The sequence below is a fragment of the Peromyscus maniculatus genome, chromosome 22 (genome assembly GCF_049852395.1).
Source record: "Peromyscus maniculatus bairdii isolate BWxNUB_F1_BW_parent chromosome 22, HU_Pman_BW_mat_3.1, whole genome shotgun sequence".
Lineage (NCBI taxonomy): Eukaryota > Metazoa > Chordata > Mammalia > Rodentia > Cricetidae > Peromyscus > Peromyscus maniculatus.
The window spans coordinates 4800764-4872852 of NC_134873.1; the positions used below are offsets into that span (position 1 = coordinate 4800764).

General features: G+C 39.0%; 1 pseudogene; it reads right to left on the minus strand.

The window, feature by feature from the left end:
- Nucleotides 1-26171: 26171 nt before the first annotated feature.
- Nucleotides 26172-26848, minus strand: LOC102918666 (NEDD4 family-interacting protein 1 pseudogene; annotated as a pseudogene).
- Between the last annotated feature and the right edge of the window lie 45241 nt (nucleotides 26849-72089).

A 72089-nucleotide genomic window follows, 5' to 3' on the forward strand; every position in this document is an offset into this window, starting at 1 on the left:
GTTGAGCTGATCAGTCTGGGCCACTGGGGCCACCTGCCTCAGGCAAGGGGGTGGAGTCAGCTCCCCTATGCTCATACCCTCAGGATTAGTTCACCTTCACCGGTGAACTAATGGGATGGGCCCATCTCTCCTGAGTGGAGGGGCCAGCTTTCCTGTGAGGGTCAGGGCCATCTTGCTGTGAGAGGCAAGGCCAGCTTTCCCTGGGACACAAAAGATTGGGTAGCAGTACAGGCCACTCAGATCTGCATGGCCCCAGGTGCCTCATTGCCCTTGGAAGACAACCTGGACTCAGGTGGCTGACCTGGCCCTGGGCATCCTCACAGGCCTTGGTGGCAACAGGAGCCACATATGTCAACCCAGACCCTGGCCACTATGGTGCCACAGACCCAGACATCATGGCCCTGGATGGCAGCACAGGCCACCCAGATCTGTATGGGCACTTCTGCAGCATGTCCTCCAGACTCCAAAAAGGCCACAGGTTGAGGCCCAGATACCAGGCCTCTGTGTGGGCCCTAGTGGCAAGCTGGGCCACAGACTTTAATATAGACCCCCAGCTGCAGCTGGACCATAAACCCAGATATGGCCCTAGGCAACAGCTCAGCCTGGTTAACATCCTAGCTCTAGGTAGAAGCCCTAGCTACTCAGATCAGGATGGCTCTGGTAGCAGTGTGGCCCCCCCAGACACCAACAAGGCCACAGGTTGAAGCCCACACCCCAGGCTCCATGTGGCCTTTGGTGGCAACATGTGTCACAGACTTCAACACAGACCTTGGCTGTGGTAGGACCACAGACCCAGACATGCTCCTCAGCAGCAGGTGAATCCAAGAAGGAATTGGCTCTAGTAGAAAAAAAAGTAGGAGAGGCACATGTGGATCAGGTGAATCCAGAACTTAACTGCATTCTGGTCATACTCCCCTCCAGACACTCCCCCACAGGGATTTTGATGCAGAGGGAAGATATCACATTGGAATGGGTATCTCTACCACGTAAACCAAGTAAGAAGTTAAAGACTTATGTAGAAAAGAAAAGATTCTAAAAGGATAATTAAGACTTCATCAGTTGGCAGGAATGGACTCAGCAGAAATTGTGGTACCTTTAACTAATGAGGAAATTTCCTCTTTATGGAATTTAGAATTCATAAAGAGAACCGAATGGTTCCTTCCTCACATTGCATGGCAAAAACCAATCTCTGGAGTCCCCACATTCTATATGCAAATAAATCAGGAAAGTCATGATATAAATCAGGAAGCTTAAGTAAAGTGGTTCAAAGCCCCTACAATTCTGTACAAAAGGCAGAACTCTATGCCATTCTTATGGTACTAATGGACTTCATGGAACCTCTCAATATAGTTACTGACTCTCAATATGCAGAGAGAGTTGTTTTACATATTGAAACTGCTAAATTTATATCTAATAACACAGAATTAGCCTCATTATTTATACAATTACAGAATATCATCAGAAATAGGGAACATCCTATATATATAAAAAACACATCAGCTCCCATATGGGTCTGCCAGGTCCTCTAGCACAAGGTAACAATGAGATTGACCAGTTGTTAATAGATAATGTGCTAGAAGCCTCAGAATTTCATAAGAAACATCATGGAAATAGCAAAGGTTTGAAAAAAGGACTTTTTCATCATTTGGCAACAAGACAAGGAAATTGTAAAATAATGTCCTACTTGTTCCTTCTATAACCAAACTTTATTACCTTCAGGAAGTAATCCTAAAGGTTCAAGCAAGTGTGTTGCAAATCTGGGGGAAAGGTATCCTGACTGTTTGGGCGTCAGGTGACACCTTGAGCTTCTAGAATAGCTCTGGCAACTTGAGTTGCTATGGGACAGCAACTAGAGGGGAAGGTATTCTGGATATCTTGAGCTGCTAGAACAGCTCAGCACTGGAGGGAAAGGTATTCTGGATACCTTGAGCTGCTAGGACAGCTCAGCCCTGGAGGGGAAGGTATTCTGGATACCTTGAGCTGCTAGGACAGCTCAGCACGGGAGGGGAAGGTATTCTGGATACCTTGAGCTGCTAGAACAGCTCAGCACTGGAGGGGAAGGTATTCTGGATACCTTGAGCTGCTAGGACAGCTCAGCACGGGAGGGGAAGGTATTCTGGATACCTTGAGCTGCTAGGACAGCTCAGCACGGGAGGGGAAGGTATTCTGGATACCTTGAGCTGCTAGGACAGCTCAGCCCTGGAGGGGAAGGTATTCTGGATACCTTGAGCTGCTAGGACAGCTCAGCACTGGTGGGGAAGGTATTCTGGATACCTTGAGCTGCTAGGACAGCTCAGCACGGGAGGGGAAGGTATTCTGGATACCTTGAGCTGCTAGAACAGCTCAGCCCTGGAGGGGAAGGTATTCTGGATACCTTGAGCTGCTAGAACAGCTCAGCACTGGAGGGGAAGGTATCCTGACTGCTCAAGAGAGTCAGGCCTGGAGCTGTTAGAACATCTCAGCATGGAAAGTTATCCTGACTTTTCGGGAATCAGGCTATACCTGGTGTGGTGGGGGATCATCTCTCCACAGGATATAGCAATCCTGCTCCTCTCCTGGAGAGCCACTACAACTGAGCTTTGCTTAGCTGCCACTTAAGGGGGCTTCCCAGCAGAGCTCTGCTTCTTCTCCAGCCTGAGATATTGCTTCTTTTGCTTTAATCTGCTAAAGGGGAAACCCCTGCAGAAATGTAGCAATCTCCACCAGCTCAGGAGAAAACTTATTTTTTTCTGTTCCACCTTGCTCAGTCCCCAAGGGACATCTCAGCAAGTTTTTTTTTCCTCAGTCCACTAAGGGACATCTTAGCAAGGTTCTTCGCTGTGATGGTGAATGAAGATCTTCACACCTGAAATTCTTTTTTTTTTCCCCTGAGACAGGGTTTCTCTGTGTAGTTTTGTGCCTTTCCTGGATCTCACTCTGTAGACCAGGCTGACTTCAAACTCACAAAGATCCTCCTGCCTCTGCCTCCTGAGTGCTGGGATTAAAGGTGTGTGCCACCACCACCTGGCTCCCAAAACTCTTTTGAGAAAGAGATTTATTTGGGAAGGAGGAGTCCAGGAGAGTGGCTGCCTCTACCAGGGTGGGAGAGAACAGCCACTAGCTGAAGAGGTGGAGTGGTTTATATAGGATCTCTTAGGAGCAGAGTTTCTCCAGGGAGAAGATTTTCTGTCCAGGGATTGATTAGTTTTTTTCTGCTCAGGGATTGGTTAGTTTTGTGGGTTAGGAGCAGAGATGGCCCTGATTTCAGAGCCAAACTGTGTTTCCTTCACTGGCCTTTCTTAGCTTTTTGACTCTGATTCTAAAGCCAGTGCATATTTCTTTCACTGGCTCTGATTCCAGAGACAAAATGTTTCTTTGGCACTGGTTTCAGAGTCAGGGCATGTTTCTTGGGTTCTGGGTTTGGAAATAAAGTGTTTCTTTCTCTGGCCCAGGTCCCAAACTCAGGCTGTGTTTCTTTCACTGGTTCTGGGCTCCAGGGTTAGGGTGGGTTTCTTTAGCAAGCCCCTTTTCCCTTCTAAAGGTATACAAAGAAATGAAATTTGGCACATGGATGTGTTTCATTTTGCAGAATTTTGAAGATTAAAATATATACACCATACCATTGACACCTATTCAGGATTTCAATGCGCAACTCCTATGAGTTCTGAAAAGGTAGACTCTGTAATTACATACCTATTGGAAGTTATGGCCATTATGGGAATATCTGTACAAATTAAGACTAACAATGCTCTGACATATGTCTCAAATAAAATGAGACAGTTTTTTGCTTATTACAATATAAAGCATGTTACAGGTATACCACACAATCCTATAGGCCAAGCAGTGATAGAAAGATTCAATTGAACTTTAAAGGATATGCTAAATAAAGAGCAACAGGTAACAATGACCCCTAGAAATAGATCGCACAATGCGTTATTAACCTTGAGTTTTCTCAGTGTTGATGAGAAAGGAGCAATAGCTGTGGAGAGACATTGGACAACAGAAAAAACTCCTGAGCTAAAGCAACCAGTTTACTTCAAAGATGTGTTGACCTCAGAATGGAAGCCAGGATATGTACTACATTGGAAAAGGGATTTCACTTTTGTTTCTGCAGGAGAAGAAAAGCTATGGATACCAACAAAATTAAAAATTCACTTCAAACAGGAGAAACCCACTGATGTGACAACTCTACAAGTTATAAGAAAAACTTAACAAACAAGGGTCAGGACAGGGTTCTGTTTTTGTCTTTACAGGATAATAGAAATACCCATCTTCAATAAATCATAAGGTCTTGGACACCTAGACATCTACTGCATAAAGGAAGGACCTATTGGTACCAATATACTCTATGGGATAATATGTCATTGTCTAACATCTGTATCTCTTTAACTCTAGAATAGTTGTGGTCCTGATTCAATTATAAATAAGCTGCTTTAGAGTTGGAATTTGGCTCTGTCCTTCTCTAAACCCATGCATGTTGTTAAAAGAAAAAGTTAAGAGATTCTGCCTCATATCAGAAGAGCCAACTGGTGTGAAACAGAAGATAACCAATAATCTAAGGACCATTATTATCAAGAGTCTATTTCTCTTTATGCTTATTCTTGATTTATTGGAATCTTTTCTTACATGTCATGTCATCTTTAAATCCAAACTTTCCATTTTGATATTAATAATATTCAAGTTTTCCACAGTGAAAAATGAGTTTTCCCAATAGCAATCTCTGAAGTCTCCAGGAGGAAGATAGGGCCCCACAACAATGACTCTCCTCTGTCTAGAATGATGCCATTACACTTAAGACCATTATTCAATGATCAGCTTTGGACTGAAAACTCTTCAGGATGGTTCTAAGATGAGATGGTCCATCATACTTCACCTCTAGCCAGAATCTCGGACACTCTTATCAATTACTCTGAGACTGGCTGCAGACTCTATGGCTAGCCCTATTGAGACCTAACTATCTAAGCTTTCTCATAGGACCCCACAGAGATACCATTGCTCCCTAAACAGCAGGAAGCAATTCTAAGAAAATTATACCACTCTCCCAAAGGTTTCATTTTTCTCAGGGTTATGGATAATGGTTATAGGATTGGGGGTAGAACAATAAAATTTAGACTCAATATTCTCCTTTAGAAAAGAAAAAGGGGAATGGATAGGTATAGTGAATTAAAGTAGATTACTGTATCTGCTAGTAAACTGATTTAGCAAACTATCAGTCTTGGATAATTTGCACTGATATGGATTCTTGTATATTTGATACAAATGTAAATTACTTTTATATTACTATTTATGATAATTTGTATACACATATAAACACAAAACTATATTTGTTGTATTGTACACATATTACTACTTCTGTTTGAAATATTTTGTATATTGATACAAGTATAATATTATATTTATCATACTATATATGTTCTACCTCTGTTTAGGATACTTTGTATATTGATACATATTAAGGATAATTGCTGTCATACTGCATATTGCACTATATATTTCTACCTCTGTTTAAGATATTTTGTGTATTATCACAATTTTGAGGTCATTGTCCTTATATGGTACATCTGCTTACAGACTGTTTACCTTGTTAATGGGAAGTCTTAGTTCTTAAGTTATTTAGGTGTATAAGACTTACGGAACTATAGCCACCCATGCTTGTCATTTCTATAGTTATGTTAGTTAGGCTGTCCAGATTTACAGAAACATATGTCAGATGGATAGGTAATCTTCAAACACTTCATAGACCTAGAGAATATGGCATTTAAATGTTTTGATAACTTAGAATTCTGTTGACATGAGACACAATTGCTCCTGGAAGTACTGATCTGATCCTGAGAAAATGTTGGGCTTCTAAGACATTTCTGTTTGGAAGTTTGTCTTCTTCTTGGCACAAATTGACCTGCTGGGCAAAGAACTGCTCTTGCCTCAACTGCTGGCAGTATGAATGCTGTCCTTTCAGGATGAGCAGGACACAAGGAAAAGCAACTACTGAACCTTGCCAAGACAGGGTAAGATGGTCTTTCAAAATTCTTGCTTCTGAAAATGGTCTATCAGATATTCTAAGTCTGTAGCCAAACTGAATGCCCTAATGATGCTGAGAAACTTTAGGTGACTGTCCAGAAGCCAGTTGTCTTTGTCTATTCTTGCAAGATTTTCGGAAACTGCTTGCTTGCATTTTCCATCTTCTCAGGTTTTACTATGTTCCTTCTCAAGTCTTTGATGGAGTTGAAGACTAGATAGTTACAGCTACAATCTTCTCATATTAGCTAGAACATATTAGTACTAGAACCGGAATCTTTGAGACAGGACAGCTATTGGAGTAATCTCGGTAATTGGCCATTTACCTATGTACTGGACATTTCTGTACATTTAGCATGTCTTAGTTGTTTGATGTTGTTCTTGTTGGTTTTTGCCACACCAACTCCAGTGTCGTCCATGTGACATAAACAATTATGTCAATAATAGCGGACGGGAGATACGTGTCCCACGGGACTAAGCTCCCTGGAGGTCCCTGGCAGAGTTATGCCTCCTTCTCGAAGAAGATGTGCCTCACGGATCATGAACTCCCTGGGCTATGGGTTCTGTATAACTGCTTTTCTGATAATGTTCTACTTAATCTATGAAACACAGCCAAAATTAATGAATGTTTGGGTTGTGAACTATGGAGGAAAGGGAAAGCTGGACATGGATCTTAATCAAATGTAGCAGAATGAACTATTTTTTAAGACCCCAAGCCACTAGATAAAAAAAGTATAAAGGTTCAGGCACTTCTAGGGAATGAACACTCACCCACTAGGAATCCTTTAGAAATCCCAACTAAAGTGATTTATGACAGAAGACGTTATCTCATAGGAGGCAGATGGTGGGCCCCTCCATTGAGGAAGTTCAGCATGAGAAACTTAAGGACTACAACAGAACCCCTTCCCTTTACAGGTGTAAAAGTACAAGAGTCCATATTCCAACAGGTAAAAAGGTTTTATATTAAAAGAGATATGTGATAAAAGAACTAAAAAAAGACTTAGAGAAGGTCTACAGCATCCAAATTGGCTAAGTAGGTCATAAAAACCAAAAAAGTAAAAATACATAATAAATAAGATAAAGGACATAGCTACAACCACAAAGAAGTCTACACAAGTTTAGGGACTGTACTAAGTTTAAAAAACACAGGCTGCTCTTTGGGTCATAAAGTTCTTGTGGGTAAAGGGATATGTCTAGTGATGATTAATAATTGTGTGCTTACTGTTTTTTTTAAAGATGATGTAATTGAATTATTGCCAAGCTCTCGTTGATAGTTTTCTTTTCTGTATATAAACTACCGATTTATAAAAGTAAAATTACAACAGATTCAAACCACTTCTGAGTGTGTTGTCTGTCTGTCATTTGCCGAATCCTTGCCTTCCTGACTACCCAAGCCCTGGTTCTCCTACAGTCGTGGTACTCCCGGTGGGCCAGTCTGTGGCAGGTTTTAGTTGTACTTTTGTTTATGTTATTACCCTTTGTTTTTCCTGGACAATACTTGATAATCATTCTTATTGTATATAGTTTGCATTAAGTTTAGAACCTTCTTATTTAGACAAAAAGGGAAAATGTAGTGGTATTTTCTCTGCCCATGAGACTATATCACCCAAAGGTGACTATAGACCTTGGACTATATCACCCAAAGGAGGCAATGCTTCCTCTTGTTGTACATGACCTCTTATAACAGAAGGGAGAAGGGTCACATGCCCCTTCTCCCTGCTCCTGCCTATGAGGTGGATTTACTCCCAGTCAGATCAGAGGATGACTGCAGCTGTCTACTCTGTTCTGTAATCGTGAGTGTATTTCCTCAGTTTATATCTTGATAAATTCTGTTACCCATTTAATAGACTCATGTGGTGTTGGGCCCCATAAGGCCTGTGCATGAGACCCAGTGTAACTTCCCGAGGCTAGCTCGTTTGGCGACCTGTGTTCAGACATGACTTCTACATATGAGTGACTCAGCTCAACCTGACCTAGAATCATCTCTGCCTAGTAACTGCTGAGATGGCATCATCTCATTGGCCCGCTTTCCTCACCCTACCCCCTGTCACCCCAACCTATATATATATAAGTCCACTCCTGATGCAATAAAGCAAGTTCCTGCTTTGACAAGGCTCCCGGCTCAGTGTGCTTCTCTCTGGTGGAATGGGAGGGGGGGTCTGGGCCGTTGACACTCACCATTCCACTCAGCCCCAGGGAGAGACTGGCTGGACCAGTCCTGCCTTCACCCTACCTGTCGGTCAGACCGACAATGTGGATTGATCATAATAATATGGGGACACTCCAATTTGCACTAAATGCAGTTTATGTTATGGGAAATTCATAAACCTTATGTATGGAATATTCTCAATTATTTGTGAACTGTCTTCTAATAAAACCAATATTCTTTTACCCAAAATAGAGGTGCCATTTTTGAAAAGCTGTGGGATCTTTAAAAGTTAAGGAATGCCCTGTACAGTAGATTACTAGAGCCATCCCCTTGAAGATTATTCCAATTCTTAGTTTCAGAACTGATTCACTATACCATGCTTTTTTCATTTAGATGCACTTAAACTCTCTAAAATGATGTGCCCAAACGATTCTTTGTTTGTCAAATGGTATTTGTCACATGACTTAAGGAACTGATACAGTATCATAGAACAGACAAAATTTCATAGTAAATTTCCTTTTCTCCTCCTATCCTTGCCACCAATGAAAGAATAAATTCTACTGCACAAATATTGTTCAAAATAAATTCTAATCAGGGCTTGGTTCTGAGGCTTAAATCATCTTAAAAACAAATATTGACACACCACATATATTTTTTCACTTATAAAACTATTTTTGAAACAGAAAATCCCTGCATATATATTTATTTCAAACTGTAAATAATGACCAAGGAAAGTGTTCCAATGCAATGATTTAACTAAAGCAGATCTCCAGCCTTGATGGAGAGGGGAGGAGCTTGGTCTTGCTTCAACTTGGTAAGTCATACTTTGTTGGCTCTCATAGGAGGCCTTACCCTTCTTGAGGAGTGGATAGGGGTGGGTAGAAAGGAGGTGGGAAGAGGGAGCAGGATGAGAAGAGAGAGGGGGAAACTGTGGTTAGTATGTAAAATAAATAAAAAAATTAGTAAAAAGAAAAACAAGGTAACAAGAGAGGGATCAATATTTGCTGATTGCTTTTCATGGGGCACTCATTCAGTCAACAGAAGAGGCTTCAGTAGGTTTCATTTTACCAGGAGTTACTGGAATAGCAGTAAAAAAGACATTGCAAAAACTATCAGGATTGCTACTATGTATAAAAAGGAACAAGTTCTGGCGAGGGTGAGAATGTAACCTTGTGCCTTGCTGATGGGGAGGGAGATGATGCAGGAGCTGGGGGTACAGAATGGCACCTCCTCCCAAAGTTAAATGGGGAATCACCATATGACTTTTTATGCACATTTATACTTACTTCACATCTGTATTTATTCCCGAAAGAATTTCATGCCAGGCCTCAGATAGTCAGGTATCTCTGAAAACACAACAGCTGCATTACTCACTGTAGCTGAAAGTAACCAAGAAGAAATCCATTCATGGGTAAATGAATAAACAATAGATAAACAAACACAAAAAAACCCCTAAAGCAGTGCTCATTTACATAAAGAAGATATGAATGAACCATCAATGACCATCATCAAATATTGTATGACTATATTAGTAACTAGAAGAGCTAAAGGGAATTATAGAAATCAAGTTGACTCAAACAACTTTGAATTGATAACTCCATTAAATTTACTCAATAACTTTGGACACTCGAAAATGATGTCTTCTAAAAATGTTCATGTTACAAAGCACATAAACATATATATATAAACATATATACATATATACATAAAATACATCAAGAGAAGGAAGGTAAATATAAAATAAACACTGAAGATAACATAATATATTAATACAACCTAATCTAATAAATCAAGATAAACACATGGAAATAAACACTGAAGATAATATAATAGTATAATATACTACCATATAATAAAACAAACAGGTGAAAACAACACTGAAGATTATGTAATATAATACTATAATATTCTAAAGCATAAAATAAAAATGTGCTTTTTCTTGAAGCAATAATTGGAGAAGGGGCAGATTTTCTTCTGAGTTGTCTTGTTGTGGATGGTAGGAGAAGTTGTCAGGCAATTGTCTCAGGCTTGTCCAAGTTCTTAGGATGAGAATAATCCATTTTACATGCACAGTGCTCTCTTCTGTTTTATAAACTATATGGTGAAAAGAGCTAGTTAGAGCATTCATGAAATGCATTTCTAGAACACGTGTGCCAATAGAGATGTTTTGTAAAGTCCACCCTCCATCCATCATGAACATTCTATTTAATAATTAGCTATTTCCTTCATATTTATGACAAGTCTTATGCTCCATGACATCTGTGAACCTTAATGCTAACACCTAACTCTAACTTTAAATCTACTCTAACTATATAACCTGAAGCCTAATCATAAAACTCAACTTAGTCTTAAACTCTAAATTGGATCCTAACTCTAGTATGTAACAACAGTGAGGAAAACATGGAGGATGATTAGGAATAACTTTTCTTCTTACAAATGAAAGTGTTGTGTTAGAAACTGATTTATATTCTTATTACATTTTCAACACCATGCTATTCCTTTTCTAAAGAATTCATCCTCTCACCCTCCACCAGGTACACGGCCCCATTGTCCTCCTTTATGTCCAGTGTTTGAAACTGTTCATATTCTTTAGCTCCCAGCTTTCTCTTTTCAGCTTTGTTTCCTAATATTCCTGAACTTTTGAAACATACATACATACATACACACATTCTAGATATCTATACCTCTGTCTATCTATCTATCTATCTATCTATCTATCTATCTATCTATCTATCTATCTGATCCATCTAAATAGCTATACATATTTATATTTATGACAGTCTTGATTTAGCCAGTTGTTGATTCATGAGATGAATATTCCATTGATAGTTAACTCTTTTTTATCCCTCATGTTGCACTGAAATACTTATATTCCTGAGCTGGAAAACTGAGTATATATTTTAGATAAACATTCTTTCTAATACATTTTAAAACAAAATATAACTCTTATCATCCCTTTTTTATGTCTTCTCTTCTATTTCTTGTGGTGGGGAGAAGAGCTCCATTTTTTGGTGAAACAAGCACCAAAACATGCTCTTATAGCATCAATCTGAAAGAGATTATATAAAGTAAGGAGTTTATAAATTGAACATTAAAACAATATCATGAAAGATTTGAACCATCCTATTCAGCCAAAAAGGGCAACTATGGCTGACTGCATATTTTATGTACATTTATAATTTTAGAATAAATTACAATACTGTGAGAATTAAGTATGTAAGCTCCAGTGCCCAGCCTACTAGGACTCCTTCACTAAGAGAGGGACTCTGAGTTCTAGGCTCAGGGCTACCTCTGATGTTCCAGAAACTCCAGAACCAGATGAAAGATCCTGACTTCCCCTTAGGGCTACATAAGATACCCGTGAACTTTGTCTTGGGGCCTGGCTTGAACGGTCTCCTATAACAACATAGGGCACAGGGATTTTCCTCCGGGATCCCAGGCAGCATGACCTCCTGCACCAAGTGAGGGACCCACCTTCTGGAGATTAGGCCCACTGATGAACTCACAAACTCCATGACCAGTTGAGAGGCTCTTGCTCCTTTGATTAGATCTATTTATTCTGCTTGGGAACATTCCTCCAGGTGGCCAGGTTTCACCTGCCAGGCACCACCTGTATTGACACAGGAACTTGGCTCTAGGCTTAGACAGAGGCTGACTCACAGAAGAAGGATAGGACTAGAGCTTGTGGCCCTCGAGATCAGTGGCACAGAGGAAAAATTGCATCTCAACCCTACCAGATTTAGTCTCTCCTATCATTTTAAATGCCTCCATTGAAACATAAGGTGTCTTGAAAAAAGGGGGAGGATTAAGTAAAATCCAACTAACAAACTAAAATGTCTTCTGAAAAATTATTGATCACTTAGTAAATACCTATAAAGAGAATGATGTGGATGAAATTCAGGACAAAGAATTTAAGAGAATGATTTTAACTATATTCAAGCAATTCTGAGATAATAAAAATCTGGGCTGAATCTAATAAAATAGAAATTAAAACGTTTCAATAGAGCTCATCGGGCAATATGAGAGAGGGTGAACCAGATCTGAGGACCTAAGAGCAGGAGAACTGGCCCTCCTGCATTGGGTGAGCTGGCCTAGGCAGTGATGGAGAACTCATCTGGGTAGCGATGATAGTGAAAGGCTAGCAATCTGGCCAACCCAGCTACCATCCAGGCCCAGAACCAGGGCTATGAGTTGGTCCACCCCAAATCCACCAAATCTATGAACTGTTGGAGAATGTGAAGGGGACAAACCCACAGATCCAAAACAGCAGGACCTCCATGACACAGGACGACAATAGGATGTTCAAGAGGAGCATCAGGGAGAGCCCATTGTTGGTGGTGTAACAGAAACCAGAGGATTTGAACCAGACCAATCACTCACGGTAATGAACACTTGCAAGTTAAAATGAACAGACTAAAGGATAACCTCTGTATCTCAGCAGGCCACACTACTGCTTCCATATAAGATTTTCCTTTCTATTTTTGTCTTTCAACTTTCAATGAAATTTAGAAATCACAAAAAGATATTTAAAAATCTCCATTGAAAGTAATTCTAAAATCTGAAAGAAATGGATGTATTTCTAGATTCATTGTCTGCAATGAAATTAAGTCAAGAGGAAGGAGATGGCTATATATCTATATATATCTGCACTATTGAGATTGAATAAATAACAAAATGCTTTTCAACTAAAAACTAACTAGGACCAGATGGATTATTTGCAGAATTCTACAGAATACCAAAGAAAAGTGAATATCATTGCTAGGCAGATCATTTCATGAAATAGATGAACAAAGGATTTCTCCTAATTTTTTATGAAGCCTGTAATACTTTGATAACCAAACTAGATAGACTCACAAAAAAGAATTAAAACCACAGACTGATTTTCATGATGAGCATAGACACAAAACTTCTAAATATGAGACTGACAAACTGGGATTTGAGAGATGCCTCAGCATTGACAAGTACTGCCTATTCTTCTAGAGGACCCAGGTTCAATTCCCAGCATCCACATTATATCTCACAGCTGTCTGCAACTCCAGTTCCAGGGAATTTGATGCTCTCTTCTGGCCTCTGAGTATCAAACACACATTTTATGCACAAGAATACATGCAGACAAATAACCATATATATAAAAATAAAAAAAACCGACATTGGCAGAGAGTTTATAATCACAGCAAAAGGATTACTAATTATGGCCCTTTTGGTTTCATTCAAGAATGCAGGGAGGTACAAATGTATGTAAATCAATAAATACTACAAGTCACATAAGTAGGATGAAGAAATTCACATGATCATCTCAACATGTGCATGAACAACCACTAACACAGTTGAACATTTGGACCTTAATGATAAAAGTCATGGAGAGGCTAGGTATGGATAGAGAATATATCACAATTATACAAGATATAAACAACAAGCCTACAATCTACATCTTCTTTTTTTTCTACATCTTCTTAAATGGAGAAAAATATTAATCTAACCATTATGATGAGAAAAAAGGCAAGCATTGTTCACTATCTTTATACTTTTTCAATGAAAAGCTGAAGTCCTAGATAGACCAATAAGGCAAGAAAGATCTTAAGGCATACAAAGTGTAAGATAACTCAGAATGCTCTTACTTACAGATATTAGGATTTTATCATCTGTAAAAGGTGTTAAGGCTCCACAAGAAGTCTTACAGCTGATAAACACTATAGCAAATTAGCAGTTCACAAATTTAACACCAAAATCAGTGATGAAAAACTGAATAAAAAAATCAAGGAAAGAATTCCACTTACAAGCCCTAGGATACAGAATCAACCTGAATATCCAACAGCAGATGAATGAATAAGGAAAATGTGGTATATACACACAATGGAATATTACTCAATGTAAAGAAAAATGAAATAATAAAAATTGCAAGTAAATTAATAGAACTAGAAGAAGAACTCAAAGAGGCCAGCTAGGATCAGAAAAGCAAATGTGATGAGCTGATATGTAGATATTAGACTCTTGTATGTTCAATTAGGATTACATGAGGAAGCCTAGAAATTAAATATGGTCTATTGTAGATGGAGCCATTGAAAGGGAGATAGTAAAATACATGTAAAATTAAATCAGAGAAGGAGAATACTGGATGTTGATAGTTTCAATCATGGAGGAATTGGAGGATAAAGGAGAGGTAGTTGAATGCCTAATAAAAATGAAGGGCTATGAAAAAGCCTTCTAGAAAATATGATCTTGCAAATTAAGTTAAATATAATTTGAGGGGAGATAGAACGTGGGTGACAAGAAATAACAATGGAACAATACTCTGGGCTAAGGTTTAAGTGGCAATGAAGGTAGAATAAGAGCAGGGACTAAGATATAATTGGACATAAACTAAGGCTGTATGAGGGCTTGTGGCAGCTACTAGTTTGTCAAATAGTTTAAAAGACATACTGAAAAAAGAGTTTGTTCAGAGATACCTGGAATGTGTTGACTTCTTTCAGAAGATAGGAGATTTATATTGAAACTCCAAAACCAGGGACAGATACCTCCATACGAGTTATTGGTCAAGTAGGCCTCCATGCCACCACAAATAACACAGTCTATTGCCACACATTCTGATTGTTTGCCATAACTCAATGACAAGACTCCCTTGTTGAAGACACCACACAGTCTGGTTGCAGGGAATTTAGAACTCAATACTAACTGACAAGGAAACTCTGGCTTTCATAACAATAAAAGTTGTAGTTCAGGCTGCTGGTGGTGAAATACATCAAGAGTCTATCCAGTCCTGGACCTTTCATATGATAACACTGACCAGCCAGGCAAGCTGTCCACAATGGTTGTATGGTGGTTATGTAAATAACCAACCTTCATGAATGGATGTGAGGATGGATTAAGTGACTGATGCCCTAAACCTTGTCAAAAGCTTATGTCTGGGACAGTCATAGGCTAGTCAAGGAGAATCAACTAGTGCTATTATTATTTATGTTTATATCTATAGGTTTGTTCTGCTCTCATTGTTGGTCAGATAATTTTTTTTCCAGAGGGTAGTAGTTAATGTAGAGACTCATAACTAATTAACGTGATAAAGATAAAGATATCACCAGTGTTATGGTGATATTTTATTTGTGCTGAAATGTGATTTTATTTATATGTTAATAAATAAAGTTGCCTGGGGATCAGAGCTAAAGCAAGCCATTTATCAGAAGTCTGGCAGTGGTGGCACATGCCCTTAATCTGATCACATGGCAGGCAAAGTCTCTATGTGTTCAAGGACACAGCCAAGCGGCAACCCTTGAACCTTTAATCTCAGTATGACACATAGATACCTGGAGCTCTGTATAGACAGGCACTGATGAGGAAACCATGTGGTTGGGTTTAAAGCCAATGAGAAGGAAGAACAGAAAGGCAATAAAAAGACAGGTCACACAGGAGAAGGTCTCTCTCTTAGGGGAAGGACGGCAGTGACTGGTAAGCTAAAGGCTTCGCTAGTGCTCTGTTTTTTTGGGCTTTTAACTCTGCATTTGTCTCTGTGTTTCTTATTTAATAAGACTGTTTAGAATTTCATCTACACAGTGTGAAGACTCATCTGCAGATGGGTCTTAACCTCCCACTACTGAAAGTTCAAGAAAAAATGAGGAAGAATGGTCAGAAAACAATGTCAGAGTTTGAATCTGGAGAGAAGTACATTGAAATGTTCTTTTTGGGACATGACATAACCGATGCACAGATCAACTCAAAACAGCTTTGTCTTACACTAAACTTGCACAAATTGAAGCCAGTCAGGATTCCGGCATGAACGAGGAAGCATCTCTCAAGGTCCCGGCACCAGCTGAAGAGCAATCAGCCATGGGTGGATGCGGGCTTGTGGTTGCTGGCAGGTTTCTCATGCCCCAGTAGGTGTCTTCACACACATTCACAGATGGTCAGCCCTACTTGGACTCAGTGGGCCAATAATAATAATTTTAAGAGACATTAAATGAAGAATAACAATAATAATGATGATGAGTACCACCAGCATGAGGTGGAGGGTGAATATAGGTTTCAAAAAAAAATAACAATAATATTTAAAAAATATTTATTTTCAATGCATTAATTCTAAAAGATATACTAAGTTAACTGTATTTGGCCTATGGAACATTACTGTGGAAACAGCATAAAGTGTGCAATATAAATTTAAGTATTACAAATGGTCGCTTAGTTTTTCTACCCCTGTGCCTTCTCTGCTCTTCTTTTGAGGTATGCTTTTGGTCTTCCATGACAGATTCTGTTAAGAAGTGCACATATTTCACCAAGTAAAGTACAATGAACATTTAGGGAAAAAGCTATTGCTATAATGAATATACATTAGGGATGAGAAAATACTTATTTTCATTTCCCCAAGCAATAGTTTGAATTAAGGATAAACTATAGTGGAAATATTTAACTTATCTTTCCTGCTTAATAAAGGATCTCTCTCTAAAACAGGTGTTTGGGTGTGGTTTTTGCCTAATCAGAGGTCTGGGAAGCAGCCTCCACTGTTTCCCCTTCACTTACATATTCAGATTTATTTCATATATTATTTATATCATTTATTTATTTATTCATTCATTTATTTAATATACTTCTGGAGATAAAGCAAATTAAATATGGACACCTGAGAGGTGTGGGAGCAAGGACTCCTTCATTGAGTGTCGAAATCTTACCTGTTGCTCAGATTTGATAATGTGTGTGTGTGTTATTACCATTCTACTAATCCTTTTGCTTACTATACATGTAGTTGTCTGTTTATAACAGGTAAGGTTCTGCTCTATACACAATTGTTCTATATAACAAGTATATTTTAAAATGTACTACTTACTTTTCTCTAGATGCCTTATTACATTTTTTTTTTCCTGCATCATTGTCCATATTGGATGAATGGGGAGCTTCTGTGGAAGATTCCTGCAGTCCATTAGGGTCACACACACTGTGTCAAAAGAGTATTGGTAACATATTTTAGAAAGGTCTTATTTGATTTCTAAGAACATACCTGAATTCCTAATTTTATGACAAGTGTACTTGAAATTCTATGTAGTTTATATTGAAGACAAAGATGTTTTAATAGCAAATCTATTGTGCCTGTTAAAGTTTAAATCTATCCTTCATTTCTCATGGCACCTTACTATGTAAGAGGTGAAAAGAAAGGAAACACATTCATATGATATGACCTGATGCACAATATTAACAAAAACAAAAGTAACTACTTGAATATAAGAATTGTTAACACTAATTTATATTCCCAAATGAATTAGGAGGATATTTATAAAATAAGGAAATGCTTCCACTATTATCAGGAAAATTTCTTCAAACAGTGTGGTACTTCAAGTGCAGTTGGGCCCCATAAGCTTATAGGAAGTGTCGCTATCAGGAGATGTGGCCTTGTTTGGAGGAGATGTGACCTTGTTGGGGGAAGTTTGTCCCTGTGGGGGCCATGTGAGGTCTCCTATGCTCAAGCTATACCCAGAGTAGACACAGGCTCTTTTACTGCTTGCTGATCAAGATGTAGAAATCTTGGCCGGGCAGTGGTGTCGCACACCTTTAATCCCAGCACTCGGCAGGCAGAGCCAGGCAAATCTCTGTGATTTCGAGGCCAGCCTGGGCTACCAAGTGAGTTCCAGGAAAAGGTGCAAGGCTACACAGAGAAACCCTGTCTCGAAAAACAAAACAAAACAAACAAACAAAAAAAGATGTAGAAATCTCAGCTCCTTTATCCAGAACCATGCATGCTGCCATGTTCCACCTTGATGATAATGGACAAAACCTCTGAAATTTGAACCCACCCCAATTAAATATTTCCCTTTGTAAGAGTAATCATGGTCATGGTGTCTCTTCCCAGCAATAGAAACCCTAACTAAGATAAACAATATTGATTTGATTTCTACTTAATGTGGTGGTATTGTGTTCCCCAAAATATTGTGTACCCTAATAAACTTATCTGGGGTCAGAGAACAGAAAAGCCACTAGATAGGATAAGCAGTGGTAGCATACACCTTTAATCCTAGCATTCCAGAGGCAGAAATCCATCTGTTCAAGAATACAGCCAAGCATGGTGACTCACGCCTTTAATCCCAGAAAGTGAGCCTTTAATCCCAGGGAGTGGTGGTAGAAAGCAGAAAGGTATATAAGGCATGAGGACCAGAAACTAGAAGCATTTGGCTGGTTAAGCATTGGCTGGTTAAGCATTTGGCTGGTTAAGCATTTGACTGGTTAAGCTTTTAGGTTTTGAGCAGCACAGTTCAGCTGAGAGCCATTCGGAGATGAGGACACAGAGGCTTCCAGTCTGAGGAAACAAGATCAGCTGAGAAGATGGCCAGGTGAGGTTAGCTGTGGCTTGTTCTGTCTCTCTGATCTTCCAGTGTTCACCCCAATAACTGGCCTCAGGTTTGATTCTATTAATAAAAACTTTTAAGGCTCCTGCTACATCTTCCCATTTGTCTCCCTTTAATTTTGTTTACCTGACTCATTGCTTTAGCTAATACACTGAGCACAATATTGAGAAGGAGTCAGGATGGTAGACAACGCTGTCTCTTCATGACCTTAAAGGGACTCATGTTTTCATCCATTGAGGATGATGTTGGCTCTGAGTTTCTTATAAATATAATTTTAATTGTGTTGAGGTATGCTCCTTCTTGTCTTACACTCTTTGGACTGTTATCATGATGGTATATTGGATTTTTGCAAGGGCCTTATCTGCATGTTTTGAGAAGATTAGGTGACTTTTGTCTCGAAGTCCATTTCTGTGCTTTGTTAAATCTATTGAGTTGTGTATTTCAGATCATTTCTGCATCTCTGAGATAAAAACAACTTTGGTCATGGTGGATCATCTTTTTGATATGTGTCTATTTTCACTTTGAAAGTTACTTTATTGAGCATTTGGAATCTCTGTTCAAAGGCTGTTGTGAAGGCTGTTGGTTGCTCTCCCCATCTCTAATATTCAGGCTTAATATCACACAGTAAATATTCACTATAATGTGAATTACAACTTTTCGGTTCTATTTTAAATTTATTTATTTATTTCACACCCCAACCACAGATTTCCATTTTACCTCTACTTTCTGTATCACTCCCCACCCTGTGCCCCATGCACTACTCAGTTTCTATTCATAAAAAGGCAGGCTTCCCATGAATGTCAACAAAACATGGCGTAACAAGTTCCAGTAAGACTAAGCACATCTGCTTGTTTTAAGGCTGGGCAAGGTACCCAAGTATGAAGAATAGATCCCCAAAGCCAGCAAAACAATTAGAGAAAACTCCTGCTTTCACTTTTAAGAGTCCCTGTCCCGGCCAGCAGGGTCTTCAGAAGAGACCCTAGAAGGGGGAATGGCAAATAAAAGGGACAAGAGACACGAAGAATTGACAGCAAGACAGTATTCTGATCAAGCTGTGAAATTTTATTTTTCTCAAGTGGGTTTTATAGTAAGCAGACCAGGAAACTTTCTTTGGGAAAAGATCAGGGGACTGTTGAGTTGCCAAGCAACCCAACCACAAAACATTGTTACTAATGGTCAGTGTAGCAGAAAGATAAGGAAATGTTAAGTTATTTTCTAATAACTCAGGACTTGTCCAGGCATGTCAAAAGTTTCTGGTTAGTGGCTCAATACTAGACAACAGAAACTTAACTCAGGCAGGCAATATGGCATGGCTCTTACAATTGTCTTCGGCAAGTCCCACAAGAAGAAAGAGCTACCCAACTGCCACCTATATGCAGAGGGCCTAGGTCAGTCCCATGCAGGCTCTCTGGATATCGTTTCCATCTCAATGAACTCCTATGAGCCCAGGTTAACTGATTCTGTGGGTTTTCTTGTAATGTTCTTGACCCCTCTGGCTCCTACAACCCTTCCTCCCATTCCTCTTCAGGATTCCCCAAAGCTAGCCCTAATGTTTGGCTGTGAGTCTCTGCATCTGTTTCCATCAGTTGTTGGGTGAAGCCTTTCTGATGACAATTGGGCTAGGGCCCAATCATGTTTCTGTTCTGGTTCTGGGTACCTCACTCAGGATGATATTTTCTAGTTCCACACATTTGCCTGCAAATCTCTTTCCTTTTTCTTTTCTTGTTTTGATTTTGGTTTTTGTTTGTTTTTGATTCTTTAATTAATTAATTAATTTATTTTACATCCTAACCACAGTTCTGCCCCCTCCTCACCTCCCAATTCCTCACCCCCCATCTACTTTCTGTTCCCACCCCCAATCAACTCCTCCTCCCTTTCTGTTTAGGACAGGGCAGATTTTCCATGAGTATCAACAAAACATCACATATCAACATGGCATACCAATTTAATGATGTCAGTTTTTTTAACAGATGAATAATATTTCATTATATAAATGTATCATATTTTCCATATCCTTTCTTGTGTTACTGGACATCTAGTTTGTATCCAGGTCTAGGCTATCATGAAAAAAGCTGCTCTGATCATAGTTGAGAAAGAGTCCTTGTAGTATGATTAAGCATGCTTTGGTATATGCCCAAGAATGTTATAGCTGAGTCTTGAGGTAGATAGATTCTTAATTTTCTGAGAAATCTCCATAGTGATGTCCAAAGTGGTTGTAAAAGTTCTCACCAGCAAGAAAGAAATGTTTCTCTTCTTCCACATCTTCTCCATCATGACCTGTCACTTTTGTTTTAGATCTTAGCCATCTTGATAGGTGTAAGATAGATTCTCATAGTAACTGTTTCTTGACCTTTTGAGATTCTTCTGTGGAGACTACTCTGATTAGATCTGTATCCCATTTTTAACTGAATTATTTGGTTTTTTGATATCTAATTTCCTGAGTGTTTATATATTTTGGAAATTTTATCTCTGTCAGAAGTGAGGTTGGTGAAGATCTCATCCCATTCTGCAGGCTGGCATTTCATCCCATTGATGGTGCCCTTGGCCTTATAAAATATTTTCAGTTTCACTAATTAGACTCCCAGCGCTCCACCAGGGGCCCAGCCATGGATGTCTGCATCCAGATTCCTCAGTCCTTGGATGGGGTTTATGGCACAACTATCAGGGTGTTTGCCCATCCCATCACCAGAGTAGGTCAGTCCCGGCCATCTCTCGACCATTGCCAGCAGTCTTTTGCGGAGGAGGGTTTATATGAGCGAGAATTGTTGAAGCCAAGGTTGGATAAAGCACAGGGACAAATAACCAAATGAATGGAAGCACATGAACTATGAACCAAAGGCTGAGGGGCCCCCAACTGGGTCAGGCCCTCTGAATGGGTGAGACAGTTATTTGGCTTGATCTGTTTGGGAGGCAGCTGGGCGGTGGTGCCGGGTCCTAGGCTCGTTGCATGAGTTGGCTGTTTGAATCCTGGGACTTATGCAGGGACGCTTGGCTCGGTCTGGGAGGGGGCGACTGGACCTGCCTGGACTGAGTCTATCAGGTCGATCCCGGTCATCGGGGGAGACCTTGATCTGGAGGAGGTGGGAATGGGGGGTGGGCTGGGGGGAGGGGGAGGGGGGACGGGGGGGAGAGCATGGGAATCTGTGGCTATTATGTGGAACTGAATGGTATTGTAAAATAAAAAAAATGTTTTAAAAACTTTAAAAAAATATTTTCAGTTTCATGAGGTTCCATTTGTTAATTATTGACTTTTGAATCTGTTCTATTGTTCTATTCAGAAAGTTGTCTCCTGTGCCAATGGATTCAAGACTATTTCTCACTTTCTCTTCTATCAAGTTCAGTGTATCTAGATTTATGTTGAGGTCTTTGATCCACTTGGATTTGAGTTTTGTGCAGGATGATAGATAAGAATCTATCTGCATTCTTCTCCATGTCAACATTCAGTTATAGCAGAACCATTTGTTGAAGATGCTTTCTTTTTTCCATTGTATTATTTTGGCTTCTTGGTTGAAATTCAATGTCCATAGGTTTGTGAATTTACAAGTGAGTCTTTAATTCCATTCCATGGCAAAATACTAGAGCTAACAGACATTATGACTAACATGGACCCAACAGAACTCCTGAGACAATTTCATCCAAACACAAAAGAAGATACGTCTCATGGAACACTATTCAAATTGACAACATATTTGGTCACAAAGCAAGTCTTATCAGATAATAAATTGAAATACACCCCTGCATCCTATCAGACCACCATGGATTAAAGATGGATTTCACCAACAACAGAAACAACAGAAAGCCTACAAATTCATGGAAACAGAACAACTCTAGTGAATTATGACTGGGTCAAGACAGAGATAAGAGAGAAGTTAAAGACTTCCTCAAATTCAATAAAAATGAATGCACAACATATCCACATGTATGGACACATTAAAGCGGTGCTAAAAGGAAAGTTCATAGCACTAAGTCCTGCATAAAGAATTATGAGAGATCTCATACTAGAGACTTAAGAGAACACTTGAAAGCTCTGGAAAAAACACACCCAAGAAGAGTAGACTGCAGGAAATAATCAAACTGAGGGCATAAATCAATAAGATAGGAAAAACTTTTCTAATGAATTTAATTCAGAGGATAGCCCTTTCACAGCATCCATTACAGAAAGAGACTCAAGGACAAATACCATGTGATTATGTCATTAGACACAGAAAGCGTCTTTGACAATATCCATCATCACTTTATGATAAAAATCCCAGAGAATCTAAGAATGAAAGGGGGCATATCACAACATAATGAAGACAATAAAATGCACACACACAGCTAACATATCGTTAACACTCAAATCATTCCTTCTAAAATCAGGAACATGACACGGATGACCATTCTTCCTCCTCCTGTTCAATATAGTACTAGAAGTCTTGACTAGAGGAGTAAGACAAGAGAAGATACAAGAATGGAATGAAGAGGTGAAACTATTTTCATTTGTAAGCAATATGATTCTAGAAAAGAAGTAACTTGTTTTTTGCCCAGAAAACTCCAATGGTTGATAAATACATTTAGCAAAGTAACAGGTTCCAATCTGAGCCTCCAAATCAGTAGCCTACCTAAAAAGAAACACTGCACATACTGTGAATGAAACCAAGAAAACTATGCCATTCAAAATCTCCTCATAGTGTAATGAATTAGAATAAATGTCATCAAAAAAGTGAAACTTTTACAAAGAAAGTTGTAAGACAGTGAAAATAAGAAACTAAAGATGTTACCATAACTTGCAAAGATCTTCTATGATCATTATTGTAGGGTTAATATTGTGAAACTGGTCATCCTAATAGAAGCAATCTATGTACACCACATGATCCTCATAAAATTTTCAGTGCAATGTTCACAGAAAATGAAAAAGAATCTTTAAATTCCAGATGGAAACATAAAAGACCAAAAATAGCAAAACAATTTCAAACCATGGAACAAAAACAAAGCAAAACAAGAAGAACAAAAACCAAAACTGATGGAAGCATCACCATTCCAGATTTCAAGTTAAAACACCTTGTTGTAGAAATAAATAGAGCATGGCAGTGGCCCCCCAACAAACATTCTGGTTGGTGGGAGAAAACTGATGACCCACAAATAAGTCCACAGTCCTACAGTCACTTGATTTTTGTAAAAGAGGCCAGCAGTTCACACTGTAGAAAACAAATGGTGCCGGTCATATTGGACAGATGCAGGTGGATGAATGAAATTAGATCCTTATCTCTCACTCTGCACAAAACTCAACTTCCAATGATCCAGATAATGCAATATAAGGCCTGAAGGGTACAGATTAATGATTAACTCATTTGCAAAGCTAAATACTTTCTGAGCAGGTCAATGGTACAAACACTATGAACAAGTAATTGCCAAAGTTATAAATGGTACCCCATGAAACTAAAAATCTTCTGTGCAGCAAAGGACACCATAATTTGATTGATAAGGCAACATGGAAGAATGGTTAAAAGTCTTTACACATTGTACACAGGAGAGGGTATGTAGAATATACAAAGAATGCATTATTACTTCAAAAGCTGATCCATGATATTCACATTGAATCTTATCTTTACCCAGGTGTGTAAATACATTAAAAATGGAGCAATTTTCAGACATTTACTTACTATACATCAAAGGAAATACTTAGCTGTGTCATGGGATTCTAAGAATATTCTATAATAAAGGATAGATTAAATGCTTTAATTTTAATATTAAATTATTAATTTTTTGACTGAATAAGGTGATTTAAAATGTAGCATGTGGGTCTATGGCAAAATCATTGATGCGAACAATAGGAAATGAGAAATTAAAATTAAAATTTTACATACAAATTCTTGATTTTCTGCACTCATCAAAACTCTCATTTCTCAGTTTACATTCTGTTATTTCTTCTTCTAGCCTTTCTGAAAAATTTATATCCTTTACATAAAAATATGAACAACAATTAGGCAAAAATAATACTCTATAAAAATAGAAATAATTTAAAGTTAAGGATTTATTTTTACATTTATTTCAATTAACCACATAGTATAGGTATATATTTACATCCTCAAGAAAACTTGTAATTGTAGAAAAGTCAACACTTGTACAGGCACTACATATTGGCCAGTTTTGAGTCATACATGCTTTATATGATTTGTCAGGAAACTCATAAACAACATATATGCTTTCATCCACATATGAAGACAATGTGGGAAAATAACACATCAAACTTGTAAACTATTCTTGCCTTGCAAGAGTAACTTTAAATAACTCACTCTTCGGTCTGGAGAGATGGCTCAGAGGTTAAGAGCACTGGCTGTTCTTTTAGAGGTCCTGAGTTCAATTCCCAGCAACCACATGATGGTTTATAACCATCTGTAATGAAATCTGGTGCCCTCTTCTGGCCTGCAGTGATGCAGGCAGAACACTGTATGCACAATAAATAAATAAATATTAAAAATAACTCACTGTTCATTACATCAAACTTGTACTTGGTTTACCACACATTTTTCTGTGAATAGGATAACACACTTTCACTCTGCACTGACAAATTACTCTTTTATGACTAATTCTGTCACATGGAGTCATTCTGTACTGTACATCCTTTTTTTTCCCCAATATAAACGGGTATTGCTGTCATTGTGGCTGCCCTGGGTCAAGATAATGCTTAAACTCTTCTTTGCCACTTAAACTTGAACCCACTTTGTTACAGTTGTATCAGTTTTTCCTCCTTGACATGTAGGAACTTTTTTTGGTTTCCTGTTTTCTTTTCTTTTCTTTTTTTTTGGCTACACATGAGACATTTGTTAATGTTCTGTTGTATTTACAGTTTAATATAGCAACTAAAGTAGCTAGCAGTTGGGCAGCAAACACATCGTTCTACAGTTATAACAGCTGTAAAAGCAAGGAGTACAGAACGTTAGGGATCCTCTCAAAACTTCCACACTAATTCTCGGTTCCTGACCCTCTGGGATTCTAGCCACAGTTTTCAGAGTAACGTTTAGTATTTAATCTGAATCTGTCTTTGCCCTTTCCATTTTATGTAATGACAAACACCTTTAAAATTCCTTTGTACACAGAACTACAGAATGAAAAGGTAATTTCTGAATATAGACTATGAAAAATTAATGCTTATTTACCAATTGAGAACATTATTTTGTTAACACTACAATGAACTTTGCACTATGGTTTTGCATCCAGATGTTCACATACAGTACAATTAAACATATTTCTAGATTAATTTGAACAGGAAATATGGATTACATGTAGAAATGCACTCATAACCAAAGTTTTGACTTTTGAGAAAACCCTTTTCAAACAGCCAGCCTTATGCATAGCTTACACTAATCTGTAATTTCAAATCTGCTTTGAGATGGAGAAGGAAAAAAGCAAGATTGCCCCCTACTGACTACAGGGACATGGCTCATGCTATTTAAAATGACTACAAACCATATATAAGGCATTATTAATCATACATCACAGACTTGATTGCAAGAGCTTTTCCAACATTAACCACTAGAATTCTGCTTTAACTATTAACATTATACACCTAGGAACAAGTAGAGAGAAATGATCTTTTTCAACAGTACTTTATTTTTTTAAAGCAGGTGACTGTCCCTCCACTCTGGTGGTGATTCACTTCCTGCAGATGCTCTTTTGCTTCTCGAAGGACTTCATCAGTGCATGAAGGCCTTTGCCAGAAAACATCTTCAATAAATAAAGAGAACTCTGGTCCTCGGGAGAATGAGAAAGTTTCTGGCATCTTCCGAACTTTTGCATAATTGATAAATCCTCGGAGAAACAAGAGAAAGCCTAAAACCAAGAACACCCACCAGAGCCAGTACTGGCCATCAAAGTATCCAGGGAAATAGGTGGAAAACCTGACAATAAGGATCCACTTAATTAGAGAGAGACCAAATCCTGAGGTGGCCCCACACCTTCCCGCAGCCGAGGTGGTCAGGCAAAAAGACAAGAAAAACCCAATCCAGTTGAAGAGGAATACCATGAAAAAAGTTAACATAAAAATCCCATCGTTTCCTATCCTCAGCTGGTCAGTAACATCAAAATCATCCCAACCCACAAAATCTTCATCTCTTCCAGCAACCAATGGGATCGTGGCCTCAGTCTTGGTTCTCTCAGCCTCAACACTGGGCAGAGTTGTAGCCACGTTGTAAGATGGGGGCTTTGGAAACCCAGATTCGCCTTTGTAGTCAAAATATGCTGCACTCTCCGCAGAAATGCTGCTGTGTGGTGGAGGAGCATCACCTGCAGTCTGCTGGGGTTCCCCCGGCTCCTCTTCATTCTGCAACTGGTGGGACCCGCTGCCGCAAGCCGGCTCCACAGCCGCCAGCGCCGCCAATGCCAAGGCCATGGCGCAGAGGGCCTCAGGGAAGGAGGACGAAAGAGCGAGCTGAAGGGGCGCGGACAGCCGAGGGTGGAGGGCCGCTGCTAGCGGCTAGGATGCTCTCCGAAGGCACGGAGCGCTGCCGCCAAGGCTCCGCCGTCCTGTTTTCTTTTAATTACTTTGTGTGATTCTGATAGGTTTTGACTTTAGGTTTTGAAAGTAAGTAAGCCATTCCAGACATGGTTTCTTTACTGACATAATGCCTGTTGTGACACAGAGAGATTTAGTTTCAGACAATAGACTACAGAGAAAGGAAAAGATTTAGAAGCAAGTAAGATGTGCATCTAAGTAATGGGATTTTCAATGACTGCTCTGCCATATGAGAGTGTGTCCTAATTTATTTTAATAGATTATAGATATGGTTTAAAATCCCATTCCTATTCCTTGTAAATAAATTACAGTGCACTACAGATGAAGGGAAGCAGAGCACTATGAGTTATAAATAACACAGAAATTGATTTTCTTTTTTGAAGATGTGGTATATTGTTTGTCCAGCCCATAACAGAATCTCTGAGCTCAAATATGTCTCTGCTATGGTCTTTCTCGAAGCTTTTCTATAGGTGTGCATTCTGAGACCCAGGTGTCCAGAAATGATGTTCAAACTTTGGGGAAATCACATTAGTCTCATGATTGACTTCTAGAAGTCACTAAAACAAAGGGATTGCACATTGGAAAGGTTAAAGTGATTGAATCTGAATATTAAACATTGAAGCTGTGCTTACATTTACTAATAATTTATTTTGTTCTTGTGAATGTTTTGAAGCATGTATGCTAGTGAGATGGCATTGCTTATGTTGAACTCTGTCACCACTATCATCAAGATATAATGGGCATCAGGAAGTCTGTGCATTTGAAAGGTACTAACACGCATTGATCAGAAGAAGGTGACTTACAATATTTACCTGGTTGGGATGGGTGTGGTTGAGACTCAGGTTTGGAAATTGGATGTGAATAATCCCTCAGCTGAATGAATTTTGAAATGAGATATTTAATTGATGTTTTGGAATTCAAGCAATATGTGATTATTAATATAAATATTAAAAGTCATTTACCTCTGGGTGAAGACATTTTTCAGCTCAAACTGAAAGAGAAAGAATGCTGAGTCAGTCTCATGCATAGTGAGAACTACAGAAGTAACTTTATGAAGGCTTTGGATGGCAGTGAGTTCTCATTCCCTTCTTTCTAAATAAACACCTATTAGTTTACTGGTTAAGACAGCATCTGGCAGAAATAAACTGGAACATTCCAAAAGCAATCTATAGATTCAATGTAATCTCCATCAAAATCCCAACATAATTAGAGAAATTGAAAAAAATAACCACAACAGCATAAAAAGACTTTTCTTTTTTTTCTTTTTTAAATAGTATTTTTATTTTATAATTAACTTAATTTCACATATCAGCCACGGATTCACCCTTCCTCACTCCTCCCACCTGCCAGCCCTCTCCACCAATCAACTCCCCACTCCCACCTCCTCCAAGGCAAGGTCTCCCCTGGGGAGTCAGCCCAGTTTGGCAGACTCAGCCCAGGCAGGTCCAGTCCCCTCCTCCCTACACCAAGGCTGAGCAAAGTGTCCCAGCATAGGCCCCGGGCTCCAAAAAGCCAGCTCATGCACCAAGGACAGGTCCTGGCTCCACTGCCTGGGGGCCTCCCAAACAGTTCAAGCTAATCAACTGTCTCACTTAACCAGAGGGCCTGGTCCAGTTCCATGGGGGCTCCTCAGCCGTTGGTTCACAGTTCATGCGCTTCCACTAGTTTGGCTGTTTGTCCCTGTGCTTCCTCAAACCATGGTCTCAATATTTCTCGCTCATATAATCCTTCTTCTCTCTTGCCGGTTGGTCTCCCTGAGCTCCACCTGGGGCTTGGCCATGGACTTCTGCATCCACTTCCATCAGACACTGGATGAGATTTCTATCATGACAGCCAGGGTGTTCGGCCATCTGATCACCAGAACAGGTCAACTCAGGCACTCTCTCAACCATTGCCAGTAGTCTACAGTGGAGGTATCTTTGTGGATTTCTGGGGGACCTCTCTAGCACTCTGCTTCTTCCTATTCCCCTGGGGTCTTCATTCATCATGGTCTCTTTTTCCTTGTTCTCCCACTCTGCTCCTGATCCAGCTGGGACCTCCCTCTCCCCTAAGCTCTCTTTCCCCCAACCCTTCTTTACCTCCTTCTCTCAGTTTGCTCATGTAGATCTCATCTATTTCTCTGTCATTGGGTGATCCCTGTGTCTTTCTTTACTAGGTAGCCTCCCTGAAGTTGTGAGTTGCAGTCTGGTTATTCTTTGCTTTACATCTAGTATCCATTTATGAGTGAGTACATACCATGTATGTCTTTTTGAGTCTGGGTTATCTCACTCAGGATGATTTTTTTCTAATTCCATCCATTTGCCGGCAAATTTCATGATGTCATTGTTTTTCTCTGCTGAGTAGTACTCCATTGTGTTTATGTGCACATTTTGTTTATCCATTCTTCAGTTGAAGGGCATCTAGGTTGTTTCCAGGTTCTGACTATTACAAATAATGCTGCTATGAATATAATTGAGCATGTGTCCTTGTGGTATAATTGAGCACTACTTGGGTATATGTCCAAGAGTGGTTGGTATAGCTGGGTCTTGAGGGAGGTTGATTCCCTATTTTCTAAGAAAGCACCATATTGATTTCCAGAGAGCTTGTACAAGTTTGCATCCCCTCCAGCAGTGTAGAAGTGTTCCCCTTGCTCCACATCTTCTCCAACATAAGGTGTCTTCAGTGTTTTTGATCATAGCCATTCTGACATGTGTAAGGTAGTATCTCAGAGTCGTTTTGATTTGCATTTCCCTGATGACTAAGGATGTTGAGCAATTCCTTAAATGTCTTTCAGCCATTTGAGCTTCTTATGTTGAGAATTCTCTGTTTAGCTCTATAGCCCATTTTTAAATTGGACTGTTGGGTATTTTGATGTCTAATTTCTTGAGTTCTTTATATGTTCTGGATATCAGCCCTCTGTCAGATGTGGGGTTGGTGAAGATCTTTTCTCATTCTGTAGGCTGTCATTTTGTTTTATTGACTGTGTCTTTTGCACTACAAAAGCTTCTCAGTTTCAAGAGGTCCGATTTATTAATTGTTTCTCTCAGTGTCTGTGCTACTGGTGTTATATTTAGGAAGTGATCTCTGGTGTCAATTCATTCAAGACTACTTCCTACTTTCTCTTCTATCAGGTCCAGAGTAACTGGATTTACGTTGAGGTCTTTGATTCACTTGGACTTAAGTTTTGTGCACGGTGACAGATATGGATCTATTTGCAGTCTTCTACATGTTGACATCCAGTTATGCCTGCACCATTTATTGAAGATGCTTTTATCCCCATTGTATAGTTTTGGCTTCTTTGTCGAAAATCAGGTGTTCATAGGTGTTTGGATTAATGTCAGGGTCTTCAGTTCAGTTCCATTGGTCTACATGTCAGTTTTTATGCCAGTACCAAGCTGTTTTTATTACTGTAGCTCTATAGTAGAGCTTGAAGTCAGAGATGGTGATGCCTCCAGAGGTTGTTTTATTGTATAGGATTCTTTTGGCTATCCTGAGTGTTTTGTTTTTCCATATGAAATTGAGTATTGTTCTTTCCAGGTCTGTGTTGGGATTTTGATTGGATTGCATTGAATCTGTACATTGCTTTTGGTAAGATTGCCATTTTTACTATGTTAATCCTGCCCATCCATGAGCATGGGAGATCTTTCCATTTTCTGACATTTTCTTCAATTTCTTTTTTTAGGGACTTAAAGTTCTTGTCATACAGGTCCTTCACTAGCTTAGTCAGAGTTACCCCAAGTTATTTTATATCATTGTAAAGTGCTGTGGGATGGTCTGTATGTCAAATGTGTTGCTCTGATTGGTCAATAAATAAAACACTGACTGGCCAGTGGCCAGGCAGGAAGTATAGGTGGGACTAACAGAGAGGAGAATTGAGAGAACAGGAAGGTGGAGAGAGACACTGCCAGCCACCACCATGACAAGCAGTATGTGAAGATGCCGGTAAGCCACGAGCCATGTGGCAAGGCATAGACTTATAGAAATGGATTAATTTAAGATGTAAGAACTAGATAGCTAGAAGCCTGAGCCATTAGGCCAAATAGTTTAAATAATATAATCATCTGTGTGCTTATTTTATAAGTGGGCTGTCTGACTGCCTGGGTTTGGTGGGACCCAGAGAGAAAACTCTCCAGCTACAGTAAAGGATGATGTATCTCTGATTTTTTTCTTAGACCATTTGTCATTTGTATATAGAGGGCTACTGATTTTTTTGAGTTAATCTTGCATCCTGTTACATTGCTGAAGGTGTTTATAAGCTGTATGAGTTCCTTGGTTGAATTTTTGGGGTCACTTATGTATACTATCATGTCATCTGTGAATAGTGAAAGCTTGACCTCTTCCTTTCCAATTTGTATCCCCTTGATCTTCTTATGTTGTCTTATTGCTCTGGCTAGAACTTCAAGTACTATATTGAATAAGTGGGGAGAGCAGACAGCTTTGTCTTGTTCCTGCTTTTAGTGGAATCACTTTGAGTGGAATTACTTTGGTTGCCTGTTGGCTTGCTATAAATTGCCTTAATTATGTTTGGGTATGTTCCCTGTATTCCTGATCACTCCAAGACCTTTATCATGAAGGGGTGTTGGATTTTGTCAAAGGCCCTTTCAGCATCTAGTGAGATGATCATGTGGTTTTTTCTTTCACTTTGTTTATATGGTGTATTACATTGACAGACTTTCATATGTTCAACCACCCTTGCATCCCTGGGATGAAGCCTACTTGATCATGGTGGATAATTGTTGTGACATGTTCTTGGAGTCTGTTTGCCAATATTTTATTGAGTATTTTTTTTGCATTAATGTTCATGAGGGAGAATGGTCTGTAGTTCTTTTTCTTTGCTGCATCTTTGTTTGGCTTGGGAATCAGGGTAATTGTAGCCTCATAGAAGGAGTTTGGTAACGTTCCTTCTGTTTCTATTGTGTGGAACAATTTAAAGAGTATTGGTATTATCTCTTCTTTGAAGATCTGGTAGAATTCTGTACTGAAACCATCTGGTCCTGGGCTTTTTTTGGTTGGGAGACTTTTAATGACTGTTTCTATTTCCTTAGGGGTTATTTGTCTATTTAAATATTTTATCTGGTCTTGATTTAACTTAGGTATGTGGTACCTATCCAGAAAATTATCCATTTCTTTTAGATTTTCCAGTTTTATGGAGTACAGGTTTTTGAAGTATGACCTGATGATTCTCTGGATTTCCTCAATGTTAGTTGTTATGTCTCCCTTTTCATTTCTGATTTTGTTAATTTGGATGCTCTCTCTCTGTCTTTTGGTTAATTTGGATAAGGGATTGTCTATCTTGTTGATTTCCTCAAAGAACAAACTCTTTGTTTCATTGATTCTTTGTATTGTTCTCTTTGTTTCTATTTTATTGATTTCAGCTCTTAATTTGATAATTTCCTGGTGTCTATTCCTCCTGGATGACTTTGCTTCTTGTTCTAGGGCTTTCAGGTGTGTTGTTAAGTCACTAGTGTGAGATTTCTCCAACTTCTTTATGTGGCATTTAGTGCTATGAATTTCCCTTTTAGCACTGCTTTCATAGTGTCCCATAAGTTTGGGTATGTGGTATATTCATTTTCATTGATCTCTAGGAAGTCTTTAATTTCTTTCTTTATTTCTTCCTTGACCTGTTGGTGATTCAGTTGAGCATTTATAAATTTCCATGAGATTGTAGGCTTTCTGTAATTTTTGTTGTTGTTGAAATCTAACTTTAAACCATGGTGGTCTGATAGACCACAGGAGGTTATTCCAGTTTTTTTGTATCTGTTGAGATTTGCTTTGTGGCCAAGTATGTAGTTGATTTTAGAGAAGGTTCCATGGGGTGCTGAGAAGAAGGTATATTCTTTTTTGTTAGGATGGAATGTTCTGTAGATATTGATTAAGTCCATTTGAGTCATAACATCAGTTAAGTCCCTTATTTCTCTGTTAAGTTTTGATTTTGAAGATCTGTCCAATGGTGAGGTGAGGTGTTGAAGTCTCCCAATATTAATGTGTGGGGTTTTATGTGTGATTTAAGCTTTTGGTCCTGAAAAGATACAAAGAGGGGATTCTATTAATTATTTAGGATATAAAATAGAGCTACAAAAAATTAGACCCCAAAAGGTGCAAATTAGGAGAGATAGACTACAGACTATTAATGACTTTCAAAGATTATTTGGAGATATTTCTCATCTACGAACTATTGTTGGGGTAAAAAATGATGAATTGACTAATTTGTTCAAAACCTTATAAGGTGACAAGGACTTAAATAGTCCAAGAGAATTATCACCTGAAGCTGAGAAAGAATTGGCCTTGGTAGAAAAGAAAGTACATGAAGGGCACGTGGATCATATTGATCCAAAGCTGGATTGCATTTTGGTTATTTCACCTTCTAGGCATTCTCCAACAGGAATATTAATGCAGAGGGAAGATATTATATTGGAATGGATATTTTTACCAAATAAACCAAATAAAAAATTAAAAACTTATGTGGAAAAAATCTCTGACTTGATTTGGAAAGGAAAATTGAGACTTTGTCAATTAGCAGGAATAGACCCAGCAGAAATTGTCATACCTTTAACTAAGGAGGACATTGAAAAATTATGAACAGAAAGTGAACCTTGGCAAAAAGCTTGCAGTAATTTTTTGGGAGAAATTAACAGCAAATATCCCAAAAGTGATAGAATTGATCTTATAAGAGAGCTGATTGGATCTTGCCTTGAATTGTATGGCAAAAACCCATATCTGGAGTTCGTACATTTTATACAAAAAGACAGCCAACAGAATGGGAAAAGATCTTCACCAACCCCACATCTGACAGAGGATTGATCTCCACAGTATATAAAGAACTCAAGAAACTAGACATCAAAATACTGAACGGTCCAATTAAAAATGGGCTAAAGAGCTAAACAGAGGATTCACAAAACAAGAACTACAAATGGCTGAAAGACATTTAAAGAAATGCTCAACATCCTTAATCATCAGAGAAATGCAAATCAAAACGACTCTGAGATACCACCTTACACCTGTCAGAATGGCTACAATCAAAAACACCATTGACAGTCAATGTTGGAGAGGATTTGGAGCAAAGGGAACACTCCTCCACTGTTGGTGGGAATGTAAACTTGTACAACCACTGTGGAAATCAGTATGGCAGTTCCTCAGAAAATTAGGAATCGAACTAACTCAAGACTCAGCCATCCCACTCTTGGGCATATACCCAAGGAATGCTGATTCATACCATAAAGATACATGCTCAACTATGTTCATAGCAGCACTATTTGTAATAGCCAGAACCTGGAAACAACCTAGATGGCTGTCAATGGAGGAATGGATGAAAAAAATGTGGTACATATACACAATGGAGTACTACTCAGCAGAGAAAAACAATGAAAGCATGAAATTTGCAGGCAAATGGATGGAACTAGAAAAAATCATCCTGAGTGAGGTAACCCAAACCCAGAAAGACAGTCATGGTATGTACTTACTCATAAGTGGATTCTAGATATAAAATAAATAGCAATCAGACCACAACCCATAGATCCATGGTTATATATTTATAATCATGGAGGATATATATATATATATATATATATATATATATATATATATATATATATATATGTAGCCTGGAGGTCCCTAGGACGACTGTGGCTTATAATAAATTTCGGTTTTACTCAATTATTGAAAAAAAAAGCTAAATGAATGGAAACACATGAACTATGAACCAAAGGCTGAGGGGCCCCCAGCTGGATCAGGCCCTCTGAATAGGTGAGACAGTTGATTGGCTTGATCAGTTTGGGAGGCAACTAGGCAGTGGGACTGAGTCCTGTGCTCGTTGTATGAGTTGGCTGTTTAAGACCTGGAGCTTATGCTTGGCTCAGTCTGGGAGGAGGGGACTGGACCTGCCTGGACTTAGTCTACCAGGTTGATCACAGTCTTCGGGGGAGGCTTTGCCCTGGAGGAGGTGGGAGTGGGGGATGAGCTGGGGGTAAGGGGAGGGTGTGGGATGGGGGCAAACAGGGGAACCCGTGGCTGATATGTAGAACTAAATGGTATTATAAAATAAAATAAAAGGAAAAAAATAAGAAATAAAATTAGAACCACAATGGTAAAAGCGTTTTGAGAACATTTCTCCAATTTCATTATTTGTCTGGAAAAGGTTTTAATAACCACAGTGAGGAATCATCTCTCCTGAGTTATAAGGCTATAATTCAAAGATTATAACATACATACTGGTGCTACTGTAGAGGATGAGGGATCTCATATGGCTGCTAGTTTTATAGATTACTGCAACCTCTACCAAGAATTCCATGTGTTCCTGACAAGTAGACCTAAGGAAGATTCAGCCACTTCTCTTCTCCATGAATATCAAAGGAAATGATGTGGACATGATAGACATTTCCTCTTGATCAATGAAATCCATCTAATTGCCTTTTAAACACAGCAATCTAAATAGACTAGTGATTTCAGGATGGAAGGGACTGTAAAGAATGGAGGTATAAACTTAGACTGGAGATTTTGACTCAAGCACAATTTGAGAGGATCCTAGTATCTAACAACCCAAAGAACAAGAGACATTGTAGATCATAAACTGTATTATATATAATGAATAACAAAGACAGGAGAAGAACTGAAATCTCCAAACATACAGCAATGATATGGATGTGGTCAAATCATTCAATCAGACTTGATTAGTATGTATTAGATTCCTGCTTCAAAAATGTGTATGTAAAACGACCAAGAGAAAAATTCAATATGTCATCATGATACAGCCCTATGTTAGAGTTGAGATAGACTGCAGCAAGCTAACATAACTAGGCATTATTCATACCACAAAGTATGTTTGTCTATGAACAACTTTCAACACTGTTGTGTAAATGAATTAGCGAGTAAATGTACTTGCTGCTGAATTTGAAGACCTGTAGAAAGCCAACTCCTTGCTGCAGCAAGGGCATCCACATATATACAACAATAGCAAATAAAATGTAATAAAATCAAAAGTACATTCTAATAAAATTCTTTGTTAAAAACAAAAGAGCTATAATATATCATAATTACATACAACTATAAAAGACACGAGGATTTTTTTAAAAAGGTGATATTTGTTAAATGTTACAATTTCATCATTACACTCTCTATAAACTGATGGGTTATCTTCAAGCATCACATAGATACAATCTTCAAAATGCTGAGTTTATTTAAAAGTTGCTAAATGTCAATAATGGAGAGGGTGCCTGAAATTATCTTCTCCTATAATCAGATTAGTGACTACCCTAATTGGCATCATAGAACTGTCCAGTAACTGATGAAAGCAGATGCAGTGATCCACAACCAAGCACTGGGCTGAGCTCTTTGAAGAGAGGAAGAAGAGATCACAGGAGCAAGTGAGATCAAGATCATGATGGGGAAAACCATGGAGACAGCTGGCCCAAGCTGGTGGGAGCTTATGGACTCTGGCCTATCAGCTGTGTAACGTGCATGGGACTGAACTAGACCCTCTTAATGTGGGTGACAGTTACGTTGGTAGATCTGTTTGGCAAGCCCCTGACAGTGGGACCAGGACTTATCCTGGGTGCATGAATTGGCTTTTTAGAACACATTCGCTATGGAGGGATACCTTGCTCAGCCTCGACACAGGAGAGAGAGACTTGGTCCTGCCTCAACTTAGTATGTCACACTTTGTTGATTCCATAAGGGAGGCCTTACCTCTCTGAGGAGTTGGTGAGAGTGGGCTAGGGGGAGGTGGGGAGCAGGAGAAGGGGAAGGAAGGGAAACTAGGATTAGTATGTAAAATGAAAAAATTCTTTAAAAAAATTTTTTTAAAGTTGCTAAATGTGTTTTTGAACATGCATAAATAATTTTGAGGACCACGTAAATGTTAAAATTTTAAAAAGGTAAATAATTTAGATGGAAAATGAAAATATGACTTTTTAGAAAAATGAATTTAATATCTGATTAATTACTTGAGTTTAACTAGAAATGAAATACAGATCAATACAGGAAGTGGAATGTAAAGCTTAATCAATACAGAAGGTGCAGTATAGTATTTATTCTGAATAAGCATGGAAAAAACCAGTGTGCTCCTCTGTGTTAACTTCTGTTAGTCAGAAAGAAAATATTTCTATTTTATAATTCTTGTCTATCAAATTGTAATTTGTTTCTCCTAGTAACAACAATCAGAAAATAAAATTCAATTACAAACTTGTAAATACAAACTTCAGTGTTGTGGTAGATAATATCAGGCCCACAGCTCACGATACTTTGTATTTACGGTAATTATGATCATTATACTTCTGCACATAGAACCAGAACATGAGGAAAAAAAGAATTATGACAGTAAAAACAATCCTATTTCAAAATGACTGTGCATCCCTCAGAGTAACATAACAGATGATACAGATAATCAGAGTATCATAACATATATAATCAGAGTAACATAACAGATACAATCAGAAGCACTTAGACACATTGATGATTGTTTGTTCATGTACCCCATCCATTACAAAAACAGACATTTTGAGCATATGTTACATAAAGCAAATGTTTTTATTCTAAGTGAAAAAATCCCTAACTCATATTCAATCATTCTGACAAGGCACTATCCTCATGTTCATAGTTCATAGTTCATAGCTAGACATGAAAATGTGATTTACTACAAGTGAGTTCTTAGCAGATATATTGCTCCCACTACACTGTCTGGAGAGACATGGCATGTGGTGCACAATGGTGTGTGAGATGGTGAGATTAGACATCAGAGAAAAAGAGGAGTTCTGGGGAGCCTTGACTCTTGTGAAATTAGAAAAATATATATGGGGGCATGTAAAGGAGGTCTGCATGAAATATTTCACACAGCTTTGAAATACTGCATTTCTCTGATGTTGTTTTCTAATTCAATTTGAGCTAATCTGTGACAAGATATCCCGTCTAATGATGCTTACATCTAAACTATCTCTCCCCTCCACTGTCCTTGACCTCATGATTCAGCATGACACCAAGGTGTGAGCAAAGTGTAGCAGAGTCCACCTCACTCAGTATTTTTCCATCCACTGACCCCAAGCGGACTTTATTGCATATTTCTATTTCCCCATGTTGTGTTCAGAGGGGAGTACAAGCTTTATTTCTCCATAACACACCTTTCTTTTCTATTTTCTCTACAGTGATAGAAATATCTCTATTGAATAAGTAAAAATACACCTTATTTCATTTGAAAAGACATAAAGTTATTTCTCTGAAAATTAATGGAGGAAAGTGAAACAGATTGTCTTTGTAGATCCATTCATGCAGATTTGAGAGTGTCTAAGGAAGAGCCCTCAGTGGACATGATCTCATAGAATGTTTTTCTGTGGATGCATACATAAAATCAAGCAAATATATAATGGAGACACAGAGCTAGTAGGTTAAATGGTAAAAATTTGCCTGAGAATCAAAAATAAATTTTGGCAAACATTTGTCTGCAATTCTCTGAGAAGTACTAAGGCTGTGATTTAGCTATGCAGTGGATTAAATATCTAATTCTAATATAAGTGCACCCAAATCAGAGGTATCTGACACAGGCACTACCAATCACAATAGAACCTGAGGAGAGATCCTGGAATCACTTCTTTCAAAGGCATTATTTCTTCGATCAGGCACACACTGAGAATACAGAATTTTCTGAAGTGCTTTGTTACCTCTTCTTCTGCAGAGCAAGTACTGTGTGTGATCAGAGGCTGAACAGTTTCAGGCAGCACAGAGAAATATGGACAAATTGCAACTATTAAATATGGAAACAAGTTATTCTATAAAGTGAAATATTTACTTGGTTTCTCCAAATAGTTATTCTAATTCTGACAATGCCATGAAAATATCTCTATTCTACTTCTAAATCACCTATGTTGTCATTGTAAATTCTCTAATCTCATGTTTAGCATCTAAAATATTTCTATTTTAAAGAGGAAAATATGCTAAGTAGAAATTATAGAAGGTATTTTCAAGATTTCCAATAAAATGAATGCTTACCACATCAACCATACATTTTTGTTCCATGTTAGAAATCTAAGGCTTATATTTAAGATTTACTTTATTTTAAGTGTGTGTGTGTGTGTGTGTGTGTGTGTGTGTGTGTGTGTGTGTGTGTGTGTTTTAACATGAATGCAAGTACCTGCAAAGGTCAGAGGCATTTCATTCCTGGAGCTGATGTTAGAGGTGGCTTTGAGCCCCTGATACATGTTCTGTGAAATGAGCTAATCTGGTCCTTTGCAGGAATAGCACTCACTCTTAACTGGTGAGATGTCTCTCCAACTCCAGCCCTAATGGTTTATTTTTCTTTGTTTAAGTAACACAGGGAATTTCAACAATATGGCTACTTAAATGAGGTTCTTACAATAGTAACACCGGGTGATAGCCCCAAATCTCACAGGATCCAACCCATGTATGTACAGATACAGAAAACTAAGTACTGCTGAGAATAGGAAAATCAGTCCTACCCTAGATGAGCTCCTGATTACCCAACACTTAGTGGTCAGCACTAAAAACATTTAAACTAGCAAAACAGACTTGGTATATTGTGTTAAACATTTAATCATTTAAGCTTGCACATATATGTGTGTGTGTACCCATATATATGTATCATATATGAATGTAAGAATAATTACAATGGGCTATATATTTAGGAGGGAGCATGTATAGAGAATATGGTAGATGCTGAAGTGAGGAGAAGAAGAAGGGTGAATGACAGAAACTGTACACAGAAATAAACAAAATAAAACAGCTTAATAAAATTTAAACCAAAATAACAAGGTGAGCACACTGTACAACCACATTCTTTTCCACTAGACTATGACTCAAATATAAATTTCTCTAGCATAGAAGCAAAGTATACTGACATCTGAAACAGACAATAAATTTATTATTGTCACCTGAGGTCAACTACCTTTGTTGAACAAAAATACAAGAAAACTTTTAATTATGTATTCTCAGTAACTCTATTAGTTCTCTAAGTGCTGATAATTGGTAATTTCTGTTTGGAAACATGTTGTTAATTGATGTAACCAAATTAAGATAAGTTCCTGTTAGTGGCTCCAAATATAACTAGAATTCTATTAGAAAGAATAATGCAAGACATGGCTGAGACAATGAGTTACATTCCGCATATGCAGTGTGAGGAGTGCTACCATGTTTTCTAGTGGATTATTTTTATTTTTAATTTGGATTAAAGTTAATCTCTTTTTTGCTTTTTAAATGTTTATTTTTAATTTTAATAGTGTTGACATTGTAGTAAAATTATAACTTTTCCTCCTTGCCATTTTTCCCTTAAAATTCTCCCATGTAACCATCTGTTCTCTCTTTCAAATTTATGACCTCGTTCTACTTCCCCACCCCCTATGTCACCTCCTTTTCCTCTGCTAGCCTACTGTACCCAACTACAGTAAACTTCCACTGCTCAGGTTTGGGCTATACCAGTCAGAAGAACGGAGACTTGCCATTGGATCAGAGGCCACACTGGTAGCCAGAAATACATGACACAAAGATCAGAAAGCCAAAGAGGAAATAGAAACTGAGGACAAAACATTGATCTCACAAACAAAAACTCATCAATTAGCACATAGACCTATAATCATCCAAAACCCAGATGATTAAAAACCAGGATGAGAACACAATCAACAACAGCCAGAGCAATATGGTACCAACAGAGGCCATCTATCCAATAACATCAAGACCTAAATATTCCAACACATCCGAAGTATAAGGTAATAATTTTAAAACCAACCTTATAAAGGTGATAGAGATTCTTAAATAGGAAATAAAAAATCCCTTAACAATATCAAAGAAAAGACAAACAAAAAATTGGAAGAAATAAATCCTTAAAGAATGACATGAAATCAAAGAAATAACAAAAAATAGGTGAAGGAAACTGTTCAAGACCTAAAAATGGAAATAGAAGTAATAAAAATACCTGAGGAATTCTGGAAATGGAATATCTAGGTAAGTGAACAAGAGCTACAGATGCAATCATCACTAACAAAATAAGAGAGACAGAAGAGAATATCTCAGTCATTGAAGATATCATAGAAGAAATAGATTAATTGGTCAAAGAAAATGTTAAATCTAAAGAAATTTCTAAAACAAAACATCCAGGAATTCTGGGACACTATGAAAAAGCCAGAGCTAAATATAATAGGAATAGAAGAGGAAGAAAACTCTAGAAAATATATTTAACAAAATGATGGGAGAACATTTTTCTATCCTATAGAAGGGCATGCCTAGAAAGGTATAAGAAGCTTACAGAACACCAAATAGACTGGACCAGAAAAGAAAGTCCTCTCACCACACAATAATCAAAATACTAAACATAAGGAACAAAGGAAGAATATGAAAAGCAGCAAGGGAAAAGGCCAAGTAACATACAAATGCAGACATACTAGAATTACACTGACTTCTCAAAAAAGATCTAAAGGGCAGAAGGGCCAGGGAAGATGTCCTGCAGATTTAAAGAGACCACAGATAACAGCCCAGACTATTATACACAGTAAAACTATCAATCACCATAGACGGAGAAACAAGATATTTCATGACAAACTCAAATTAAAAAAAAAAATCTATCCAAAAATCTCTCCCTACAGAAGTTACTAAAAGACTATAACCACAAAAACACAGGTAATAAATAATCTCAAAGCAGCAAAACCAAGGAAAGGAAAACACATACCACACACACATCCACACTCCCACACACAGACACACATGCATACACACATGTGCACACACCACCACCACCACCACTACCACCACTACCACCACCAAAATAACAGGAATTAACAAGCATTTGTCAGTAATATCTCAATATCAATGGACTCAACTCCCCTAAATAAAACACAGGCTAACTGAATACAGAAAGCAAGATCATCCTTCTGCTGTATTCAAGAAACACACCTCAACATCAAAGATAGGCATTACCTCAGAGTAAAAGTTTGGAATAAGCTTTTCCAAGCAAATAGACCCAAGAAGCAAGATGGCTTAGCTATTCTAATATCTATCAAAATAGAATTCATACCAAAACTAATCAAAAGAGTTGGAGGAGACTGCATACTCATCAAAAGAAAAGTCCACCAAGATAATGTTCCAAATTTAATGTCTATGCTCCAAATGGAAGAACTCCCACAATTGTAAAAGAAACATTATTAAAGCTTAATTCACAAATGGGACCTCACAAATTGATAGTGGGAGACTTCAATACCTCACTCTCATCAATGGACAGGTCATCTAGACAAAAACTAAGCAGAGAAATAATGTAGCTAATAGAACTTATGAATGAAATCTACATAACAGATATCTGCAGAATACATCACCCAAACACAAGAGAATATACCTTCTCAGCATATCATGGAATGATCTCCCAAGTTGATCTCATACTTGGTCACAAAGCAAGGCTCAACAGATACAAGAAAACTGAAATAACCATCTGTGTCCTATAAGTCCACAACAAATTAAAGCTAGATTTGAACAACAACAGACACAACATAAAGCCTACATACTAATGGAAAATCAACAACTCCATACTGAAAGATCTGAGTCAAGGCAGAAATAAGAAAGAAATTAAAGACTTCCCAGAATTAAATGAAAATAAATATACAACATATTCAATCATATGGGAAACACTGAAAGCAGTAGGACAAGGAAAGTTCACATCACTAAGTGCTATCATAAAGAATTTGTAGAGATCTCATACAAGTATCAGCACACCTGAAGCTCTAGACCAACAGCAAGTTCACCCAAGAGAAGCAGACAGCAGGAAGTAACCAAACTGAAGGCTGAAATCAATAAAATAGAAACAAGGAGAACAATACAAAGAATCAATGAAACAAAGAGTTAGATCTTTGAAAAATCATCAAGATAGGCAAACTCTTTCCCAAACTAACTAAAAGACAAAGAAAGAATATCCAAATCAACAGAAATTAAAGGGGGCATAACAAAAGACACCAAAGAAATCCAGAAAATTATTAGAGATCATACCTCAGAAATGTGTACTTCACAAAATTGGAAAATCTAAAAGAAATGAACACTTTTCTAAATAGATGCATCTTATCACAGTTAAAACCAAATTGTGTAAAGAATTTCAATAGACCTATAACCCCTAAGGAAATAGTAGCCTTCATTAAAATCTCACAACAAATAAATAAATAAATAAATAAATAAATAAATAAATAAATAAATAACCCAGGGCTAGCAGATTTTAGTGTAGAAATCTACCAGACTTTCAAAGAAGAGCTAATACCAATACTCCTCAAATTATTCAACAAAATGAAAAAAGACATATGGTGATATTTTAATTGTACTGAAATGTGATTTTATTTGTATGTTAATAAATAAAGTTGCCTGGGGGTCAGAGCTAATAGCAAGCCATAGCAGAAACTGGGCAGTGGTGGTGCATGCCTTTAATACCAGCTCTTGGGAGGCAGAGCTAGGCAGATCTCTGTGTGTTCAAGGATACAGCCAGCATGGAGACACATGCCTTTAATCTCAATACCAACCATAGAAGACCTGGAGGTCTGTACAGACAGGCAGTGATGAGGAGGTCATGTGGTTGGGTTACAACCAATGAGAAGGCAGGATAGAAAGTCTATAAGAAAGACAGTCAGGAAGTAGGTCTCTTGCTGAAGAGGACAACAGCAGCAGTGAAGGGTAAAGTTTTTAGCTCTGACCTCTTGGGCTTTCATCTCTGCATTGGCTCTGTGTTTCTTATTTAACAAGACCTTTCATCTACATTTGGTGTCCATGTGGCAAGAACTAATTAAAAACCGCTTTGCTTAGTGGTGGGTCTGGTTTCCCACCTGGGCGGGCCCGGCTCCCTGGGTCCCGGTTCCCTAGCTCGGCTTAGGACTCAGGCCTGCAGGAGCTACTGCTAATTGCAGTAGCTACACGCAACTGCAGATAGGCTTCTCTTGGCTGAAATGCCAACACACGTGGTCAGAGCTTAAGGAAGCCGGAGCCCAGGCTCGACTGGGCTCAAGTGGGAACATGTAGCTGGATTTCAGCTTTTAGCCAGAACTTGCAGCTACGCTTTTTTGTGTTCTCTCTCTCTCTCTCTCTCTCTCTCTCTCTCTCTCTCTCTCTCTCTCTCTCTCTCTCTCTCTCTATCTTTCTCTCTCTGGATTCACACCTTGCATACTAGGTAGCAGTTTTGAAATTCTCTCGGATTTCTACTGTTCTATGCAGACAAAGCCAAAAACAATAGGAAATATCTTTAGGGTAGCTAACCAAGCAAGCGAAAGGCTTGTATAACAAAACCTTGAACTCTATGAAGAAAGGAATTGAAGATAATATCAGAAGATGGGAAGATCTCCCATTCATTGATTGTTTGGATTTAAATATTAAAAATGTTCTACCAAAAGCAATGTGCAAATTCAATTAAATACTCATTAAGACTTCAACTCAATTATTTACAGACACCAGAAAAACAATAAATACTCAATATCACATGGCTAAACTAGAAACCTAGGATAGCTAAAACAATTCTGTACAATAAAAGCATTTGTAGAGGTGTCACCATCTCCTATTTCAAGCTACACTACAGATCAATAGTAACAAAAAATTCATAGTATTGGCAATAAAAACAGGCCTATTGATCAATGGAATTTAATCAAATGCCTGGAAATAAATCCACAAACCTATGGACACCTGATTTTGTAAAGAAGACAGAAATATACATTGGAAAAGAAAGAATCTTCAGAAAATGGTGTTAATCTAACTGGATGTTAATATGTATAAGAATGAAAGTAGATTTAAATCTATTACCCTGCAAATAACTCAAGTCCAAGACCTAAACATAAATACAATTACTATGAACCTGGTGGAAGAGAAAGTAGGGAATAGCCTTGAATGCAATGGCACATGAGACAACTTCCAGAACAGAGCCATAAGAGCATGAACCCTAAATACCAATCATTAATAAATTGGATGTCATGAAATTGAAAAGCTACTGTAAGGCAAAAGACATCATCAAATAGAGTAACATGGAAGCCTAAAGAATTTGAAAATTTTTTCACCAACTACATATGACAGAGAGCTAATATCCAGAACTATGGTGATATTTTACTTGTATTCAAATGTTATTTGTATGTTAATAAATAGAGTTGCCTGGGGGTCAGAGCTATTAGCAAGCCATAGGAAAGCAGGGCAGTGGTGACATACGTTTGTAATCCCAGCACTTGGTAGGCAGAGCTAGTTAAGTCTCTGTGTGTTCAGGGATACAGCCAGTATTGGATACACATGCCTTTAATCTCAATACCAATCATAGAAAACCTGGAGGTCTATACAGACAGGCTGTGACAAGGTGGTCATGTGGTTGGGCTAACAACCAATGAGAAGGCAGAACAGAAACACTATAAAAAGACAGACACACAGGAAGTAGCTCTGGTTCAGAGAGGTAGAACCACCACAGGAGGAAGGGTAAGGTTTTAGCTCTTAGCTCTGACCTCTTGGCTTTCTTCTTTGCATTGGTTCTGTGTTTCTTGTTTAATAAGATGGTTGGTTACATCTACATTTGGGGCCCAATGTGACAAGAATCCATTAAAAACCGTTTCGCTTGGCGGCAGATCTGGTTTCCGGCCTGGGCGGCCCAGCTCCCTAGCTCGGGCCCAGGTCTGACTGACCCACAGCTGTTGCTACTTGCTTAAAGCTGGTGCTACAAACAACTCAGGCCTGCCCTGCCGAACAGGGCCCCTGCCTGTAAAGCTAAGGCTTGACTTGACTCAAGAGGCTATGCTTTCTTGCTCTCTCTCTCTCTGAATTCACACCTCAAACACCAGGTGGCTGTTTTGAAATTCCCTCGGATTTCTACTGTTCTACCCAGACTTGGTAAGTCAATTAACATATCTATTTAAAAGAGAATTTTTTGCTACATTAAAAAAATGGGCTTTATGTGTACATTGGAAGAAAATTGGGCTTTGTTTGAAATTTTAGGCACTCTGACAATGGAACAACTATATGAAAAGATTAATATTGATCAAATTATTCAGTTTATTAGTTTTCTTATCCTCATTTTACTATTTAAAAGGATTGTCAATTTAAGTGCCAGGTTAACAGTCTTAGAAAAACTTGTTAAACCTGTAAAAATGAATTATAGAGAAATTCAAATTCAGACAGAAGAAATTAACAGTGAAGTTGTTTCAAAATTGGATCATAAGGTTACAGAAAGAAAGCCTGTTTTCACACAATCACCCTTAATTTATCCGGTAGCCATATAGTAGCTACCTGGTGAAGAGAATGAACAAAATACTTGGATTCCAATTGAAATGTTAGACTTACAAAGATTTAAGGATGCAGTAACATCTTATGGCATGCATTCCCCATATGTAAAGCAAATGTTAAACACCTGGTCACTTGTAATAGGATTCTACCACAGGACTGGGGGGAGCTGGCAGAGGCTGTTCTTGAACCCATACAAAATCTCCAGTGAAAAATGTGGATCAAGGAGGAGGCTAAAAATATAGAAAAACAATGGAGGGATAAAGGAACACAAGTCTGCCAGGATCAGCTTATTGGAAAAGGCCAATATGCTTCAGTACAAACACAATGTTTATATGATGTCCAAACCCCAATTCTGTGTCGAACAGCAGCCTTGAATGCATGGGACAGAGTTGAGGAACCAGGAAAAAAACTGAGTCATTTACAAAGGTTATACAGGGCCCAAAAGAATCTTTTACAGATTTCTTAGAAAGATTGACTTCAGCAATACAGAGAATGGTCCCAAATTTAGAGGCTAGTCAGATAATAATCGAATCTTTGGCCTTTGAGAACACAAATGCAGCATGCAAAAGAATAATCAGGCCGTTAAAGGCAAGATCTGAACCCTTGGAAGATTGGATTAGAGATACGGTTAATGTTGAGGCTCATGACCATGATATGTGGGTAGAAGCAATTTCAAAAGGTTTGAGAAATGTTAGATGTTTTGGATGTGGAAATCAAGGACATTTGAAGAGGGACTGTAAAAAGTTCATTCCTAGAAATAACGTTTCTTCAAGGAACACTAGCAACAGAATGCCCCTTCCTTCTGGAGTATGCAGAAGGTGTGGTAAGGGAAAACACTGGACAAACGAATGTAGATCAACAAGGGATAGACAGGGTAATCCTTTGCCTCAGGCTTTGGGAAACTCCCAGAGGGGCCTTAGGCAGGCCCCCAGTGCAAATCCAGTTCAAATCTTTCCTGCAGTTGTAGAGGAAACACCTACTCAAAGCAACTAAATAACCAAATGCCTATTGGAATAAATCATGTTGGTCGGGATGATGAAACAGAAAGACTAGGAAATTCAGAAAAAAACATAAAGAAAATTTTTTTGGCAAACTTCTATTAATGAACAAAACCCAAAACTAACAATAAGAATAAATGGTGTTTTGTTGTCTGGTCTGGTAGACACAGGTGCGGACATTACCATAATTGCACCAGAATTTTGGCACCCAACTTGGCCTCTTCAGGAGGTAAATGTTCAACTGTTAGGAATTGGGACATTCTCGAGTGAAACAGAGTGCAAGATGGCTCGAATGTATAAGTCCAGAACGACAGAAAGGAAAATTAAAACCATATATGGCTAACATAGCTATGAACCTGTGGGGTTGAGACTTGTTACAACACTGGAATACTCAGATTAATATCCCTTCAATCACAGAAACAAATAATAAATTAATACATGTTTCTGAGAGAAATATTAGAGATATTTTTTTAATGAGTGGTCACCAACCATCCATGTCATACAAGAACAGGGTACAACAACTGATAATCTTCCAAAAACACCAACAGCTCTACCTTTAAAATGGTCAACAGACAAGCCTCTATGGGTTCAGCAATGCCTTTAACAACAGAGAAACTCCAGGCTTTAGAAAAGCTGGTAGAAGAGCAGTTAAATGCTCAACATATTGAAGAATCAACCAGCCCTTGGAATTCTCCTGTATTTGTTACTAAAGAGAAATCTGGTAAATGGAGAATGGTAACAGACCTTAGAGCAATTAACAAATGAACTCAACCAATGGGCTCTCTACAATCTGGAATTCCTTTGCCTACTCTGTTACCAAAAGAATGGCTTGTCATAGTTATTGATTTTAAAGACTGTTTCTTTTCAATACACTTACAGGAAAAAGACAGAGAAAGATTTGCTTTCACAGTGCCTACTTATAATAATTCTCGACCTGTTAAAAGATTTCAGTGAAGGGTTCTCCCACAGGGAATGTTGAATAACCCAACTCTAGGCCAATATTTTGTATAAAGCCATTGGAAGTGATACATAAAAATTTCCTAAATCTATAATTTATCATTATATAGATGATATTTTATTAGCTGACTCAAATGCAGATACTTTAGAAAGAATGTTTGAAGAAGTAAAGAAAATTTTGCCTTGCTGGGGATTACAAATTGCTCCTGAAAAGATACAAAGAGGAGATTCTATTAATTATTTACAATATAAAATAGAGCTACAAAAAACTAGACCCCAAAAGGTGCAAATTAGAAGAGATCGACTACAGACTATTAATGACTTTCAAAGATTATTTGGAGACATTTCTCATCTAAGAACTATTGTTGGAGTAAAAAATGAAGAACTAAATAATTTATTCAAAACCTTAGAAGGTGACAAGGACTTAAATAGTCCAAGAGAATTATCACCTGAAGCTGAGAAAGAATTGGCCTTGGTAGAAAAGAAAGTACATGAAGGGCACGTAGATTGTATTGATCCAAAGCTGGATTGCATTTTGGTTATTTTACCTTCTAGGCATTCTCCAACAGGAATATTAATGCAGAGGGAAGATATTATATTGGAATTGATATTTTTACCAAATAAACCAAATAAAAAATTAAAAACTTATGTGGAAAAAATCTCTGACTTGATTTGGAAAGGAAAATTGAGACTTCGTCAATTAGCAGGAGTAGACCCAGCAGAAATTGTTGTACCTTTAACTAAGGAGGACATTGAAAAATTTTGGGTAGAAAGTGAACCTTGGCAAAAAGCTTGCAGTAACTTTTTGGGAGAAATTAACAGCAAATATCCCAAAAGTGATAGAATTGTTCTTATAAAGAGAGCTGAGTGGATCTTGCCTCAAATTGTGCAGAAAAAACTCATATCTGGAGTTGGTACATTTTATACAGATGCGAACAAACAAGGAAAGGCAGGTTACAAATCAGAAAATTTAAGAAAAGTGGTTTAAAATCCTTATAATTCAGTTCAAAAATCAGAATTGTATGCTATTCTGTTGGTATTAATGGATTTTTCAGAACCTCTCAACATAGTAACTGACTCTCAGTATGCTGAAAGAGTAGTATTACATATTGAGACTGCAGAATTTATCCCTGATGCTTCAGAATTAACTTTACTATTCATTCAATTACAAGATACAATCAGGAAAAGGAGTCATCCTTTATATATAACTCACATCCGATCTCACACTGGTCTGCCAGGCCCTCTAGCACAAGGCAATTATGAGATTGATAAATTATTGATAGGAAATGTGCTGGTGGCCTCAGAATTTCATAAAAACATCATGTCAATAGTAAAGGTTTAAAAAAGGATTTTTCCATAACCTGGCAACAAGCCAAAGAAATAGTACAAAAATGACCTACTTGTTCCTTCTACAATCAAAGGCTATTACCAGGAGGATGTAACCTAAAGGGTACTCAGAGGAATGAAATCTGGCAGATGGACGTGTTTCACTTTGCACAATTTGGAAAATTGAAATATGTATACCACACCATCGATACTTATTCAGGATTTCAATAGGCAACAGCTTTGAGTTCTGAAAAAGCTGATTCTGTAATCACTCATTTGCTAGAAGTTATGGCCCTCATGGGTATACCTGCACAAATCAAAACTGACAATGCTCCATCATATGTCTCTGTTAAAATGCAACAGTTTTTTGCTTATTATAATATAAAGCATATTACAGATATACTACATAATCCTACAGGTCAAGCAGTTATAGAAAGATCAAACAGAACTCTAAAGGATATGCTAAATAAACAGAAAGGGGTAACAAAACCCCCAGAAATAGACTTCATAATGCTCTATTAACTTTGAATTTCCTCAATGCCAATGAAAAAGGAACAACATCTGCAGAGTGACATTGGATAATAGAAAAGACTACAGAATTAAATCAGCCTATATACTTTAAGGATGTGTTCACCTCAGAATGGAAACCAGGATATGTGTTACATTGGGGACACGGTTTTGCTTTTGTTTCTACAGGAGAAGATAAGCTGTGGGTACCATCAAAATTAATAAAGGTTTGATTTGAACAAGAGGGACCTCTTAATTAGAGGAGGTGATAGTTCATCAATCAGCATGAACATCCTATTTAAACTAACTTATACCAGTAACACATGCCTTTTCATTTATTCAGATAATAACTTGCCAAAAAGGAACATCCCCAAAAACCTTGGGGAAAGGTTTTTGTTTTTGTCTTTTAGGAGAATGAAGGTTAAGGAATCTGAAGAACACTGGACAAATGAGACAACTGAAGAAAAGGGACAAATTGTCTATCCCAAGAAACAGAGTGAAATGGCGTATGGGTATATATTATCTAAAAAAATTTATGTCTTCCTAAATGATTGTTTCTGCTTTTCTCTAAAGATTTAACACTATTGATCTTCTATTAGTCCCAGTTCAATTAAAATTTAAAGCTGCTTTTGGAGTTGGAAGAATGGCTCTCTCCTTTTTAAAACTCAAGCATGTTGTTAACAGGAAAATGCTAACTCCCTGTATCATGCCAGAAGAAAAGAGCCATCTTCTGCTATTGGACAGGACAAAAGCCAAATCAATTAAGGGACTATTCTATTACTAATCTCAACTCTTTGATTCTATTCTGATTCTTTGAACTTTTCTTAAAGTATAAATTATATATCAAAATTTACAATATATATATATATATATATATACATTTTAAACTTTGTTAAGATATGAATGGTTGCTGGGCGGTGGTGGCACATGCCTTTAATCCCAGCACTTGGGAGGCAGAGGCAGGCGGATCTCTGTGAGTTCGAGGCCAGCCTGGGCTACCAAGTGAGTCCCAGGAAAGGTGCAAAGCTACACAGAGAAACCCTGTCTCGAAAAACCAAAAAAAAAAAAAAAAGATATGAATGGAAATATAGAGTACTAACTAATTCTAAAAAGAAAAAAGGCTTCAATTAGCTGCATATATATATCTTTGTGTTTGAGTCTCTTATGAGTTTTTTTGCAGGAAATCACGGCCAGGCCTAACATCAACTGAAGTCTCCAGGAAGAAGATGGGGCTCCACAACAACAACAATTCCGTGTGGACAGTAACATCACTAAGCTGACAAACATCATCTACAGATCACTTTGAACTACTAAGTGCTCAGAGCAATTTTGAGAGAGCTAGCTGAGATGATCCAGTCTCAAAGACTACTTGACTAAGATTTGATATGAACCCTGAACTTTGGCATTATACACAGAGTGGATAATGAAGGATATAGTTACCTTTCCTAGAATTTCACAATTAACCTAAAATTTTTCTTTTTAGGATTAAGATACCTTCACCCATACCCAGCAGGAAGCAATTTCAAGAATACAATGCCCACATTCCCAAAGAGGTGGTGTGGGGCTGGTGGTTTTTTTGGTCTTTTAATGGGTTTTGGGTCTGGGATAATTTTCATTGATTAGGGGGGTTGGTTACAAGTTGTTGTCAAGGGTTAGGAAAAGGACTAAGCAAAAGAGATTAAATTTAAGGTTCTTGTTTAAAAAAAAGAAAGAAAAGAAAAATGTAAATACTTTACATTGGATTGGATTGTTTTATATTATATACAAATTATATATATTGAAATTGGTATTGTTAGAAAATGCTATATGTATATTTCTAATTGTACTTATACCATTCATTTAACAATGTAATGCAATTTTCTGATCCTTGAATGTTGTTATTACCAACTATTAGGATATAAAGAAATGAAAGTTAGTAGTTAGATATTATAATAGACCGTGTAGTCATATTAGGTATGTTTTCAAGATTAAATAGATATATTTTAGATAGACAGGTTATCTTCAAACCCTTCAGAGATCTACAGAATATGGTTTTAAAATGTTTTAATAACTTAGAAATTTTTTCTTTTTTGTCATGACTATGAGACATGTCGGCTCCTGGCAGTACCAATCTACTTCAGAGAAAATATGGGCATTGAACAAACTGCAATTGGAGTTAACTTTCATTGTGGCAAAAGTTAGCCATTGGACAACAAAGTATCCTTGAATCAACTGCTGACAAACAGGACAGACAGGACACGACACAAAGGACTACTGATTCTTGCCAAAACAAGAGTGGTTATGGCTTTATCAAAAGGCATCTTCTGAGGCCAGGACAATATGGCACCATCCCTGAAGTGGCCTTCGCAATCTGGAAAAGGTACAATGCCCTTTTCTTCGAAGGTAGCTTAACAGGCAGTGGGCCGATGGCTTCTGATGTGCAATGGGACAGTAGCTGAAACAATTATTCTTGAAGAGTAATTAAACTCACGTCTCTCAATAGTAGAATGGCATTTAATAAAGGGATGTGGAGAAGAAGGGGATGCTGAGATGAAGCCACATACACACATAGCCATGAAGAATGGACAGCTGAATTCAAAAAACATCAACAATCTCCAGAATTTAAAATCCTGAATCATGATATGATAGTAGTGGAATTCAGGTGTTTCTGGTATATAGACTGCTCTCACCCAATGTGAGATTGAACTGTTGACCTTGTGTACATTCTACTTCACAAATGAGTCTGTCAGATACTCTAAGTCTATAGGCTGAAGATGATGCCCCAACACTGCAGAGAAACCTCAGATGGCTGTCCCAGCAGCTGGCTGTTTCTGTCAACTCACAATTTTTTGGAAGTTGCTTGCATGTACTTCCTATCTTTATTTTTGTTAGATAATATTATTTCTTTCTTGTGTCTCTGAGGGAGTTGAAGGTAACTTAGTCATAGTTGATGATTAATTAGGATAGAAAGTGAATTAGATACACTAGGGTAGATAATGGAACTATTTTCTCATTCAGAGAAATGAACTAGACATTGCTTAGGTATTTGTTACTTGTATATAGTGTATATAGTTATTGTACTTTTGTATATAGTTTTTCTTATGTTAGTTATAAGCGTTTTCCTTTTTTCTTTTTATTAAAATAGAAAAGGGGAAATATGGTGATATTTTATTTGTATTCAAATGTTATTTGTATGTTAATAAATAAAGTTGCCCGGGGGTCAGAGCTATTAGCAAGCCATAGGAAAGCAGGGCAGTGGTGGCGTACGTTTGTAATCCCAGCACTTGGTAGACAGAGCTAGGTAAGTCTCTGTGTGTTCAGGGATACAGCCAGTATTGGATACACATGCCTTTAATCTCAATACCAATCATAGAAAACCTGGAGGTCTATACAGACAGGCCGTGATGAGGCGGTCATGTGGTTGGGTTTACAACCAGTGAGAAGACCGAACAGAAACACTATAAAAAGACAGTCAAGCCAGGTGGTGGTGGTGCAAGCCTTTAATCCCAGCACTCGGGAGGTAGAGGCAGGCAGATCTCTGTGAGTTCGAGGCCAGCCTGGGCTACCAAGTGAGTTCCAGGAAAGGTGCAAAGCTACAGAGAGAAACCCCTTCTCGACAAACCAAAAAAAAAAAAAAAAAGATACACACACAGGAAGTGGTTCTGGTTTGGAGAGGTAGGACCACCACAGGAGGAAGGGTAAGGTTTTAGCTCTTAGCTCTGACCTCTTGGTTTTCATCTTTGCATTGGTTCTGTGTTTCTTATTTAAAAGGACGGTTGGTTACATCTACAGTTACAGTTTTTGTTATGTATGTATGATAGGAGTACATTAAGTATAAAACTTTGGACTCACTAAGATAATATAGATAATGTAGTATTTTTTCTGAATTTGTTAATTTCAAATGGACTGAATATTGAAATTAATACTTGATAACTATTTGGGTTTTATGTTTTGTTTTTTGTTTTGTTTTTTTCCCTTTCCTTCCTTCCTTCCTTCCTTCCTTCCTTCCTTCCTTCCTTCCTTCCTTCCTTCCTTCCTTCCTTTCTTTTTTTTGGTTTTTCTATACAGAGTTTCTCTGTGTAGCTTTTTGCGCCTTTCCTGGAACTCACTCTGTAGCCTAGGCTGGCCTCGAACTCATAGAGTTCCACCTGCCTCTGCCTCCCACGTGCTGGGATTAAAGATGTGCACTACCACTGCCTGGTGATAACAGTTTTTGTAGTATATAGTTTTACTATGTTAAAGTTAAAACCTTTTAATTTTATTTAGACAAAATGGGAAAATGTAGAATATTATTTTAATATGTTACTTTCATTTGTGCTGTGAAACATTTGTTTATTGATGCAAAGATGTGTTGCTTTTTTATGTTGCATTTATTTAACTCTGTGAAGCTGTGATACTTTGACTGTCTAAAACACTTTATGACCTAATAAAGAGCTGAATGGCCAATAGTGAGGCAGAAGAAAGAATAGGCAGGACTGGCAGACCTAGAGAATAAAATAGAAGGAGAAATCTGGGAGGAAAAGAAGAAAGAACAAGAGAACGGGTGTAGCTGAAGTTTTCCTGTGTCCTGCCCAGCCAGAAGTGTGGACAAATCTCTCTCACCCACCAGTCCCACAGCCGCTCAGATACAAGTAAACATACAGAGGCTTATATTTATTATAACTGCATGGCCATGGCTCAAGCCTTTTGCTAGCTAGCTTTTATATCTTAAATTAGCCCATAACTGTTAATTTATATATCGCTACATGTTCTGTGGCTTTACTTGCATCCCATTACATGTTGCTCCTTGGGTGGGTGGGTGGCTGGCGTCTCCCTCAGCCTTCTTCCTGTCTCTCTTTTTTCATTTCCCATCTGCCTCTAAGCTGCCTTGCCATAGGCCAAACAGCTTTATTTATCAACCAATCAGAGCAACACATGTTTGCAGCATACAGAAAGACATTCCCCCATCAAACAGAAGAGGGGGATGTTAGGGGTCAGCCACCCAGCCACCTAGCCACACAGGAGCCATGGAGTAAGAGTGAAAGTAAAATTTACAGAAGTAAGAGAAAGGTAAAAGTCCAGAGGCAAAAGGTAGATGAGATAAGTTAAAAAAAGCTGGCAAGAAACAAGCCAAGCTACAGCTGGACAATTATAATTAAGATTAAGCCTCTGTGTGATTTATTTGGAAGCTAGGTGCCAGGACCCCAAAGGAGCAAAAATCCTCACTCTGATACAGACTTACAGGCAATCATCAGCTATAGGAAACAAGATGACGCCTAAGTGATCCTAACAAATATCATTTTCTTTATTATAAAACAATGAGTTCCGCTGCCCAACTTGGCCCCAGTTTCTGGCCACCGGGCAGGTCCCCTTCTAGCCCCACCGGGAGGGATCCCCTTTTCCAAGCTCCCCCCCGCAGCCCCTGCAATCTCTGCGCCCTGCCCCCACGCCTACCTGCCCGAGACCCCAGCCACTTCCTGAGACTTAGAGACTGGCCCCCAGCTCCCATCCTGCCCCCGACTTCCCTTCTGGACCAGAGGTGAGTATCTGGGCCCAAACCAGACCCCATCCCTGGGTACCAGCCATTCAGGGGAAGACCTGCGCAACTTGGCCCCAGGTTCTGGCCACCGGGCAGGTCCCCTTCTAGCCCCACCGGGAGGGATCCCCTTTTCCAAGCCCCCCAGCAGCCCCTGCAATCTCCGTGCCCTGCCCCCACACCCATCTGCCTGAGACCCCAGCCACTTCCTGAGACTTAGAGACCGGCCCCCAGCTCCCATCCTGCCTCCGACCTCCCTTCTGGACCAGAGGTGAGTATCCGCGCCCAACCCGGACCCCATCCCTGGGCACCAACCACTCCGGGAAGACCTGCCCAACTTGGCCCCAGGTTCTGGCCACTGGGCAGGTCCCCTTCTAGCCCCACCAGGAGGGATCCCCTTCTCCAAGCCCCCCCCCTGCAGCCCCTGCAATCTCCATGCCTTGCCCCCACGCCTACCTGCCCGAGACCCCAGCCACCTCCTGAGACTTAGAGACTGGCCCCTAGCTCCCATCCTGCTCCTGACTTCCCTTCTGGACCAGAGACTTCTGGTCCAGATAAGAACTTCCATCCTGCCTGGGAGTTCCCATTTGGACAAGAGAACACCCTTTTGGACAAGAGAGAGAGACTACCTGAATCTGTCAGTTCTTTCTGAAACAAGTACACTGATAAGACCAAGAAGGAACCACAAGGAGATAGGCAGACGTCAAGGCAGACATACAACAAAATGAAGAGCAATACAGCATCACCAGAACCTAGCCCGCCTCCAACATGTAGACCTGAACATCAAAAATTGGAAGAAGCAGAAGAAAGTAGCCTTATGAGTAACATCATGAAGAAGGTAGAGGCTTGTGTAGAGGAAAAGACAAGAAAATTGGAAGAACGCTGTAAACAACTAGAGGAAAGGGCAAACAAATTAGAAGAAAACAATAAAGCCCTGCAAGAAAACAATAAAGTCCTGCAAGAAAACAATAAAATCCTGGAAGAAAACAATAAAGTCCTGCAAGAAAACAATAAAGTACTGGAAGAAAACAATAAAGTACTGAAAGAGAATCATGAAAAAGCAATGAAACAAACAAAGGAAACAGTCCAAGACCTGAAAAGGGAAATTGAAAAAATAAAGAAGACACAAATAGAGGGAATGCTGGAAATAGAAAACCTGAGTAAAAGATCGGGAACTTCAGATGCAAGTATAACCAACAGAATGCAAGAGATGGAAGAGAGGATTTCTGGCATTGAAGATACAGTAGAAGAAATAGTTTCATCAGTCGAAGGAAACACTAAAGCCAACAAAGTCATGAACCAAAATGTCCAAGAAATTTGGGACACCATGAAAAGACCAAACCTATGAATTATAGGGATAGAAGAAGGTGAAGAATACCAACTCAAAGCACAGAAAATATATTCAACAAAATTATAGAAGAAAACTTTCCCAACTTAAAGAAGCAAATGCCTATGAAGATACAAGAAGCCTATAGAACACCAAACAGACTAGACCCCCCAAAAAGTCCCCTCGACACATAATAATTAAACAACTAAATGTACAGAATAAAGAAAGAATATTAAGAGCAGCCAAGGAAAAAGGCCAAGTGACCTATAAAGGTAAACCCATCAGAATAACACCCGATTTCTCAATGGAGACTTTGAAAGCCAGAAGGACCTGGACAGATGTAATGCAGACACTAAGAGACCATGGATATCAGCCCAGACTAATATACCCAGCAAAACTTTCAATCATCATAGACGGAAGGAACAAGACATTCAAAGACAAAGCCAGATTTAAACAATACCTATCCACAAACCCAGCCCTACAGAAAGCACTAGAAGGAAAATTCCAACCGAGGGAAGTCAGATACACACTCGAAAACACAGGCAATAGATAAAGCCATAACAGTAAACCCCAAAGAAGAGAAGTACACACACACTACCAACAAAAATAACAGGGATGAAGAATCACTGGTCATTAATATCCCTTAATATCAACGGACTTAATTTACCTATAAAAAGACAGAGACTTACAGAATGGATACGAAAGCAGGACCCATCTTTCTGCTGCATGCAAGAAACACATCTCAAATTCAAAGACAGACACTACCTAAGAATAAAAGGCTGGGAAAAGACTTTCCAATCAAATGGTCCAAAGAAACAAGCAGGGGTAGCCATCCTGATATCCAACAAAATAGACTTCAAACTAAAATCAATCAAAAGAGATCAAGAAAGACATTACATTCTCATCACAGGAAAGATCCACCAAGATGAAGTTTTAATTCTGAACATTTATGCCCCAAACACAAGGGCACCCACATATGTAAAAGAAACATTACTAAAGCTTAAACCACATATAAAACCCCACACATTAATAGTGGGAGATCTCAACACCCCACTTTCACCACTGGACAGATCTCCCAAATCGAAACTTAGCAGAGAAATGGGGAATTAACTGATGTCATGACCCAATTGGACCTAATAGATATCTACAGAACATTCTATCCTAACAAGAAAGAATATACCTTCTTCTCAGCACCCCATGGAACTTTTCCTAAAATCGACCACATACTTGGCCACAAAGCAAATCTCAACAGATACAAAACAATTAGAATAACCTCCTGTGTTTTATCAGACCACCATGGTTTAAAGTTAGATTTCAACAACAACAAAAACTACAGAAAATCTACAATCTCATGGAAACTGAATAATGCTCAACTGAATCACCAATGGGTTAAGGAAGAAATAAAGAAAGAAATTAAAGACTTCCTAGAGATCAATGAAAATGAAGACCCCACATACCCAAACTTATGGGACACTATGAAAGCAGTGTTAAGAGGGAAATTCATAGCACTAAATGCCCACATAAAGAAGTTGGAGAAATCCCACACTAGTGACTTAACAGCATACCTGAAAGCTCTAGAACAAGAAGAAGCAAAGTCTCCCAGGAAGAATAGACGCCAGGAAATTATCAAAGTGAGAGGTGAAATTAATAAATTAGAAACTAAGAGAATAATACAAAAAATTAATGAAACAAAGAGTTGGTTCTTAGAGAAAATCAACAAGATAGACAAGCCCTTATCCAAACTAACCAAAAGACAGAGAGAGAGAATCCAAATCAATAAAATCAGAAATGAAAAGGGGAACATAACAACAGACATTGAGGAAATCCAGAGAATCATCAGGTCATATTTCAAAAACCTCTACTCCACAAAACTGGAAAACCTAAAAGAAATGGACATTTTTCTGGATAGGTACCACATACCTAAGTTAAATCAAGATCAGATAAACTATTTAAATAGCCCAATAACCCCTAAGGAAATAGAAACAGTCATTAAAAGTCTTCCAACCAAAAAAAGCCCAGGACCAGATGGTTTCAGCGCAGAATTCTACCAGATTTTCAAAGAAGAGTTAATACCAATACTCTCTAAACTGTTCCACATAATAGAAACAGAAGGAACATTACCAAACTCCTTCTATGAGGCTACAATTACCCTGATTCCTAAACCAAACAAGGATGCAACAAATAAAGAGAACTACAGACTGATCTCCCTCATGAACATTGATGCAAAAATACTCAATAAAATACTGGCAAACAGACTCCAAGAACACATCAGAACAATTATCCACCATGATCAAGTAGGCTTCATCCCAGGGATGCAAGGGTGGTTCAACATACGAAAGTCCATCAATGTAATACACCATATAAACAAACTCAAAGAAAAAAACCACATGATCATCTCACTAGATGCAGAAAAGGCATTTGACAAAATCCAACACCCCTTCATGATAAAAGTCTTGGCGCGATCAGGAATACAGGGAACATACCTAAACCTAATAAAGGCAATTTACAGCAAGCCAACAGCCAACATCAAATTAAATGGAGAGAAACTCAAAGCAATTCCACTAAAATCAGGAGCGAGGCAAGGCTGTCCACTCTCCCCATACTTATTCAATATAGTACTTGAAGTTCTAGCCAGAGCAATAAGACAACATAAGGAGATTAAGGGGATACAAATTGGAAAGGAAGAAGTCAAGCTTTCCCTATTTGCAGATGACATGATAGTATACTTGAGTGATCCCAAAGATTCCACCCAGGAATTGATAAAGCTTATAAACACCTTCAGCAACATAGCAGGATACAAGATCAACTCAAAAAAATCAGTAGCCCTCCTATATACAATGGACAAAGAAGCTGAGAAGGCAATTAGAGATACATCACCCTTTACAATAGCCAAAAATGACATAAAATACCTTGGGGTAACACTAATCAAGCAAGTGAAGGACCTATATGACAAGAACTTTAAGTCCCTGAAAAAAGGAATTGAAGAAGATGTCAGAAAATGGAAAGATCTCCCATGCTCATGGATAGGCAGGGTTAACATAGTAAAAATGGCAATCTTACCAAAAGCAATTTACAGATTCAATGCAATCCCCATCAAAATACCAACACAATTCTTCACAGACATGAAAAGAATAATACTCAACTTCATATGGAAAAACAAAAAACCCAGGATAGCTAAAAGAAACCTGTACAATAAAACGTCTTCTGGAGGCATCACAATCCCTGACTTCAAGCTCTACTATAGAGCTACAGTAATAAAAACAGCTTGGTATTGGCATAAAAACTGACATGTGGACCAATGGAATTGAATTGAAGACCCTGACATTAACCCACACACCTATGGACATATAATTTTTGACAAAGAAGCCAAAAGTGTACAATGAAAAAAAGAAAGCATCTTCAAGAAATGGTGCTGGCATAACTGGATATCAAAGTGTAGAAGGCTGCAAAGAGATCCATATCTGTCAACGTGCACAAAACTTAAGTCCAAGTGGATCAAAGACCTCAACATAAATCCAGCTACTCTGAACCTGCTAGAAGAGAAAGTAGGAAGTAGTCTTGAACGCACTGGCATAGGAGATCACTTCCTAAATATAACACCAGTAGCTCAGACACTGAGACAAACAATCAATCAATGGGACCTCTTGAAACTGAGAAGCTTTTGTAGAGCAAAGGATATGGTCAACAAGGCAAAGCGACAGCCTACAGAATGGGAAAAGATCTTCACCAACCTCACATCTGACAGAGGACTGATATCCAGAATATATAAGGAACTCAAGAAATTAGACATCAAAATGACCAACAGTCCAATTGAGAATTGGGCTTTAGAATTAAACAGAGAATTCTCAACAGAGGAAACTCAAATGGCTGAAAGACATTTAAGGAATTGCTCAACATCCCTAATCATCAGGGAAATGCAAATCAAAACAACTCTGAGATACCACCTTACGCCTGTCAGAGTGGCTAAGATCAAAAACACTGAAGACACTTTATGCTGGAGAGGATGTGAAACTAGGGGAACTCTTCTCCACTGCTGGTGGGAATGCAAGCTTGTACAACCACTTTGGAAATCAATATGGTGCTTTCTTAGAAAATTGGGAATCAATCTCCCTCAAGATCCAGCTATACCACTCCTGGGCATATACCCAAGAAATGCTCAATCATACCACAAGAGCACTTGCTCAGCTATGTTCATATCAGCATTGTTTGTAATAGCCAAAACCTGGAAACAACCTAGATGCCCTTCAACTGAAGAATGGATAAATAAATTGTGGCACATATACACAATGGAATACTACTCAGCAGAGAAAAACAATGACATCATGCGGTTTGCAGGCAAATGGATGGATCTAGAAAAAATCATCCTGAGTGAGGCAACCCAGACTCAGAAAGACAAATATGGTATGTACTCACTCATAGGAAGATTCTAGATGTGGAACAAGGATGACTGGACTGCTACTCATATCACCAGTGAGGCTACCTGGAAAATGGGACTCCCAAAAAGACACGGAGAAATGGATGAGATCAACATGAACAGCCTGGTCATGAGTGGGAGCAATGAAGGGCGACGGTTGAGGGAAAGAGAGTGGGAGATCCTAGCTGGATCAAGAAAAGAGAGGGAGAACAAGGAATAGGAGACCATGGTAAATGAAGACCACATGAGAAGGGGAGGAAGCAGAGAGCTAGGGAGGCCCACGGAGATCCACAAAGATACCCCCACAAAAGAATGCTGGCAATGGTCGAGAGATGGCAGGAACTGACCTACTCTGGTGATGGGATGGCCAAATACCCTGATAGTTGTGCCATAAACCCCATCCAAGGACTGAGGAATCTGGATGCAGACATCCATGGCTGGGCCCCTGGTGGAGCACTGGGAGTCTAATTAGTGAGAAAGAGGAGGGTTTATATGAGCGAGAATTGTTGAAGCCAAGGTTGGATAAAGTACAGGGACAAATAACCAAATGAATGGAAGCACATGAACTATGAACCAAAGGCTGAGGGGCCCCCAACTGGATCAGGCCCTTTGAATGGGTGAGGCAGTCATTTGGCTTGATCTGTTTGGGAGGCAGCTGTGCGGTGGTGCCGGGTCCTGGGCTCGTTGCATGAGTCGACTGTTTGAATCCTGGGACTTATGCAGGGACGCTTGGCTCGGTCTGGGAGGGGGGGACTGGACCTGCCTGGACTGAGTCTATCAGGTCGATCCCGGTCCTCGGGGGAGACCTTGATCTGGAGGAGGTGGGAATGGAGGGTGGGCTGGGGGGAGGGGGAGGGGGGCGAGAGGGGGAGAACAGGGGAATCTGTGGCTATTATGTGGAACTGAATGGTGTTGTAAAATAAAAAAAAACGAGTTCCATTTAGTAATCAGAACTATTACTGCAAAGTTAAAACATCAGAAAGCTTCAAGCAAATATCTCCAAATATCTTTCAGTGGAACAGCTCCCCTCATCTAATCCATTTTCAATTATCAGCAAAGGACAGAATTGGAGTGCACGGGATTCATGTTGTCCAGTGATTTCTTGTGGTTTAATTTTAATTAGAATTTTATCGTTCTTGTTTAAGGGACCTTGATATATATTTGTGGGCATTTTTTTTGTCTTGTTTGGTCAGTGGTGCTATGTATGTCATTGATTTTATTAATTGTCATCTAAATTTATTGTTGTTTCTCTGAAAAATGATGGATTTTCACCATTTTTTTTCCCCAGAAAACTTACTTTATTATCTGATGAGTTCCTAAGGTTTTGTTGGTTTGGGAAGTTTCTGTGGAGAGACATTTTTATTTATTTATTTATTTTATTATTTATTTATTTATTATTTTGAGGGTTTTTTTTTTCGAGACAGAGTTTCTCTGTAGTTTTGGTGCCTGTCCTATATCTCATTCTGTAGACCAGGCTGGCCTCAAACTCACAGAGATCCACCTGCCTATGCCTCCTGAGTGCTGGGATTAAAGGCGTGTGCCACCACCACCCAGCAAGAGAGAGTTTTAGATTCCTCTTTTTGATCTTAGAGGCTCGCTTCTCCTCATTTCTTGACACATTTATGTTTTCCAGTTGCTGCTATCTTAATGTTTTGGGGTTTTGCTGCTTAAGTGATTGATATGGTTAATATATTGGTTTTGTGTTTTAAAAATCTTCTCATATCTTATTGTGTCTGTCTTAATTAGCTTTAGCTGTCAACGTGATGTAGCTTCGAGTCATCTGAGGCAACATCAATTGAGGCTTTGCCCAGATCAGAATTGCTAGTTACTATGTTATGAGAAATTGTATTGATTGATGATTGATATGGGAATGCTCTTCCACTGAGGTTTCAATACCCTAAGCAAGTGGCCCTGAGATGGATACGAGATCTAGCTTAGGATGAGAAAGTGACCAAGCAAGAAAGGAAGTCAGCAAGCAAAGTTTCCCTGTGGTTTTTGCCTTCAGTTCCTAGCTTGAGTTTCTATCTCTCTGCTTTTGAGAAAGGTTCAGTCTTATACTCTACTGTGGTTCCTATAGGGCCAGAATAGTGAGCTGTCTCAGAACAAAAAAACTGTGCTTCCAACACACGGGGCATACCTACTTCAACTCCGCATTGTAAACTGACTAAAATAGGAGCTTCTCTTCAGTCCAATGCACTGCACTTGCTGCCGACAGTCGCGTGTGCTATTTGCACTGTGTATGGTCATGAAAGCACAAGAGTGGCGGACCTTACCCCATACAAACTCTTGCTGCTAGAACTTGAAACTGAATGGACTTCAACTACGTTTAGGAAGGGCTATTGAATCATAGCTTGCTTTACAAGAAAAACACTCTGCTTTTCAGAAAGGGGCAGTCTTGGACTCTACTGTGTTTCCTATAGGGCCAAATCAGTGATCTGGCTGATAACAAGAGAACTGTGCTTCCTAAACACACAGGGAATATCTAGTTCAACTCAAGATATGAAACCAATTAAAGAAGGAGCTCTTCTTCAGTCCAATACACTGTACTTCCTGGGAAAATTCGCGAGTGCTATTTGCACTGTGTATGGCCAGTTGAGCACAAGAGTGGCTATTCTTATACCAAATTATCACTTGCTTCTAGAACTTGAAATTTAATGTGATTCAAGTCCGATTATGAAGGGCAATTGAAGCCTATCTTGCCTTACAAGAAAAACACTCTGCTTTTAGAAAGGGGCACTCTTATACTCGACTGTGCTTCCTATAGGGCCAGAACACTTAGCTGGCTCATTATAAAAGAACTGTGCTTTCTACAAACACGGGCCATATCTAGTTCAACTCAGCATAGGAAACTAACTAAAACAGGAGTTCCTCTTTAGTCCAATACACTGTACTTGCTGGGAACAGACACTAGTGCGATTGGCACTGTGTATGGCCAGGGGAGGAAAAGAGTGGCTGTTTTTACCCCAAACTAACACTTGCTGCTAGAACTTGAAACTGAATAAGATTAAACTCCGTTTAGGAAGACGAAATGAACCATAGCTTGCTTACAAGAAAAACTCTCTACTTTAGAGAAAGGATCACTCTTGTTCTCTACTCTGTTTTTCTATAGGGCTAGAACAGTGAACTGGCTCAGCATAAAAGAACTGTGCTTCCTACACACACAAGGAATATCTAGTTCAACTCAGGATAGGAAACAGTAAAAAATGAGCTCCTCTTCAGTCTAATACACTGTACTTGCTGTGAACAGTTGCGAGTGCTATTTTAACAGTGTATGTCCAGGGGAAAAGAGAGTGGCTGTCCTTACCCTAAATTAACACTTGCTGCTAGAACTTAAAACTGAATGTGATTCAACTCCGTTTAGGAAGGGGAATTGAAACCAGCTTGCTTACAAGAAAAACACTCTGCTTTTGAGAAAAGGGAAGGCACTCTTGTACTCTAATATGCTTCCTCTACTGCCAAAACTGTGAGCTGGCTCAGAACAAAAGAACTGTGCTTTCTACACACACGGGGCATACCAAGTTCACCTCAGCATTGGAAACTGACTAGAACAGGAGCTTCTCTTCAGTCCAATATACTGTACTTGCTGGGAACATACCTGAGTGCTATTTGCACTGTGTATGGCCAGGGGAGCACAAGTGTGTGTATTCTTACCCCATACTTACACTTGCTGTTAGAACTTGAAACTTAATGTGATTCAACTCTGTTTAGGAAGGGCAACTGAACCCTAGCTTGCCTTACAAGAAAAACACTCTGCTCTTGAGAAAGGGGCACTCTTGAACTCTACTTTGTTTCCTATAGGGCCAGAAGACTGAACTGGCTCAGAACAAAAGAACTGTGCTTCGTATACACGGGCCATATTTAATTCAACTGAACAAAGGAAACTAACTTGAACAAGAAATCCTCTTCAGTATAATACACTTGACTTACTGGGAATTGACGTGAGTGCTATTTGCACTGTGTATGGCCAAGGGAGCACAAGAGTGGCTGTACTTACCCCAAAATAACTCTTTATTCTAGAACTGAAACTGAATGTCATTCAACCCCATTCAAAAAGGGAAATTGAACCCTAGCTTTCCTTACATGAAAAACACTATGCTTTTGAGAAAGGGGCACTCTTGTATTCTACTGTGTTTCCTGTAGGTCCTGCACAGTGAGCTGGCTCAGAACAAAAGAACTGTGCTCCAATACACACGGGCATACCGAGTTCAACTAAGCAAAGGAAACTGACTAGAACAGGAACTCCTATTCAGTCCAATAGACTGTACTTGCTGTGAACAGACACGTAGGCTATTTGCACTGTGCATGGCCAGGGGAACACAAGAGTGGATGTTGTTACCCCAAACTAACTCTTGCTGCTAGAACTTGAAACTTAATAGGATTCTAATCCATTTTGAACTGGTAATTCAACCCTAGCTTGTCTTACAAGAAAAACACTCTGATTTTGAAAAGGGGGCACTCTTTTACTCTACTGTGTTTCCAAAACCAGAACAGTGAGCTAGCTCAGAACAAAAGAACTGTGCTTCCTACACACACGGGGCATATCTATTTCAACTGAGCAAAGTAAACTAACTAAAACAGGAGCTACTCTTTAGTCCATTAAACTGTTCTTGTTGGGAGCACTCGCGAGTGATATTTGCACTGTGTATGGCCAGGGCAGCACAAGAGTGGCTGTTCATACCACAAACTAACTCTTGGTGCTAGAACTTGAAACTGAATAGGATTCATCTCCGTTTACAAATGGAAATTTAACCCTCGCTTGCCTTACAAAAAAACCCACTCTGCTTTTGAGAAAGGGGCACACTTGTACTCTACTGTGTTTCCTATGGGGCCAGTACAGTGAGCTGGCTCAGAACAAAAGAAATGTGCTTCCTACACACGGGCCATATCTATTTCAACTGTGCAAAGGAAACTGGCTAGAACAGGAGCTCCACTTCCATCCAATACACTGTACTTTCTGGGAACAGACGCGAATGCTATTTGAACTGTGTATGGCTAGGAGTCCACAAGTGTGGCTGTCCTTACCCCTTACTAACACTTGCTGCTAAAACTTGAAACTGAATATGATTCAACTCCATTAAGGAAGGGGAAATGAACCCTAGCTTGCCTTATAAGAAGAACTCTCTGCTTTTGAGAAAGTGTCACTCTAGTACTCTACTATTTCTTATATATTCCTGTATTTCCTATAGTACCAGTTCAGTGAGCTCACAGACTACAAAAGAACTGTGCTTCCTACATACAAAGGGCATATCTAGTTCAACTCATCATTGGAAACTGACTAGAACAGGAGCTCCTCTTCAGTCCAATACACTGTTCTCCTGAGCAAGGGAACCTAACTTGAACCAGAGCTCGTCTTCATTCAAATACACTGTACTTGCTGGGAACAGACGCCAGTGCTTTTACCACTGTGTATGTCAAGGGAAGCACAAGAGTGAATGTCCTTACCCCAAACTAACTCTTGCTGCTAGAACTTGAAAATTAATGGCATTCAACTCTGTTTCGAAGGGGAATTGAATCCTAGCTTGCTTAGCAGAAAAACACTCTGCGTTTGAGAAAGGGTCACTCTTGTACTCTACTGTGTTTCCTTTAGGGTCACAACAGCATGCTGGCTCAGAACAAAAGAACTGTGCTTCGTGCACACAGGGGCCATATCTAGTTCTACTCAGTGTAGGAAACTGACTAGAACAGAAACTCTTCTCCAGTCCAATCCCCTGAAATTGCTGGGAACAGACACAAGTGGTATTTGCACTGTTTATGTCAATGGTTGCACAAGAGTGGCTGTACATACCCCAAACTAACTCTTGTTGCTAGACCTTGAAACTGAATATGATTCAACTCCGTTTAGGAAGGGAAATTGAACCCTAGCTTGCCTTAGAAAAAAACACTGCTTTTGAGAAATGGCCACTCTTATACTCTATTGTTTGTCCTATAATGCCAGAACATTGAGCTGGTTCAGAACAAAAGAACTGTGCTTCCAAAACACCTGAGGCATACCTAGTTCAACTCAGCATTGGAAACTGAATAGAATAGTAGCTTCTCTTCAGTCCAATACCCTGTACTTGCTGGGAATAGTCGCGATGGATATTTGCACAGTGTTTCCCCAGGAGATCACAAGAGTGGCTGTTATTACACTATATGAACACTGGCTGCTAGAACTTGAAACTGAATGTGACTCAACTCCGTTTAGAAAGGGAATTGAACCCTAGCTTGCCTTTCAAGAAAAACACTCTGCTTTTGTAAAAGGGCACTCTTGTACTCAACTGTGTTTCCTATAGGGCCAGAACAGTGAGATGTCTCAGAACAAAAGAACAGTGCTTCCAACACACACGAGGCATACCTAGTTAACCTCAGTATTGGAAACTTACTAGAATAGGAGCTTCTCTTCAGTCCATTTCACTGTACTTGCTGGTAACACACGGGAGTGCTATTTGCTCTGAGTATGTCCAGCGAGCACAAGAATGACTGTCCTTACCCTATATTAACACTTGCTGGTAAAAGTTGAAACTGAATGTGATTCAACTCCCTTAGGAAGTGGAATTGAACCCTATCTTGTCTTACAAGAAAAACACTCTGCTTTTGACAAAGCGTCACTCTTGTACTCTACTGTATTCTCTATATGTCCACAACAGTGAGCTGGCTCAGAACGAAAGAACTGTGCTTCCAACACACACGAGGCATACCTAGCTCACCTCAGCATTGGAAACTGACTAGAAGAGGAGCTTCTGTTCGGTCCATTACACTGTACTTGCTGGCAATAGACGGGAGTGCTATTTGCACTGTGTGTGGCCAGAAGAGCACAAGAGTGGCTGTTATTACCCTATATTAACACTTGCTCCTAGATGTTGAAACTGAAAGTGATTCAACTCCATTTTGAAAGGGGAATTGAACCCTAGCATGCCTTACATGAAAAACACTCTGCTTTTGGAAAGTGACACTCTTATACTCTACTGTTTGTCCCATAAGGCCAGAACAGTGAGCTGGCTCAGAACAAAGGAATAGTGCGTCCTACATACTCAGGGATAACCTAGTTCAATTCAGAATTGGAAACTGATTAGAATAGGAGCTCCTCTTCAGTCCAATAAACTGTACATTCTGGGAAGAGTGGAGAGTACTCTTTGTCCTGTGTATGTCCAGAGGAGCACAAGAGTGGATTTTATTACCCTATATAAACACTTGCTGCTAGAACTTGACACTGAATGTGATTCAACTCCGTTTAGGAAGGGGAATTGAACCCTAGCTTGCCTTATTAGAAAAGCACTCTGCTTTTGAAAAAGGGACACTCTTTAATTCTACTGTGTTCTTTTAGGGCCAGAACATTGAGCTGGCTAAGACAAAAGAACTGTCCTTCCAACACACACGAGGCATACCTAGTTCAAGTCAGCATTGGAAACTGACTAGAATAAGAGCTCCTCTTCAGTCCAATACACTGTACTTGCTAAGAACTTCCGCGAGTGCAATTTGTACTGTGTATGGCCAGGGGAGCACAAGAGTGGGTGTTCTTATCCTAAATTAAAACTTGCTGATAGAACTTGAAACTGAATGTCATTCAACTCCAATTTTGAAGAGGACTGGATGCTACCTTGCCTTATAAGAAAATCACTCTGCTTTTGAGAAAGGGGCACTCTTGTACTCAACTGTGTTTCCTATAGGGCCAGAACAGTGAGCTGGATCTGAACTAACGAACTGTGGTTATAACACAAATGGGGTATAACTAGGTCTACTCTGCATTGGAAACTGACTAGAATAGGAGCATCTCTTCAGACCAATACACTATACTTGCTGTGAACAGTCACAACTGCTATTTGCACTGTGTATGGCAAGGAGAGCACAAGAGTGTCGTTACTTATCCGATACTAATTCTTGCCGCTAGAACTGGAAAATGAATTGGATTGAACTCCGTTTGGGAAGGGCAATAGATCCGTAGCTTGCCTTACAAGTAAAACACTCTGCTTTTGTGAAAGGGGCACTCTTGTACTCTACTGTGTTTCCTATATGGCCAGAAAGTGAGCTGGCTCAGAACAAAAGAACTTTGCGTCCTACAAACATTGGGCATGTCTAGTTCAATTCCTCATTGGAAATGACTAGAATTGGAGCTTCTCTTCAGTCCAATACACTGTACTTGCTGAGAACAGACATGAGTGCTATTTGCCCTGTGATTGGCCAGGAGAGCCCAGGAGTTGCTGTTCTTACACTAAATTAACACTTGCTGATAGAACTTGTAACAGAATGTGATTCAACTCCGTTTAGGAATGGGAAATGAACCCTAGCTTGCCTTACATGAAAAATACTCTGCTTTTGAGAAATGGGCACTCTTGTACTCTACTGTCTTTCTTATAGGGCCATAATATTAAGCTGGCTCAGAACAAAAGAACTTTGCTTCCAACATACACGAGGCATACCTAGTTCACCTCACAATTGGAAACTGACTAGAATAGGAGCTTCGCTTCAGTCCAATTCACTGTAATTGTTAAGAACAGATGCGAGTGTTATTTGCACTGTGTATGGCTACGGGAGCACAAGAGTGGCTGCTCTTACCCTAAATTAACACTTGCTGATTGAACTTGAACCTGAATTTGATTCAACTCCGTTTAGGAAGTGGAATTGAACCCTAGCTTACCTTAAAAGGAAAACACTCTGCTTTTGAGAAATGTGTACTCGAGTACTCTACTGTGTTTCCTATTAGGCCAGAACAGTGAGCTCACTCAGAACCAAAGAACTGTGTTACCTACACAAACGGGGCATACCTAATTCAATTCAGCATTTTAAACTGACTAGAATGGGAGCTTCTCTTCAATCCATTACACTGTATTTGCTGGGAACAGATGTGAGTGCTATTTGCACTGTGTACAGCTACTAGAGCACAAGAGTGGCTGATCTTAGTGTATATTAACAGTAGCTGTTAGAACTTGAAACTGAATTTGATTCAAGTCCATTTAGAAAGGGGAATTGAACCCTAACTTGACTTATTAGAAAAACACTCTGCTTTTGAAAAAGCGGCACTCTTGTACTCTACTGTATATCCCAAGGGCCAGAAAAGAGAGCTGGCTCAGAACAAAAGAATGGTGCCTCCTACAAGCACGCGGCATAGCTAGTTCAACTAAGTTTAAGAAACTAAGCAAAACATTAACTCCTCTTCCTTGCCATACTCTGTAACTTCCTGGGAACATACGCGAGCCTATTTGCATTGCATATGGCCAGGTGAGCACAGGAATGGCTGTTCTTACTCCAAATTAACACTGCAGCTGGAACTTGAAACTTAATGGTATTAACCTCTGTTTAAGAAGCAGAATGGAATCCTAGCTTGCCTTATAAGAAAAACACTCTGCTTTTGAGAAAGGGGCACTCTTGTACTCTAATGTGCCAGAGAGTGAGCTCACTCAGCACATAACAACTATGCTTCCTACACATACAGGGCATACCTAGTTCAACTCAGCAATGGAAACTGACTAGAATAGGAGCTTCTCTTCAGTCCAATACACTGTACTTGCTGGGAACAGACGCGAGTGCTATTTGGACTATGTATGGCCAGGAGAGCACAAGAGTGGCTGTACTTACCCCATACTAACTCTTGATGCTCTAACCTGAAACTGAATGAGATTCAACTCTGTTTAGGAAGTGGAATTGAACCCTAGATTGCCTTACAAGAAAAACACTCTGCTTTTGAGAAAGAGGCACTCTTGGACGCAACTGTGTTTCCTATATGGCCAGAACAGTGAGCTTGCTCAGAACAAAAGAACTGTGCTACCAACACACACAAGGCATACCTAGTTTAACTCAGCATTGGAAACTGACTATAGTAGGAGCTTCTCTTCAGTCCAATACACTGTACTTGATGGGAATATACACGAGCGCTATTTACACTGTGAATGGCCATAAGAACACATGAGGGGCTGTGATTAAAAGTTGCTGCTAGAACTTGAAACTGAATGTGATTCAACTGCGCTTAGGGTGTCATTGAACCCTAGCTTGCCTTACAAGAAAAACACTCTGCTTTTGAGAAAGGGGCACTCTTGTACTCTACTGTGTTTCCTAGAGGTCCAACTCAGTGACCTGGCTCAGAGCAAAAGAACTGTGCTTCCTACACACACGGGGCATACCTAGTTCAACTCAGTATTGGTTACTTACTAGGACAGAAGCTCCTCTTCAGTCAAATACACTGTACTTTCTGGGAACAGACGTGAGTGCTATTTGAACTTTGTATCGCCAGAGACTACAAGTGTGGCTGTACTTACCGCATACTAACAATTGATGGTAGAACTTGAAATTGAATGTGATTCAACTCCGTTAAGGAAGGGGAATTGAACCATAGCTTGCCTTACAAGAAAAACTCTCTGCTTTTGAGAAAGGGTCACTCTAGTACTCTACTGTGTTTCCTATAGGACCAGAACAGTGAGCTGTCTCAGAATAGAACTGTGCTTTACAACACACATGAGGCATACCTAGTTCAACTCAGCATTGGAAACTGACTAGAATAGGACATCCTCTCAGTCCAAAACACTGTACTTCCTAATAACAGACGCAAGTGCTATTTGCACTGTGTATGGCCAGGGGATCACCAGAGTGGCTGTTCTTACCCCAAATTAACACTTGCTGCTAGATGTTGAAACTGAATCAGATTTAACTTTGTTTAGGAATGGGAATTGAACCCTAGCTGGCCTATTTAGAAAAACACTCTGCTTTTCATAATGGGGCATTCTTGAAATGAACCCTAGCTTGCCATACCAGAAAAACACTTCTTTTGAGAAAGGGGCGCCCTTGGACACTACTGTGTTTCCCGTTAGAACAGAAAAGTGAACTGTCTCAAAAAAAAGGAAGGGTGCTTCCTACACACTCCGGGCATAACTTGTTCAATTCAGCATTGGAAACTGACTAGAATAGGAGCTCCTCATAAGTCAAATACACTGAACTTGCTGAGAACAGACAGGTGTGCTATT